The 64,342-nt window shown below is 34.7% G+C and overlaps 1 protein-coding gene and 1 long non-coding RNA gene across 2 annotated transcripts; one reads left to right on the top strand and one right to left on the bottom strand.

Moving 5' to 3' along the window:
- The first annotated feature begins 13,985 nt into the window (after window positions 1–13,985).
- Window positions 13,986–41,469, top strand: LOC149072623 (decapping and exoribonuclease protein-like). Its single transcript, XM_089247175.1, has 6 exons — window positions 13,986–14,565; window positions 32,832–33,055; window positions 33,270–33,492; window positions 35,449–35,584; window positions 36,459–36,544; window positions 40,730–41,469. The coding sequence occupies exons 1-6, from the start codon at window positions 14,195–14,197 to the stop codon at window positions 40,851–40,853; spliced, it is 1,164 nt and encodes a 387-aa protein (XP_089103301.1). The 5' UTR covers window positions 13,986–14,194; the 3' UTR covers window positions 40,854–41,469.
- Window positions 41,470–42,663: 1,194 nt separating this feature from the next.
- LOC149072622 (uncharacterized) lies at window positions 42,664–48,151 on the bottom strand. The gene is made up of 2 exons (XR_016194518.1): window positions 47,841–48,151; window positions 42,664–42,730 (listed from the first exon to the last, which is right to left on the bottom strand). It is a non-coding gene; the product is annotated as an uncharacterized LOC149072622 (long non-coding RNA).
- Between the last annotated feature and the right edge of the window lie 16,191 nt (window positions 48,152–64,342).

The raw sequence follows: 64,342 nt of genomic DNA, 5'->3' as shown, positions 1-64,342 counted from the left end.
TTTAAAGTGATAAAATTTGTCTTAATCAAAGTATAATCCCCAGCATTAATGGTCATATGGGTGAGAATCACTGTGTATTTAATGATATGGGTGTTTCGTAATTGATATGATGTTCGAGATGGGAGTTATCAAGCCTCGATGTCATTTAGCTGATAGCTGAGAATCATAAAATTCATGACAAAAAATTCTCGAATTCTGTCCCTTGAGGCCACATGGTGTATATTCGTTATATGTGTATGTCTTTTTTTCTTTTTCTTCTGAATTCCTTTTCGTGTGTTATTGGCCCGTATTTGTGTAATGTGTATGTGTGTGTATTTGTTTGCTTACAATAAAAAACCATACAGAGATAATAAACATTAGAGAAATTGCAGAAAGAAACCTCGACGCAAATTTGTTTTTATCGAAAATGCAAGTTTTATCTAAAAATAATTCTTTGAAACATAGCGAATGATGAGATCCAAATATAAGTTTGAGTTTGTATAGGCCTACAAAGAGTAAAATAATCGAATCCGTATTTTAGTAACTCAAAACGATCAAGGTTTTCTGTTTTAATTGGTAAAGATGATACAGAAAAGTTATACATAAGTGTGTTTTTATCAAAAAAAAAATTGGTAATTTGAAAAATCAGGTAAAATGTATGGAAATAAATTAATGCATTGAAAGAATGTCACGTGAAAGAGCTGAATTAAATCTCATCATATTGAACATCATTCGAAAATTGTATGAATCCAAATCCATTTGAAAAATTTAGTTTAGAAAATGGAAGTTAATTTGGGTTTAAATATAAAAGTGGAAAATATATTATGGAGTAGAGAAAAAAAACAAGCCAGAGTATGAGTTAAAAGACGTTGAATGAATCGATGATCTTAGTAAAATCCCTTTGATTTCGCGGGAATAGAGAAGTTGAAAATTGCAGTATGGATGCAAATGATTGCAATATCAAAGCTATGGACAAAGCAAATGCAGAAATGTATGAGAACAAATACATAGCTAACCATCATATGCGAATCACATCGAAACCTATGTAATTTCAAAGATGAGAGAAAAATGAATTCATAACCACCGTATGAGAAGAGAATTAATACGGAAGATTCGTCTTGATTTGTTTGAAAAGAATACATGCAATCGACGTAGTTACTCCGGATTTGAAAAAACTCTAACAAAGTGTATTTTACAATATTAGATAAATATGGAAATTTTTAACTTTAGTATTGCTGCTCTTGTTTGGCAGTCGGAGAACAAACCAATTAATTGATTCGTTTTAAAGCATAACGGTTAGGTGAGGCCTTGAACATCGCTGTGAAATCTATGAAAAACTAGAAAAACGAGATTTAACCCATTCCGTTGAATATATGAAAAAATGAAAATAATCTAAGAAGAATAATTTATGTATAAAAAATCATTTCATTTCGTTAAATCTTGTAATTTTGTGTGAAAGTAAATGTAAAATCTGTCTTGTTTCAATGTTTAAAGCCTTGTTTCTTTTGCACTTTTCATCATAAGATAAGAATTTTGTCTTATTTATGTTGTGTTTGTATGTGTTTTTCTTTGTCTATTTTATATTTTTTATTTGACATTAATAATTCTGTCTTGCTAATGTTGTGCGTTTTTTTTAATATTTTGTTTATTTTATTTATTTCCTTAATTATAACGTAATTTGCTTAATCTTCGGTGCCTCTAGATGGTAAACATGTTTCTCATAAATTCACCTTTTTCTGCATGTATAAAAAGAACAAATTCAATTTGATTTGAAGTGGAATGTGTCAAAATTAGTAAAAGATAGTAAACTGAATGAGAGGATAACCACTGAGAATTCAGTCCTTCATCAAGAAAAAAAAATCGAGTATAACCGAATCAAAGATTGAAAACCAAAAACTGTTTTGGGAAAGCATTCACTGAGAACTTTTACGAAAGGAATAATGAATGAAAGATTCCTACTAAATAATTTAGAGAGAAATAATGCTCGGTTAATAATATAGTCATTCTAAGTTATGATATGACATGCGATTTAGAAATAGTGAAAAAAAAGACTCATATTGGTAGTTGACTTTCATATTGAATTTTTTTTTTTTTCAATCGTTTTTATCACTTTTAATGTTTTTTTATCCCTTTTCTTAGAGTATAATTATTTTATTGGTTACACACACTTGCTTCTGAGAACATTGTAACTTTTATTCTTTCTCGCACCAATGTTATGAAGGATGTCCACTCTTTAGTTGACACACATCATAACAGAAACCGCAGTTTATTTTTTTTTAGCCTTTATCATTGTCATCAGTAACCGAAACCTCTCCTCTCGTCTTTTAAGAAAATGTTCGTTTCAGTGAATGGTAGCAGTTGACTGCGTGCACTTTAGATGTTTGTGCATATGTATGGTATGGAACAGTGATATCTAAGGAATAATGCTGCAAGAATATTTTTATGGGCATCTTTTTCTCAGCCATCTCTTTGGGCATTTTGCCTGTTGTGGCGTTGTATTTGTATTTGAATATAATCAGCAAAATCATTCTTCAAATCAGGAAAAATTGAATGTTTATAGTGTGGTGATGAAAATCTCTATGAAGTTTCCGCTGAAGAATTCAGTAATGTTATATTGAAATCGTTGTATGCAGCGAGGGTGCTTGGAGAGAAACATATTCGAATACATTTAAATTTAGTAAGAATATATATTCAAACAACCATCTCATAGTTAATTATTTTGATCTGTTTTATTTTTTCAGTTGTTAATACAGCTATTTATGTTAGTATTTTATTTATTTCATAGTATTATTATTTTTTATTTTCATTTGTTTTTGCTTCATTTTATTAATCATTTAATATTTCAATTTCATTGTTATTTTTACTACCGCTATGTTAATTTTATTGATAGTTTTTGCATTTATTTATTCAATTTTTTTTCATGTCTTTATCTTATCTATTGGATTTTTGTCTTTGTTATTTTATTTGTATTATCATTTTATTTTATTTCATTTAATTTTTTAATTATTCAAATTTTAACATTAGTTTTATTCGTTCTTTTGTTATTTTTTAATTCTTTATTTAATTTACTCATCGTAATTATTTTATCTATTTGATTTTTATTATCTTTGTGTAATCATTTTATTTTCATTGTTAGTTTTTTCACTCCTTTATTTTTTTTCATCGTTACTATTTCATGTTTCATTTTTTCATTACTTTTGTTATTTTATTTATATTAGATTATTATTTTTAGTCGTTCAAAATTATTTATTTCTGTAATTATATCTTATTTTTATTGTTTTGAAGACTTATTTCGATTAATTTTTTTATATAAAACGTCATTTTTGTTTTACTTTTTTAAAATTTGTTTTAAATCGTTTTTAATTCTCAATTTTTCTACAATGTTTCTTATTTTAAAACGATTCAGCGTTAACGGCAATACAGTAGATCGACAGCGAATTAGAAAAAAAATTGTATGGTGAGAAGCAAGTTGGAAAAAATAGTTATAACGACTGACAAACAACATAATGCAAACTATTTACTGAGACAAGTCTGAGATAAATAGAAGTTTGATTTGTAAATAAATTTGAGATTCTTAACTAGATATTTTTCTTTTTTCTAAATACATTGTTTTAGGATACGTTTGAAATCATAATACAATCAAATTGGAATAAAAGGAACTGCTAAAATTTTCGGATCCTTTCTTTGCACGGATGCCTTCTATGTGGTTGAACACTGTCAGCTAGAGGGATAAGTAAGAGAACATAAATACATCAGCGAATAACAGTGATAACAGGGGCGTAAAGACATGCTTTAAAGTCGTAACATGACGTCGTCAAAACACATATCATTGGGGGAAGGAAAGAGACGGGAAGTGCCGAGACAAGGTGAGAATTCTGGCAAAAACCGGAAATTAGGACAAAAGCCCCCTCTTAGATAGTGGAAACGCTCTGGAGTGAAATGTCCCGTTTTTTCAAAATATAGTCACCCGATACTCGATGAGTCTAGAAGCTTGTCAAAAATATTTACAGCGTCCGTAGTCCTCAATGATCCGTAGTCCCTAATTACCAATAGAAATAAGTCAACACAGAAGTCAAAAATAATGGCGATAAGTCACAGGAAGTCTCTTAATAGAAAACAGTAGAGATAAGACACCGGAAGTCGTTTAATGAACAACAGATGTCACTTAATAAACGCCGGAAGTCTCTTAATAAACACCGGAATTGAGATAAGACACCGGAAGTCGCTTAATGAGCAACAGATGTCACTTAATAAACACAGGAAGTCGCTTAATGAACAACAGATGTCACTTAATAAACACAGGAAGTCGGCATTCTGTAGAGATAAACAACGGAGGTCACCTAATACACAACAGAGGTCACTTGATAAACACCGGAAGTCGGTTAATTAACGGCAGATGTCAATAAACACCGGATGTCGGCATTCTGTAGAGATAAGACACCGGAAGTCTCTTAATCGAAAGCAGATGTCACTGAATGACCGGATGTCGGCATTCTGTAGAGATAAACAGCGTAGGTCAATAGCGATAAGGCAGCAACAGCCAATAGCGATAAGACACCGGAAGTCGCTTAATGAACAACAGATGTCAATAAACACCGGATGTCGGCATTCTGTAGCGATAAACAGCGTAGGTCACCTAATAGACAACAGAAGTCACTTGATAAACACCGGAAGTCGCTTAATTAACAGCAGATGTCACTTAATGACCGGAAAAGAGATAATTTGTAATTATACATCTCGTACTATAGTAGATACCTCGTACTATATCTCAACACCGGAAGTCATTTAATTAACAACAGCTGCCACTTAACACCGGAAAAGAGATAAGACACCTCGTACTATATCTCAACACCGGAAGTGTGACGTCACTTCCGGCGGTGGAGTGGGGCCCATACTACTGTCTCGTTTTCCCCGAACCAAATTCCCCGTATTTTTCCTCAAAGAAATATGGTCAGCATATTTGTAGATCATCAGATGACCCGTATAGTACGGGACAGATTTATTTTTCTAATATCATTTATAATCTGACCATATTTTTTGAAAGAAATGCGGGACATTGAGATTCCAAATACGGGAAAATACGGGACATCTTCAATTACTGCCAAAAACAATGCCAAAACCAAACAAAGTTGCCAAATATTGTTGAAATTACGGAAAAATCACACTGGGGGAAATGATGCAAAACTGCAAATTGCAGTGGATTAAAATGCATTCCACTAAAAAAAAACGTTTACCAAGGCAAATGTGGGAGATTAATATTCTCATATATAGTTGTAATTATCATAAAATAATTTATGAGTTGAAAAATAATGTCAATCTTTGACTTCAATAAAGAATAAAAATTCAAGTAGGCTTCGTGTGAAATACGGGAAAACCCGGGACACTTTTGCCAAAAAGTCGGGACGGCTAAAAAAACAGAAAATGCTGGGACTGTCCCGGGAAATACGGGATGTATGGTCACCCTAATTATTCAGCTCTTCCTGCATTTTCGTGAAACGCTCATCTCATAAAATTTCTTAAAAGAGCTAATTCTGATATTTTTTGAACTAATCGTTATTTTAACACAGATTTTGAGTTGACTAAAATGACCCGCTTTGTTTTGCAATTATGGTCATCCATCATGACTCATGATAATCAATTTCATATCAAAACGGAATGTATGGATTATATTTCAATGAATGTGAAACAAATCAAGTGAAGCCTCAGGCATAAAGCCCTGTATAATTGAAGAAGAAGAAGAAGAAGAAGTGAAGCCTCAGCATAGCAAAAGGGTTTTTGGTCGTGTAGCAACAAGCGGTCGGCGTGGTTGGTGTTACGCCCCTCTCGTTCTGCGTTTGTGCCTTACCCTTTACTTAATTTTTTTTTTTCTCTCTTAATTTTCATTTTATTTTTTTACTAGTGTTTCCCTCTTTAAGTACAGTTTTCTTTATTTGGTGAATTTTAAGTAGTAATTTTATTTAATTTTCTGAAGTGAAGATCAAGGCTCTTAGTTAGGGCCTTGCCCGTTTCCGGGGTCTAGCTTGACTCCTTCAAATGTGCAGCTATGGCTGTTCAAATAGATACACAGCCAGCGGGCAGTGCAGACAAAGTCTCGTCTACAATTCATAATTAGAATGCGCCGTTAACTGATGAAGACATCATGGACGGTTTTGGTGAGTCCCCTCGCATTTTGCTAACTTTCAAGTTTTCGGGTACAGAAATTATTCCCAGATCCAGGCTTTTGAGCCTGAAAAAGGATATTTGCTCAAAAATCTCGGATCCTAAACACATCTCGGAGATTCGATTTACACGCTCAGGAGAGCTGTTAATCTCTAAGGAAAATATTCACACTGCGAAAGAGATAATAAAAATAGAAAATATTTTGAATATTCCCGTTAAATCGGTCTTTTTGAAGGATTCGAAACCTCCAAATTTATACTAAATATTCCGTGGGATATTGCAATAGTGGAAATTGCGGAAGAACTGCAATCGGAGGGGTTACAGGTCATCGGTATTCGAAGATTTATAAAAGAAAGAATTCCCTCACAAACTGTTCTGGTTACGATTCTCGGTAGGAACATTCCGCCGGAAATAAAGTTATGGTTCTTGATATTTCGGCCACGTAAATTTATTGAGCGTCCTAATCAATGCCTTCGCTGCTGGAGCTTCTTTCACCGCTCAAAGTTTTGTAGAGTATCATTTCAGGTCTGCAAACGATGCGGCCAAAATCATAACCATGAAACCTGCCAAAACCCTATCTCCTGCATTAACTGTAAAGCTTCCACTCATCTTGCCTCTGACCGTCGGTGCCCTGCTTATGCCTTGGAGTCAAAAGCATATCACTATAAAGCCGAACATCATGTTCCAATAAACATCGCTCGAGCAAGATGTAAAATGGATTCCTCTTCATATGCTGCTCGGACCAGCATTTCCATGTCATCTGACTTTAGTGCTCTCAAGGCTGAGATCAGTTCCCTGGTCCAAGCGGAAGTGCCTGCCATCAAAGAAATTGTGCTTAAAGATCTGAAAATAAGTCTTCAGGAATCGCTGAATGACTCTATCAGAGCGTTAATTCCCGAAATAGTCAATTCGGTTAACCTAGCTGTACATAAGGTGAATATAATACCGCCACTTGATTCAAATGTGAATATGGACACTTCTGGTCCTTCGACTGTGTGTGTGTGTGTGCTATCTTCAATCAACCTTTGCCCCCTGAGCGCCATGATGATAGTGACTTTTCTCAAGATCCTGAGTCGAATATTTTCTATACTTCACCGGTGGAAAGGGTTAAGCAAAGACGCTTAGCTAAGAGGCTGAAAAATGACTCTGCCTTAAATGTTGGAACCTAGTTTTCACGTTATTTCGTTTTTGTCTTTCCCCCCCCCCCCCTTTTTTCCCCCTCTCGCTTAAAGTTGTTTCTCGCTTGATCTTTTTTCCTTTCTCACTGTTATCGAGTTAGATAATGGTTTTTCTTTACCTCATTAACGGCCGTATTCACCAACGCAGTTTCAACTGCAATCGCAGGTGAAAGGATTGAAGATCGAAACGGATTGGTTAAATTAAGGATTTTAACCAATCCGTGTCGATCGCTGATCATTCAACCTGCGATTGTAGTTTAAACTGTGTTGGTGAATACGGCCGTAAGAGCTGACAAGAATTCAGTATTCTTATTTTTGTGATCAAATCGAGTTTGGTTTGGATTTTTTTTCCCTTCCTTTTCTATTGTGTTTTTCTCGTTTGATATTTCCTTTTTCTTTCTCAAAAAATAAGTGATTTTTTTTAATTTATTTTTCCTGTGAATTTCCTGTGTATTTTTCCTGTGAAAAAGCATCACATTTCCTGTGATGCTTTTTCCCTCTCTTCAGTTAAATATACTTTTCTAGTTAATCCTTTCCAAAAAAAACTATGAATAATATGAATTTTGGAATTCTTCAATGGTATGTCCGAGGCATCAAGTCCAAATCAACCTTTATCAGAAATTTTTGTTTAAACTATGATATGTTATGTTTACAGGAGACTTTTCTGGTACCGGAGGACCATTTTTTTTCTTGCTGGTTTTCAGATTTTTAGAAATGATCGACTTCTCCCAGGTGGTGGTTTAGTGACCGCGGTGAATTAATCTCTTTCTTCATCCTTGATATGGAAAATTTCTGACCCTTTTTTTGAAATTATGATTGTTCAAGTTTTTTTAAACACTTTTTCTATGTATGTTGTTCATTTTTATCGTCCTCCAGGTGTTTCAATATCGCTGCTATCGACAATATTTTCTCATACATCTCTGGGAATTTCATCATAATCGGAGATTCCAATAGTCATCATCCAAATTGGGGAGGACATATTGTATCTCCTGCAGGTACTATGTTATTTAATTGGTATCTTAATCATAACCTTTGTCTAGTTCCTCCTTTTTGCTCCACCTTTTATAGCAAGGACTCACAATCTTATATCGACTTATGTTTCTGTAGCCCAGGTCTTTATAGATATATTATTTGGTCTCCCTGTGAATCCTTATTCAATAGTGATCATTTGCCAATTAAGATTTCCGTCTCTTTGAATAAACAATTCATATCTCAGGAATTCCGTTATATTAAATGGTCAGCGGTAATGGCAGGTCTCTCTCTCGTCCCCGCTACTAACGATTTCGACAATATTTACAATCATGTTGTTTCCATTGTTAACTCAGCTAGGTACTCTGTGTACCGGAAGAAACAACCTTGGCTTAAGTTGGATAAAGAAGGGCGTGTTGCTCTTATCGGAAAAAAACGGGCTTTCCGTTTATTTTGCCGTGTGCCCTCTCAGGACAACTGGATTAAATATAAAAGATTAGCTTCTGTTTTTCGTCGCCACCTTCGCATTCTGCGATTGAAGACTCTGGCTCAAGAACTTCATCCTTTTACTCAGCCCTCAGTTCTTTTTTCTGTCTTGCGTAAACACCGTTATATCGTGGCGAAAACTTGGGATGATTCCCGGCGCATTTTCAAGATTGCTGATAATAGTTATTTCGATCCTCTCGTACAGATCCAATTTTTAAAATTTAACCACTTTTCTTCACCTGGCCGGTCACACACCGTAACTTTTTATGGTCCTCCTCGTGAGTTCCAGGCTTACATGGATGCACCGTTCACTTCCACGGAAATTCGTAGAGCTACTTGTTCTGGTCGTTCAACGACCCCTGGTCCAGATGGTGTTCCATTGAAGGTGTATAAACTCCTTCCAAATAAGGGGATTGAATTTACGAATGCTTTTAATGCTCTTTGGTCTTCATCGCTGGTGCCGCCGTCTTTCAAAGAAGGACGTATTATTTTTATTCCCAAGTCAGGAAAGCCAATAACTGATCCGAAGAACTTTCGTCCTCTGACTCTTACAAACACTATTAGTAAAATCTTTGAGAGAATCATTCCTTTTAGGATCACTTGGATTACATTACGCTTTGAGCTCTTTCCAAAAAACTTTTATGGTTTTCGACCGAAAACTGGTGCAGAGGTTTGCATTAAAGATATGGTGTTCTCCATTTCATATGCCCTCCAAAAGGGCTAAACTAGCTACATTATCGCTCTGGATTTGAGAGCTGCTTATGATTCCGTGAAGCATGATTTGCTCATTCCCAAATTAGCTCGCTTGGGCTTCCATGGAAAAATTTTAACTTGGCTCTTTAATTATCTCTCAAACCGTAAACATGTTATTCATTGGAGGGGTTCCAGATCTGGGGCTTTTGCTCCCAACTGTGGTCTTTTACAGGGATCTACCCTCTCCCCCGTACTTTTCACTCTGTTCACATTAGATATAACCTCATATATTACTTCTGACATTAATTTCTTTATGTATGCCGATGATATTTTTCTCCAGATGAATGCGTTAGATGGGAAGTATGCTGAGTCCAGGTTGATGAACACCTTGCCTAACATTCTCAGATGGGCTGAAGATAGTGGCTTGTGCATTTCTCTATCCAAATCTCGATTTTCTATTTTCTCACGGAAACGACCTCCATACTTTCCTTCTTTCAGCATTAATGGTGAATCCATTCCGTTCGATCCGTACTTGAAAGTTCTAGGTGTTCATCTGGATTGTACCTTCACCTGGAAAAAACAATTATCATCTCTGCGTTCTAAGGGCACTCTATCTTTAAACATTTGTCACTCCATCTCTCACTTCTCCAGAAATATTCCTTGCAAGTTCCTCAAACCTGTGCTAATGAGCATCATTGGAGGTACCATTGGTTACGGAGCGGTGGCTTGGTTTAATGCAGCCAAATCTTCTCTCACCAAGATCAACACCATCTATAACTCCTCGATGAGATCTATCTTAGACCTCCCTACTTGAACTCGCATAGATAAACTCAGAACCATTCTAGCCCTACCCTCCTTTCAGGATTCTATTCTCTTCAGAATTGGGTTATCTTGTATTTCTGCCACAGCCTCTCCCACGCAGGGTCACTCTAACCATATGGATTCGGGCTTTCGTCGCCTCTCTCCATCTTTGGATAGGAAAATATCACAGTTCAATAATACCATTGGTTTTTCCCATAGGTCCATGTTGCGTCCAATTTATTCCTTTTGGCCGTGGATACCCTCGAATATCTATTTCAAATCGGAGGGTCTTAATTTTCAAAAAACTAAGTCTACCATCCCTTATCAAACAATATTCCAAGAGTACATTGAGTCTCTGCCGCTGAATGCTCATGTAATTGCTACAGATGCGTCTAAATCATCTCAAGTGGCTTGTGGAGCTTTCTGTTTGGTTACTAAAGTTATCAAGTCTTGGTTCATTAATAAAGACTCCTCAGTTTTCACTGCGGAGGCCCTTGCTATTACTTTAGGTCTCAGATCCTTCATTCAATCTTCTAATACTCCAATATTCATATTTACGGATTCCAAATCAGTCATCATGGCTCTCGACAATTTTTCTATTTATTCGTCTACGGTGACTCATCTCTTGTATGCTCAACTGGTTCATACTAGTTCTTTGGTTAACAGCATATCACTAATTTGGGTCCCAAGTCATTCGGGCATTGCCATTTATGAGACAATTGACAATCATGTTCGAACTGTAGCTTCTTCCACTGTTGATCTTCTACCTTCTAGCCTTTATGTGGAGGACATTCGTTCTCTTTACTCTCGCCACTTCAAGGAAAATATCCGTAATGCTCTTTTCTTATCTATTCCTGAGTTTAGCTCCTTCTATAACTGCTGCCAGAACTTCTCCCCTTTTTTTTCGAATAGAAGGTTGGAATGTTTGTTTTACAAACTCATTTGCAATAGAGCTCCCTTGAATGATTACCTCCATCGTATTAGGAAAATGGATAACCCTCTCTGTCTACAATGCAAGATTCCTGAAACTTCCTCTCAGTTTTTGTTTTCTTGTATTAGGTTCTCCCAGGTTCGGTTCTCAACTTTTAATTCTCTTTCTCCACCAGTTGGTTGTTGGTCCGAATTCTGTTCAGGCAGACCTGAGAGCATTATCTGTAGCTTTGAGAGGTTTGTTACCCTTAGTCAACGTTTCTCGTGAGTTGTTTTTTTTTTCTCTCGTTTGGTTTTTGTCTTTTTCTGCCTTGGTTGTTTGGTTTCATTTTTGTTACCACACACTCATCCAGGGACTCCATGTCATCATATCATTTTAAAGCGGCTTAGCATCGTCCTCTAAGCCTGAAGACTTCTTCTCCATCTCATATAACATCTCCATCTGCGTTTGTTTCGTCTGGTTTGTGTTTTTTCTTTTTTTCCTTTTTTTTTTCTCCATACCCTTCTGAAGAAGAGGGAAGAATGGAAATTGCTGGAATTCCTATGTGTTCTGTGATTAATGGCAACTCTCTCATTGGTATATTTTTATAACATGTTCGCTCTTTTTATGCATTTATAAACATTATTAATATAATGTTTATTATAAACATCTTTATAAACATTTTATGCTCTTGTGTAGGCTGACCATATTTCCTCGAGAGAAATACGGGATATTGAGATTCCAAATACGGGAAAATACGGGACATCGCCAATTATCGCCAAAACCGAGCAAAGTTGCCCAATATTGTTAATATTAAGGAAAAATCACAATGGCTGGAAATGATGCGTAACTGCAAATTGCAGTGGATTAAAATGAATTTCACGAAGGCAAATGTGGGAGATTAATATTCTCATTTATGGTTGTAATTATCATAATATAGTTTATTAGTTGAAAAATAATTTCAATCTTTGATTTCAATAAAGAATAAAAATTCAAGTAGGCTTCGCGTAAAATACGGGAAAAACCGGGACACTTTTGCCAAAAAGTCGGGACGGCCAAAAATACAGAAAATACCGGGACTGTCCCGGGAAATACGGGACGTATGGTCATCTTACTCTTGTGGAATGTTCTTTCTCTAACAGGGGATGGCCCGAAGGCATAAAGCCCTGTATAATTGAAGAAGAAGAAGCATAGCAAAGGCTATTTTTTTTTTTTTTTTTTTTTTTTTTATTATCCTCCTTTCATCTCGATGTGGCTCTGCTTGCATTCGATCAACGGCGTCACCCTCCCAGGGCCCTTCTAATCTGTGGGACTCAGGTTTCAGACGTTTAGCCCCCCCTCTGAGGACGAAAATGGAAAATTTTTCCGATACTATTGATTTCAATCTTACAAGCACTCTTCAACCTATTTTTGATTTTTACCCTTGGCATCTTCAAAACGTTTCTTTCATCACTGATGACTTGGATTTTCAGAAAAGTTTCCCCCATGGTTCTTTGCAACTTTCGTTCCAGCACTATTTAGACTCCTTGGACCCATCTTCCATCATCATTGCCACGGATGCCTCTAAGAAAAACCAAGTTGTCTGCGGTGCTTTCTGCCCCTTAACTAACGTCGTCAAGACATGGTTTATCAATTCTAGCTCTTCTGTGTTTACCGGGGAAGCTCTTGCAATCATTCTTGGCCTCCGATTTTTTATTCCTGGTTCTCGGCAACCCATTGTCATAATCTCAGACTCCAAATCTGTTATTTCTGCAGCACGAGCGTTCTCATTCCATTCTCCTACAGTCATTTTTCTTCTTTATTACCAGCTTGTTTTCACAAGCTGTCTTTCTAGTCACATTTCTATTATCTGGGTCCCTGGTCACTCTGGCATTACTTTTAATGAGATTATTGATAGTCACGTTCGCACTGCGGCTTCTTCTCAGCGTGTAACCCCTTCCAGCCTCTACCCAGAAGATCTGATCTCAATTTTTAAATCCCGATATAAAAAATATTTCACTCAATCACTTAAAAATACACTTCCTGATTTCCGTCCATTTTATGATTGTTGCAATTTGTATTCATCCTTTTTTTCGTCCGGTAAATTTGAAAATATGTTTTACAAGCTCCTCTGTAACAGGGCTCCTCTTTTTGAGTATTTACATCGCATTAATAGGGCGGATAGTCCATTGTGTAGCCACTGTAACAATTTGGAAACTGCTTCTCATTTTCTTTTTTATTGCAGTCATTATGATTCTGTGCGTAATGCTACTTTCCGCAATCTTCATTTTCCGGTCTCTTGTTGGCGAGATTTTGCGTCGACTCCTCCTAATATTATTATTCCTCTCTTTGAACGTTTCGTCACTTGTAGTTCCCGTTTCGTCTAGTTGTTGGTGTTCAAGTTTCATCCTATCGATACTCACTATATATATATGTGTGTGTGTGTGTGTGTATATATATATATGTGTGTATAAATTTTTCAGTATTACTATTATTTGCTTTGTTTCAATACTTTTATTGTTGTCATTATCTGTGCTATGATTCTTATGCTTTTGTTGTTGTCATCACCTGCGACAATGTATTATTCATGGTTTTTGTTGTCATTTAATTTTGACAATTATTATTTTTTTAATTATTGACTGTTAATGTATAATTGATAGGCACAATTTCTTTTTTCTAATTTCCTAGATGTTTTTGTTATGATCTTGGCATCTCTATTCTCAATTTTTTTTTAATGATCAGGGGATGGTCATATATATATATTCTAGAAACCTTGGGTCATAGTAGCCGAGAGCCCTGTATAATTGTTATTGTGTGTATTGTGTGTGTGTGGTCGTACTCGTGTAGCCCTGTATGATGGGAGATCCTCCTGATTTTGACAGTTGATTGGGAATCGCAATTAACAGTTTTGTACTAATCATATTATTTACAATGTTCATCAATCGCAATCAAAGGTTCGTTTAGTAGACAATAACCTTAATTCAATTGATTGGAGAAGGAAATCGCAATCTTGTTTCGAATTGGAAACTCATCGGAACTAATGATGGATCAACATCAATACAGAGCTCAGGCATCATCTGCCCAAAACACTGGTGATCATTCTAGGTTGAGAATGCATATCGCAAATCATCATGTATATAACACTAAATTTCCTGTCTATGCTGAGCCTATTAAATTGGGTGGCTTTTCAGTGGATGGATTTCGCCACTTCAATAATGATGAGCGAAATCTCAAGTACTTCTGTGAGGACATTTTCCGTGAACAACCAATGCTCGATTTGAATGAAGGATTCGAATCAGCAGTCCGTAAAAATCAAAACAACGATGAACGCTTGTTTTTTATATTGAAATATATAAGTGCCAATATATTAAGTATCAAGACTTGGTTGCCAGCAAGAGATCCCTCAGAGAGGTAAGTTAGAATTAATCTCCGAAATGTCTGTATGAGTTACATCATTTAAACTAGATGTATATACAAAAGAAATGATGCCACTGTTCATGCAAAGTACGATGGATTGGATGCCAAACGGAGATGAAGATTCAGAAAGTAAGAAAACACTAAAGAAAAGCCTCTGCGGGGAATCGGAACTACCAACCTCTTGCAAACAGCGTCAGTGCAGAGCACTCTTCATCTCCGCTTGGTATTCAATCCATCATACAGATATGCATATATAGGTCTGAGAACAGCTATAGAATAATCCAGAGTTGGCAATTTTTTTCCGTTGGCGAGAAAAGAAAGCAGGACAAGAAATTGGCAAGAGTGAAACAGTCATGCTTTGCCGCTGTGGTGGTCGAATGGCGAGGTCCCAGGCTCAAACCCCACAGTCGCCACAGTGGTGGTTGACTGAAGTTGGTTTTCTGTGGTTCCCAACTTCAAGGCACCAATACGAGCTGATCTCCCTTTTAAAAAGTCTCTCCACAGAGAGCAACAGACCTACAAACAGTACAAATGTAATTCAATCATAATACATCACTCACTTCACTTCTGAATTATTGATGGCAGCACTGAAAAATCAAACACAACACTACATACACACTCAGACTGTTAGGTACACACACAGTTATAGTCCACCGATCACAATAACACTGGCTATGTCACGTCGGACGATTCTATTATTTACTTTTAGATAAAGCAACTGCCCATCGAGAATAGCGCGTTAGCAACGGCGCTTTCCCGTTTGGCGTCTTTAGCGCTGTTCCTAGAAATTTCACTAAAAGCGCCACGGCAGTGCTCTCAATAACAATGTCATCGCAGTGTTTTTGTTGCGTAAACACGGCTGTTCAACAGTGTCGTCTTAAGACATTGTCGCATTAGATTCACAAAAATAAGATCTGGTTGAAATTTTCCAGAATTTACGTGGTAGAGCCTCAGAAAAATCACTTGGCCCGGGAAAGCCTGTGATGCTCTTAAGACGGCCCGGCTGCTCGAGCACTTACGGCACATTATTTTAATACAAAAAATATATATTCTTTATTCCGCAGAAGGGATCGAAAACTCCAGCCTTTTTTTAATAATCAGTTCCATGCATCAAGCTGAAGCCGATCACTGCTCTTATAAAACATTTTCGACCATGGCCCCCAGAAGGATAGGCTACTACACCGCACACCAACTCTAGTCATATATCGCCATACGGTAATTTCCAACCAGTGGAGTTGGGTGGGAAATGAAGGCTCCATCCATCGGAGGTCGCCCTAGGCTCGGTAGGTAAAGAACTTGCTTCGAAGGTTCTATGTCCGGATTCGAACCCATGGACCTTGATGGTAACCTTCGTAGTGGCAGACGAGCTGAAGACAAAGGATGGGCTGACAAAATCCAGCTTATAGGAGAATTCTTATAATTTCCTTTTTTTTTCCACACTGTAAACTCAGAGAATGAACGGCCGGTGAGAGATCCCAGCTACAGCATGAGAGGACCATTCTTCCGATGCCCTTAAGCATGGTCCCCACATCTTGCAGCCGGGCTCTCAGGCTGGAATCTTCGACCTAAAGTGAATTTATAGTTGTAAAAATTATTAGAATCATCCAGGGCTGGATCCCTGTTAGCCCTGCCCTTGGGGAGGGGGGGGGACATGCCCTTAAGGTGGCTATAGACATAACTGCAAACTTGACAATCAGGCATGCTCAATCTTTTTATTTGTCACTACTGCATTTGTCACCTATTTAAAAAGCTCATATGAGTAACTTCTGTCGAGAAAGTAAAAAAGGAAAAAAGACGATGATATGGCTATAAGAGAAGGTAAACAGAAAAATAATGGCTAATTGCTAGCAGGTGGCATTCACTTGCTGCGGTATAGAAATTAAACTGAAGAAAATGCCATATAATTTATAGTAGTAATAAATTATTATTATTATATTAAAATAATACTCCTTTTGTAAAGTAATTTAAAGTAATTTTACTCCCTTTATTACTAAATGATCACTACTCCCTTCAAATTTTTTTCTGTATCAAATATTTTAGTACTAAATATTAAATTTAATAAAAATTCAAATTTTTTAAATTAAAAAATTTAATTTACGTCCAAAATTTATAACAACAATTTTCGAGTACATCTTTTAACAAACGCCAACACAAAGCGCAGCTCACTCAAGCGTGAAAACTGACGGAGTTCACTGAAGCGTGAAGAATACCCTCATAACAGAGATATGCGCCAAGACAGCCTTTACTGGCAACCCGGGATAATTTTTATCCTTTCCCCGCGCCGAAATGGACCCTCTCCAGAGAGGGGGGGTTCGCGTAACTCTTCTCGTGATCTGAGGACTATACACTTCCGGCACAACTCACTAGGTAGTAAATCAACCATAGATGGTGATAGACCCGAGTTGTGCTTGGTTTGAAAGAAAAGAAAGGGTCATACTTTTGGACATCTTTCTTGCCAAAAAAATTTCTAATGACCAGATATGCGATTGAAAAATCTAATTATTCACAATCACTTGAAATTGAATACAGTAGAACATTAATTATCCGATTACATCGGGACCGAAGGGTGTTCGGAAAATCGATTTCGAAACTAATTTGATAACACAAAAGAATAAATTGAAATTCAGCAACAAAAACCTTAAAATAATTCAAATTAACCGACTTATTCTGTAAAGTAAATGAAAAAAGGGCAGCGCATCACAAAAGAAAAACATAAATCCATCTTGCTTCAACTTGCTTATACTGCATTTTGCCATCTCATCCCGTAATATTTTCAACATTAAAAGGCCGCGATTCTAACCACGCGAAACATTTTGTGAAACACTGTTCTGCCTCACTGTGCGTTATTGCATCTGCCATTGGTTCATTTTCATCACTTTCACAGTCATCCTGATCAACTTGATCGTTCACTTTCGTAATTATTTGTCCGTCATCCAAAAAAATGTTATCCTGGATTGTTACTATCAATTTTCAACCACTGCGACACATCCTTTCATGACAGAACTGGAATACAGGGAGTTCCTGAAGCATATATAAGCATTCTTTAGAATCTGGAAGATTTCGATCGTATTCTGTGGTTAAGTTAAAACCATGAAAATATGGGCATAACTCTCTTAAACCTTTGCGATAATTTATTCCATCTGCTGTTTTCAAACTGGCTGCAAAATTTTCTATTTTATCGCAATTTTTTTTAAAATAACTGAAAATTTCCACTATCACCCGCTTTCAATCTTTTCACTATTTCCACTTTTTTCTATGTTTAAAACAACACGTTTTTGTTTTGTCGCCATTCTGCACTTGAGAGAGACTAAAGGTGTTGACACTGTTAAAGCTAAAGAAAGATTGAAAAATATCTGTTTTAAGCAAGATATGAAAGATACTCCCCCCCCCCCAAAAAAAAACGTGATAAGAACTGTTTTGTTGTCAAGAAGACCGTTGCCCCTTTCATTAAGGCACATCCGCAGGATTAAGGTGAATTTGTAGACGAAAAAAAAGATGTCAACTAAATCTGCTCCTATTCACGCGTTTGTCTGTCAATTGTTTTTAAATGCATATACTGTACCCAGATCTGCCATTGTTTACATCTATAGCTCAGGTACTGTATGTACAATTGTTTGGAAGTGGGTTATTGTACAATAGAACGAGGCTATCGAGTTGGGAGATAAGAGGATTCAAGTTCCAAGAAAAAAAATACCAACTGTGTTCAGCATCATTGGCTGAAAATGAGAGGTTGAAAAGGTGTTCGGTTGACCGAGTTGTTCGGAAAATTGATGTTCGGATAAACAATGTTCTACTGTAGTATAAAGTAAAAGCAAGGATAAGGGCTAATGATGAGAAAAACTTTGGATCTTTAGTATGTTCGTACATAACAAATTAGCTAACCTGGTACTTCAAAGTAGGGTTTCCGGGCGAGAATTCTCACGCGCCCGTTCTCTGGAATTTTTTTTCTGGGAAAATGATTGTTGTGATACATTAATACTGAAAGTGAAATATAAATGATTTAAAAAAAAATTAAATGGGAATATTTGTTGAAAATTTACTTTATCCTCTATACCTGTAGCATAGCATTGCTTAGGAAAGAGATAGGGTGGGAGGGGGGGGGGAGGAGAAAGAATAGATTGAAAAAAAAAGCATGTAAGGAAGGGTTCCATTTTGTGTGTGTGTGTAAATTGTACAAGCAACAAAATGAAAACATGGTTGAATTGAACAACTTGCAAAAGAATAGGATCTTTCTCCTACATGTGATAAATTCAATGAACATACACTTTAATTTTTTATTTAAGAAAATGATATGCAGTTCTCTGTTGTCTTTAGAATGAAGATGATCATAAGAATGACTCTCCTTGTCTTAAATAACTTGTCTTAATAAGTTATGTTTTGCTGTGAACTTTAAAATTTGAACTTTTATCTGAAAATTTATCTAATTTTAAAAAAAAATTAATCTCTCTTTTTAAAGGTTTCCAAAAACTTTTGAAACCTCTCACCATGACAGAGAAAATATTATTAGAATATTCTTGAACTAAAGCTTTTGTCATTATGAGGTGGTTTTTTAAATTTTGTGTCACAAAGACATCTCCCTATGCACCACACAGTATAACATAGGGCCATGTATAATGGTACAATCAGCATATTTACCGTGGAAAACAAAAAAAAAATTTTATAATACTTTTCTCTTTTGTACAAAGAAAATAAAACAATAATAATAATGATAAAAAATAAATAAAAGTAAACAGAAAAAAAGATTTAAAAAAATAAAAGTAAACAGAAAAAAAAAGATTAAAAAAAAAAATAAGAATAAAAAATAGAAAAATAATAAGAATAAAAAAATAGAAGAAAAATAAGAATAAAAATAGAAAAATGATATAAAAAATAGAAAAAATGGGCAATGAAAACTGGATTATATTTCATAATGTAAACAAAATTATTTTAAAAATGAATTATTTTAAAGAAAAAAAATAATATTCTTTATTATTCTCCAATTTTTACATCCAGGAGAATGTTCTGGTTCTCCAAGAATATTCTTGTGTCACATCTCTAGTTCTACTATACTTTGATCACTTTTTTATTCATCATTATCATTTCATGGTTATGGAAGTTAATAGAACAAGATATACTGTATATACTTGTGTATAAGCCGAGTTTTTTGTGGAAAATTCATTCCTCGAGTTGGGGGTCGGCTTATACTCGGGTCAGTTTTTGATGAGAAAATATCGACCCCTGCAATCAGTAGTCATTTTTGTAGCAGTGTTCAAGAAATCTGCATTATTGGTATAGGATATGTTCACACCCCACAGAACTGATAATGTCGAACCCGAGGCAAAGAAATCGGAAACATCATTGGCTTTGATACCAGGTGGGCTAACGTCGATTGTACAGCCTTTAGATGTCAGCATCAACAAGCCTCTCAAAGACTATTTGAGGAATTTGTGGATCGAATGGATGAGTTCCAATGATAAAGAAACTATAAAAAGTGGTGCCTTGAAGAAACCTGACATTGGCCTAGTGTGCCAATGGGTGCATGAGGCGTAGAATTGTTTCCGCCGAAATTATCATCCGATCGTTCAAAAAAGTGTTGCATCAGCAATGCGATGGACGGAACTGAAGATATCCTCTTTGAAAATGGCTGTCATCAGCATTGTAACAATGGCGATGACAGCCCAGATGAAGATAAAAACAAAGATGTCGCACCCTATGATGATCTGATGGATTACAATGAGCTTGGCGACTCGGAAAAACTGATAAAAAGTTTGAATCGTTTTCTATTGTAAATTTCTGTAAGCTATTCATTTTGCATGAAAATATAAGAATTTTTTTCTCTGAAATGCACAAATTTTTTGGGGTCGACTTATATTATACACTGGTTTTCAATTTATTGCAGTTTTGATGGTTCTGAAGTGGGGGGTCAGCTTATATACAAGTTGGCTTATACACGAGTATATACGGTATTTGATGCACTAGCAATTCAGTGCTTTTTGATTTATTTAATTTAAGTTTTGCTAGTTTTTTGAAGATTACTTTGTATTTTTCAAGAGTAGAGTCATTTTTCATAGTTTTCAGGTTTGCTTGTGGGTTGAGGTGATGGAAAGTTTTATCTTCTGATGTTTCGTTTGCATGGAAGTGGCAAACATTTTCAGTTCTTATTTTCAAATGCATAAGAACTGCTTCAATAGGAAAGAATCAACAGTGCTGGGTTTCCAGTCATAAAGATGATGTAAGTGACACCAGAGGCAGGGTTCGCGCTACCGATCGCCATTGCGCCAAATCGCGACAAAATACTTCATTTGGCGAATGAATAAAAGATCGAATTCGCCAAATCGCGAGTGTCCATTCGGCCTTTGATGGTCAAATCGGCCATTTGACGCATCAATGTTCAGAACAATGTTTGAACCCTTTACTCGATGATAATCCTTCCCTCAGCAGAGATGCTGGCGACGCACAATTGAGCGTCAAATACCCGGAATTTCGGGAAAGGATGCATAAAAATTTTGTTCACGCTTCCAATGGGACGCGTACTTTCCGAGTTTTAAGAAAAAAAAATAGGGAGGGGGAAAAACGTGTGTACCAACTTGTTTTATTTTTCCTCATCACCGTCTACCATGATCGTGATGAGGTACCGTGACCTTAAAAACGAATGAAGCTGACGAAATATCAAGTTGCGGCCCAGAATGAGAGCAGCTATTATACCGAATTTTCCAATTTATGAGGGTTTCCTTCTCTGGGTTATATATCGGAAATTATGGTACGTTCTTGGCTACCCACCCACGTCAGAGACAGCGTATTTACCGCATAAATTCGCTTCGTTTTCACGAGATAGCAAATGCAATTTTTTGAAGAATCGTCCGTTCGAATCGTAATGTAATTTTCCGAGATCGTTGAAGAAAAAAAACAAAATCTGTAAAAATGAATCTAAGTATAAGTAGTCAGGAAAAAAGTTTCCCTCTGAGTATCAGAGGGGACGAATTTAGGAATTCAGCTATAGCAAAAATTGTGACTGTTCCTGACTAAACGACTACAGCTACACGACTATGACGAATATGCAACGCAATATTCAATTAGCGATGTATAAATATTACTAATTGATGAAAAAAACTTTCCGTAAGGCATAAATACAACTGTTCAAAGTTGAATTCACACTAACAAGTTATAACAAAAACTATTTTTGAAAAATTAAAGCATGAATAAAGAGAGCAAAGCAACTGCATAGCTGCAAGTTAGCAGCTCTGTACATGCAAATTAGAGAAGGGAACGAATGTATGGCAGGGGACAGATTTCGGGCACTTTCCCCTAAATCTTTGGATTTAACTTGTTTTTAGAAATCAATTATTTGTTTGATTCACAGGGGTGCCTGTAAATGATGGGGGGAAACCAACTTTATTTTTTTTCGAGAGGAACCCACTTTCACTGAAAAAGGACCCAGATTTTGCCAATAACTTGGGTCCTGGGACTCAGGTAAATTAGAGTGGAGTGGCATCTCTGCCTCAGTATCATGAACTTCATTAAAACACAGTTGCACACAGAACAGAATAAATAAAAACTATAAATAATTGTATTTCTGTATTTCTGTTAATGGTCCCAGTAGGCAACAATGAATTTTGAAAATGCTTTTGAATTGTAGACAGCAAAAAAAATCTCTGCAAATTCTTGAGAACTAAAATATTTTTTGTACTGTAATTTACATTTTATATTAAACAATTTTTATTTATAAATCATTTGCATTTTGATTTATATTTTTATCTTGAACTCGACATAAGTTGTTTTGGAATACACATTTTATGACGCATCACAATTTGGCTAAGATTGTCTCTCATTTGACTACAACTTTTTCCATCTGATTAGCCGAATTGCTACAACTGATAAAAAGTCAGGGCGAACACTGACCAGAGGTGCCAACATGAAGGAAATATTTAGGGGGCTGAAAGTTGTTAGACATCCCATATATATGGATGTGAACCCTGCACACAGGAAGGGGGAGTGTGTTGCATTATATTCATTAATTACACTGGCCAACAAATTAAACCTTTTTTCTGGATCTGTTTAACAAACGGGTGGCTTTACCTAATTTTGGGATGCTTAATTCAGTACTAAAGTCAGTTTCTATCACATCACAATTATGAGATACACAACAATACAAAAATGAAATATTGGCTAATGTTGACTGGTTTGAATTTAAAAAAAACTGAGTTTACAGTTGTTCCCCTGTTATTGTATATACAAAAGCACACTTAAATTAACAACATATTCAGGGCTCCCACTCGTCCTACTTTTTGGTAAAATGTCTTGCATTTGTCCTACTCTTTTCCTACTTTTTACCAAAACCTATCAACAAAATTCTATAATAGATTTTAAATGAGGAGGGAATCATTGATATAATGCAATCTACTACATTTGTATTATTTGGCAATTAATGATTCTGCCAAAGAAGAAATTGTATCATTTTTAAGGTTATATGGGGGATGTATGTGGGCCATTTGATGGTTTATTAATTTTTCATTTGTTTAGTTTGAGTGTTCAACAAGTAGTCATTAAAACGTCTATGTGAATGGAAAAAAATTTTGTATTTACTTAACTCAAGGTCTTAGACAATAACTAACATTCATCATTCAAAATTATGGTGCACATTTTAGGGTAATTCCACGAGTGACTACATCAGACAATTTTTCAGGCATTATAGTGTGAATTAAAAAAACACACTCAGCAGTAAAAAACTTTTTTGTGTATCAATACTTTCCTAGGTATGCATATTATTTTTAGCAAATAAAAAAATCTTTTCAACTGATTTATTTTATTTATAAAAAATTAAATTCTGTAACTGACTTACACTACCTGAACGGAACTCATTTTTTAGATTTGTTTTTAAGCTCTAATTTCTTCTGATTGTCTCATCAATGAGAAAAATTGCTGTATCATAATTGTGCTGAAGAGTTCTACATTACAGGAAATAAAATTCAAAAGATTTTAAAAACTCAATTCATTTTTTAATTAAATTTATTTCACGTGACTTTCACTACAAGAGAATTGTGACTTACACTACACAATTACCATTTATAAATTAAAGCAACAACGGTGTATATAACAACTATATCGACCCATTACATAGTTGGAAAAATCAAAATTTTCAAATGTCAAGTAACATCTACGGTCAAAATTAGGTTCTGGCAGTTTTTTAATGTTCATATCAGTATCAGCATCACAAATATCGTCTTTCGATGGCCAAGTAAAACAGTTCCCTTTTTTGCAGAAACTTCACTTTAACTGACATTTTCTGTTAGTGAAGAACTTGGCCTGCAAAATACTTCATTTTGCATTTCCCTGGAAATGGAACTAAAATCCAGTTGCCAACATTTATTTCACACTTTTCTTCTGCTGGCTCATCATTATGCTGTTCTGCTTGAACTTCTCCAGTTTGTAGGTTTATTATAGTGAAATGCTTTGGTTTTGAAGACACATTAGCTGCCTTCAACACATAATCTGCAACTTTTATGAAACAATGCAGTTTTCTTGTATTAGGGATATAGAAAAGATTTCATTCCCTGTCGGGAAGCACAAGTGATCTAAGTGACTTTTTTCTTTTTCAACTGTATGTTCTGAAATATACAATATGGATATATTTTTGCAGATATTCTTTGCTGAATGGAAAAACTCTTCAGCACTGAGTGGGTTTATCTTTCTTGCTAATGTAGCTTCCCGCACTCTGCATTTGATGGTTCCATGGTTCCACCAACACCATCGACAGGTCATTTTCCATGACCGGTTGCAGTAAAGTGCCATTCTATATGCCCTGGTTGTAGAATTGCTAGGGATATAGAATATTTCTGCTTGAAATGCTGAGCAGTGCCATCAGATTGGTAAATTATTTTATCGATCATTAGCTGCGGAAAGTCATCCTTAATTTTTATTACTATGGCACTATTAAATATGGTAACTGCATATTTATCATGGTGCAGATAATCAGACACCACCACTATTGGAACAGATTTGAGAGTATCATCATAAATGAAGTAAGCTATAGCAGTATATATTGTCCACGATGTAGAAACCCAATGGGCTGACTGAATTTCATCTTGCGAAAAGAAACTATAGTTTTCACTAAAATCAAAATGCAACAGCAATGTATTAGATTTCATGGTTTTTTTTTTCCATTCTCAAAAAAACATTTCTTGTTGTTTTACATAAATATGCTGTAAAAACTGAGGTAATTTTTCTTCCAGTTCTGTGAATGCGTCATTCAATGTTAAACAGATTTTTTGTTTAGTGACAACATTTGTTTCATCTTTCATCCACTGAGAAAACTTGACTTCTTCCTCTAGATGTGTTCCTAAATCATCAATTATACCATGAAATTTCTTTAATCTTCCACAGTGATCACATGATTGGTAATAACAGTTTTCATTACTTTCTCCACATATAATCAGTTTAACAAAATCAGACGTGCGGTTAGGAAAAAAACTCATTCCTTCTAGTAAAGTCTATAAAGTCTTCTAAAAGTCTAACATTTTCATGATATATACACAAACATAAATTTGGTGGTGTTTCATGCCTCAAGCAGATGTGCGCTGGACGATACTCACAAAACTTAGAAAGACCAATCTTGATGTTACAGTTTTCATTTTTAAAAATTTCATGTGCTTCTCCAAGAGTCATGCATAAATATCTTTTCTGTACCTTGGATTTTTTACCACACGAATCTCTGATAATCACAAAGTCTTATGTACCAGGTGCCTGGTAAATTATAGAATATTTTTCAAAAAAAGCTTCCACTTGCAGTTTGACATTCTTGTCAAGTCTTGCAACTCTTGATTTTGGAAGAGGTGGCTGTACAATACCTGGTAATAATTGATGAGCTAATTTTTTAATAACTGTTTTAGATTTATTTGGACTGATAGGTAAACTTCTCTTAACTTTTGCAACAGCTTTTTCAAATGAATGTGGACTCTTACAGGCTTTTGTGGGTGAAATTGCATCAGAGCATTCAGTGTCTTCTGTTTTTATTAAAATTTTTATAGCTTTCTTTGCTCTGTATTTTCTCATTTCCTCTCTTTTCTTAGCTCTTGATGATTCTTTTTCTTTCACACTCATTTTAGTTCTCTTCTGAATACGCTTATCTTTTTGTTTTCTGGATTCGTTTTCTTTGAAAATTTGATATTTCCCAGTAGCCTTCATCCTTTCTCTTTGCTCCCTTTTCCTCTCAGCTGCTGTTTTTGCCATCTGAAATAAAAAAAATTAAGAAAGAATTCACTTTTACTACCTTAACCAAACCAATTTAATACATAGTAAGACTTTTTTTTGTTATTGTGACTTATACTGTACTTGTGACTTACACTACACATTGTGACTGGCACTACATTATAAATTCCTTCAAAACTCATGAAATTATTCATAGGTTTCTATTTTTTTTTTTTATAACATCAGATGCCCTTAACACTCAAGCAACAAATAAAATGCAATATGATATGACAACATTTGCTGAAAAGAAAATAGGAAAACTTGTTGCTTTTTCCTGTGACTTACACTACAGTAAAATGATATTTTTAAAATCCTCAAATAAATAAAGTTTCAAAAGACTCTAGAGATTAATATAGTTATTTCATGAAAAAATACTTCTTATGGTATAATAACACATGACTAGAATGGAAAAAAATATATATTTACCCTTCAAGATTTTCTTTCAAATGATGAGCTAAATCATGCTTTCAATTTATCTAGATGAAGCAGCCATTTTGGAAGCCTGGTGTTGCCACAAAATGCATACAAAAATATTGTCGATATGAAATTCTTAAGGTTTGGTTGATGTATTTTCCTCCATATAAGGCCAAAATCCTGAGAAAAATAATTTATAAAATACCTTCCAGGGCAGTGTTTACATGGAATTACCCTTTATGTATCGGTGAACCAACAGTTTGCATAACAAAGCAGTTGAGTACATAATCCTATTCTAGATTTTGTGACTCTGATGATACCCAATAACATTCAATTGGCTTCTGTATTTTTAGAGCATGCAGAGGCATAAACAATATTTACAATGCCAGGGTGGTTCGGTTTAAACCAAGTGGTTTTTTAAAAAAACCAGTTTGGTTTTTTTCAAAAAAATCAATAGTGGCCTAAATATAATTTTTTTCCTTGAAAAATATCATATTGGTTCATTATTAGCCAAAATTTTTCATTTTTACCACATTTTATATCCTTGGGGTACATTCTGATGGTATATCTTTAAATGACATAAGATTTTATAAGTGGTTTTTTTCAAAAAGTCTCATAAAAGCGGCCAGAATATATATATATTTTTCATATGAGGTATCTTTAGTTATTTAAAATTATATACAAAAGCCAAAATTTCTCATCATTCTTACATTTTCTAACCTTTGGCTACATTTTGATGCTCTATCTTTTGCAAATTCATGAATAAGGATTGCATCACACATCTAAATGCAGTGGTGTATTTATCTCACAGGGTTTCTTTTTCCCTTCACAAAGAAGCAGCAACAGTAGTGACACTATCATGCTAGGGGCAGGTGGTTCTATAATCCAATAGACACCATCTGTCCTTAAAGGACAAAGACTAGTGTACTAGTAGTTGCATTACCTCACATACATTTTCATTTTTTTTCCCATAAGAAGTAGCACATCTCACACTGTACATCACCCAGTCTTAATATTCAACAGTTTTTTTTATGTACTTTCATTGTAAGCCCAGTTAATCAAAGTTCTACTGTATAATAATAAGAGATTTATGAAAATAATCAGCTATATACAGGGTGATTATAATTTGAAGTTTTGATTCCAAAACTATTCAATAAGAACTACTGGTCAGAATGACTTGAAAATTTACATGGATACTCCTGAAGCAATGGAAGTTTCTTTCGCAAAAGGGAAAAAGTGCAAGTAGTGCAAAATGTGCAAGTAGATGATGCTGTACTTGGCCAGCAGTATAATCTATTTTGTGCAACCACATCATTTTGGCACTTCCACAGCATCAGTGTGTGGATAGAACTTCTATCAAGATGCACATTGCAATATCATCAAAGCAACTGCTGAAGACCCATTTTGACAGGGTGCACCTTAACCCTTGCAACTTCTGGCTGGGGGGGGGGGGGGGCCTCAAAATGTCATAAACAGTGGTCAGATTGCAAACTTTGGTGAATTGCAATCTCCTGCACATCCCCTATATGTTAGAAGTTCCTCAGGAATATTAACGTGGGGGGGGGGGGCGTTTGATTTAATAAAGCTGAATTGCAAGCACATCCACATCATAACCATGGCATACTCTGATCTGTTGTTGAACTTGAATTTTTGTGCTTTCATCTCATAGCCAGAACAAGGTGGACAATATATTTAACATTTCTTAAGTTGTAGTTATTTGTTCAATTACTTCGTTTTTCGTGATGTTTCCATGAATTATGAAATTGTGCAATGCTATAATTAAGTTATTTTGCCATGGCTGGCTATCTTTTCCGTTCTGTGAGCAAATTTCCCACGTGTTGGATGTCATTAATTTTACATTTTTAAGTATTTTTTCCCCTTTACCAAATAAAATTACATTTTTTCAGGAATATTCATGTCAATTTTCAAGTCATTCTGACAATCGTTCTTTTTTTAACAGTGTTGTGAAATCAGAACCTTAGTTATAATCACCCTGTATATTGTAAATCATTGCTAATTAATCTGCATTATTTATGCTTCATTAAATACATTATATATTCACCTAATTTTTATTATAGTTTTCGCAAAATAGCTTCCTAATTAAGCATACTGAAAGTAACTGGAAAAAACATCTTTATATTATATGATTAATGACAAAAGAATTTTCAAACACGAAGTAATCCATTGAGAGTTAAGCAAAAAATAATTAAATTGCAAAAGTTTGTTTTTGTTAAAATGTAAGAAATATTTATTGATTAATATGGGAATAGTGTTAATTATCATTAATAAACATTTTATTTTAATTAATTATTAGAGGTTTCAATGATTTTTCAGAAATTTTATTGTTTTTAATGTTAATACTATTTAAAACAAAAAAACTGGTTTAAACCAAAAAAAACCTGGTTTAAATAAAAAAAAACCCGGTTTTTGGTTTTTTTACCAACCCTGTACAATGCTCAGCAAAGAGCTAGGGATGAAAGTGCTTCATTTGTCAAAATGATTACACTGGCATTGAGCGCTAAAATTTTTAACAAATCCTTTGAAAAAAGGGATGGACATTGCAGTAAAACCATCTGGTCCACCTTGACTTATTTATATCGGTAAATTACTAATTTTGTACCATGCTTTTAGAAATGGTCTCGAAAGAGCATCCATATTCTTTAAAAACTTAAAGGTCTTCATAATTTGCTGTGTGTGCGTTGTCGAAGAGAGTTGACGGACTGGACTGTGGAAGACTCCAAAAAAAAATTTAAATATATATTGTGAGACACTAAAGAATTATCTGTAATTGCTAAATACTCTATTTTGGCCAAAACTTGTTTTTGTAACCAAGTCATTTCTGTCATTTTGTTTTGGCTCTAATCAGTCTTATAGGATACTGAAATAGAGATATAAAAAAAATTTTAATTTTTCAAAAACATTTTTTTTTCAGGGATTTTTTATGTTATGTTGTCTTGGGGGGTATCCTCCCCTGTCGTACTCTTTCTAATTTTTCGAGTGGGAGCTGTGCATATTTGAAAAGTTTTATAGGAATTTGATTTGACAAAATGGAATGCATTGGTCTGTCCAGACTTTTGTTGTAGGGTCCTGTTTTTGTGAAAAGGGTCATTAATTTTCTGAAAATTAATAATTTTTGAAGAGCAAAATAATTTAGTTAATCTATCACAAAAGAAATGACATGCCAAATTTAGGTTTTTTTTTTTTCTTCTTTTTTTGTGAAAGGTTCATTTTCCAGATCTTGAATTTTGTGAAGGGTCCAGAAAACAAACCCAAATTTTGGCTGGATGGACCTCTGCCATGATGCTTCTTTTCTTGTAAAGTGCATCGTCAGTCTCCCTGATTATTAACTAATAGTTATCTCCCATCATTAAAGGGTTCCAATGTCCCTGATAACGATGCTCAATAGTAAGAATGGCTTGGGAAAGGTGTTAACGTTGCTTATCTCTAAAAGCACTTAAAATTTTCAGAAAGAAATCAATGTAAAAGTGAATTTCTCGTGACATCTTGCATTCCTTGTTCCTGTAGTTGTCCAACAAGTAAATCACTATGGAAACATAGTTATATTCTTTTCTGTTGACAACCCTTTTGAAAAAGCACCAAGCAACCAATTCATGATTTCCCAGCTCAGTATCGAAAGTTGGATCGTTCGACAGTTTTCTAATTTTATGATCAACAAATATGCTCTTTCAGCTTCCCCTCACTCAATTTGTAAAACATTTTGTTCAAATGATTGATTTTCATTCAAAAACTCTGATCTTTTCTTTATCAAGAGCTGTTGTAAAATTCTTTATTAGGCACAATTTACATGTGAAATGGAGGAAAAATGTTTTTACTTGGTTTAAAGAGTGGAGTATTATATTTATCTTTTCCAATGATATACATGATTTTCTTACGGGCTACTCCTTGGCTTCATAATGATTTTTATTGTTTCTGCTGTCCCGTAGACATAAAACGCAGCAGCATTTTGTGAATCTAACCAGGAGTCTGTCTGGCCAGAATTTGAGTCCATTTTCTGGACCTTTCACAAAATAAAAATGATTGAAAAACTATAAATTTGGCATTTCATTCCTTGTGATAGATGAACTAGATTATTCTGCTTCCCACAAAATTACTTGTTTTCAGAAAATTAATTACCCTTTTCACAAAAATGAAAATTTCACTAAAACAGGACCCTACACCGGCCTGTCATTTGGGGGGTCGGGGGGAGGCATTGCCCCTCTAGCTTTTGAAAATACACTAAATGGTATATATATATAAATATATATAATATGCATACCTTGAGTACATATTCTTTGCCCCCCCCCCCCCTGGAAAAAGTTGAAATGACTGCCCTAAGACCCTACAAAAAAAGTCTGGACAGACCCCTGCTAATCCTGTAAAAGAAACAACTGTAGGAAGCAAAAGTTATCACTGTCTATCTGCACTCATAAACTTTTTACCTCATTGCCTCCAGTAGCAGAGTCATACTTTCAAAGGTTGCTATTATGTCCACTGCACAGAACACTCACTGAAAAGAGTTTGTTGCCATCATACCATAAGCCAAATTTACTTGAATCAACAAATAGTCAAACCTCTTGGGAATTATACTGAACACCCATTTTCATCATCAGCCCATTTATATCAAAACACATATATTGAATTCTGAATTTTTTTTTTTTCAAAATATATAGAAAAACTTTCACTTCTTAATCTGAAACTTGGAATATTTGTCCCTTCAGCCAAAATGTTTTTATTGTTTCAATCTAGAACTCAAAATTTCAGTTGCTATTTAGAAAGCTTTAAATCAGGTATCAAATCATTCAGGTCCTTCTGTTCTATGAGGCTCGATGATGTATCGTAATCAGGTCTGAAGAGAAGAGTAAGTCATTAGAACAAAAAAATTGAAGTCACTGGTCCAATAAACCACAAGTGGTGATTCTGTGTTATTGGCTTTATTGAAAAACAAGTGTGGAAGAAGTTAAATAAAAGACACTCTTTTTAAATTACATTTTCAGAAAACATTCTGCTGAAGATATTCTTTATAAGATGTATACTAAATGGTTTGCTAAATTCAAAGGCAACATTAATCAAGAAATGATTAAAACAAAATACTGTCATAAATGCACATTTTTATTTTTAACCATATTCAACAAAAATAAGACTCATTTTTTCTCAGTAGTCCGATCATTTCATCAGTGGTCTCTGACCAGCTGGAAACCAATAATTTTGAATGCTGTGTACTCTTCTGAAGGTCATAAATCTTTTGATTTGCTTTTCTGACATTCTTAATTCAGTGCTTTCCAAATTACAGACTCACTGTCTAGTGTAAATATGAAGAAATTATGATAGCAGACCTGCCAACTCTCTGGATTTTTTATCCTTCCTCCCGCTCTCCGGATTTATTAAAATTTCTCTGGATTTGCACAGAAAATTTGATTTTACGTGAGCTTTCACGTTGTTGTAACGTCAATGACTGCCGTCGTCATTTCCATTGAGCAGCCGTAAAAAAAACGTTTTGGTGACCGCATTTAAGCAACTGGCAAAGATGTGATTTTGTTTATGTAGCGTTTGTTGGCAATCATTTATCCTGGGCGTGACCTTGGATTCCTGTATAATCGTTATTGTATTCCATTAACAGTCGTGCGGTAAACACAAGTTTTCTCGTCAGCAGCTTTGTATTTTAAAGTTTTTTAAATTTTTTCCTCTGATTAAATATGTCTTCAGAAAGAAAATATAAAACTTTAAGCTATATATATATAAAGCTTTTAAGAGTTCATATATCCAAGATTATCAATGACTGTTAGCATCCACGAAAGGAAACACTTATGTTTTATAAACAGTATATGTAGATGTGATTTCTCTCTATTCTGCATGTAAATACTGACATGGAATTATATTCTGCTCTGGGGCAATGCAGAACTTGCCTTGGGGGGAGGAATGGAACTTTCTCTTAATTGATTTTAAAAAAAATTTCAATTATTTTTTTTGTGTGTGTGGAGTCTATGAGTGTCGGGGGGGGGTACCCCCTTGGGAGAATCTCCGGATTCCAAAAGTTGGCACATCTATGATAGTCAAATATGAATTTATTCTGTCATAAGTAAAGAACACAAAAAATAGAAAAACCTCTCAAAATAATGAAACATCTAAATTACACAACAACCTTACATGTTAGGTAATTTTTGAGGGCACATTTGGATTCTACACTCAAAAATACATTAGAATAAATATATCGCATGCCAATTACAAAATGGCTGTTGACTAATATTATTAGGTGGCTCCCCCCCCCCCCCCACAAAATTTGAGGGTGCTCAAATAGCCTCATTTCCCAGTCTGGTTCAGTTCACCTTATCCAGAGCCCTTGGTAACAGCATCAGCCAATAGAAAAACTTGCTCAGCTGACCAATCTTAATGAAACAGTGCAATGCAAGCCAAGCAGGGAGAAGTGGTAAATACTAGCTGCTCTCCTGCTGCATAAGACTTTCTTGAAATTGCTTGTCACCTGTGTAAATGAAATCTGAAAATAAAATCTTTTTATCACGTTGGTCTAACAGCCTGAGAACTATAAATTTTTCAGTACATTATGGCCATGAAAGCCTTGTTTATTTTATTACTTTATTATTGTTTGACTGTTTTTATTCTTTTAGTTTTGGTACTGACTTTGTGTGCTATCGTGGTTTATTGACAACAATCGCAAACACCCTTTATGAATCTCGTGATGAATGGATTATAGGTGCTACCAAATTCAGGGGCACAATCTACTTATGTGCTTTTCCTACTGAACAACAGTTAGAACGAGAGCTATATCAAACATTTTCGGAGTCAAAAATGAGCTATTGGGGTTACAAATTTGAGCAGTATATGCTTTCTGGTAAGTTCCTGAAAGAGTAATACATTATTTTATATTTCAATACTTATCAAATTTTTATAAATGGCAAATTGTTTATTAGCTGTCAAAAAATTAGTAGAACTTTAGGAATCATAAATGTTTTCTTGCAGTTTATATCTGTCTTATTATTTTTTACTTGTATTTGGTGCGAGAAGCACAAAAAAAAAAAAACTTTCATTCCAACTTTTTAATTTAGATTCACCAAGTAAAAGGCCACGTTCAGACGTTCAGTTGAATGAAAATGAAGAGTACTGTATTGCAGTCAAAGGAAAATTAAGTGGTTATAGGTTACTGTTCGCCGCAGAGATGGATGGAATCGATCCTCATCGAAAATGTAGTGATGGCACAACTGGAAACTTTATTGAGCTGAAAACATCTAGGATTATAACTTCAGAAAACCAACGGGCAAATTTTAGTAGGTAGGTAAGAAAGTTGAAATTTTAGTTGTCTTTTTCCAAAAAAAACTTTGTTATAGTTTTAAGCTTCACACATGTTAAGTATTTTTACTAGCAGGGTATACACCCTCTACTGTATACATGTCGATCCGATCAGTCAGAACATACTTCAGATTTTTTTTCTATTTGCTATATTCAAGGCTATGTCCTAAACAAATTAAGTTTTCACTACCAGAAAAAAAATTGTCCACCATGTCTCTATATATTCATAAAAATATAGTTCTAAATTGATCTGGAAATTTTTTAACTGTAACCCTTTTTATTTCAAACAGTGCACATCCATCTATAATTTTTGTCATCTGTATGGTCTCTCTCCTTATTTCAGCTCATTACACAGACAGACTTGCCAAATCTCCGGATTTAGGCAGGAAACTCTGGATTTTTTATCCTTCCTCCTGCTCTCCGGATTTGTTAAAATTTCTCTTGATTTTGGCAGAAAATTATATTTTACGCGAGTTTTCACTTTGTCGTGACGTCAATGACTGCGGTTGTCATTGGGAAAACACCATAGAGGACAGCCGTGGTCATTTCCATTGAGCAGCCATAAAAAGTCTTGGTGACCGCATTTGAGCAACTGGCAAAGATGTGACTTTGTTTACGTAGCATTTATTGGCAATCATTTATCAGGGGCATGACCTTGGCTGCCGAAATTCCTGTATAATCGTTATTGTATTCCATTAACAGCTGTGCGGTAAACACAAGTTTTTTCGTCAGCAGCTTTGTATTTTGAAGTTTTTTAAATTGTTTCCTCTGATTAAATATGTCTTCAGAAAGAAAATAAAAGCTTTATATAGTTTTAAGAGTTCTCTGGATTCCAAAATTTGGCACGTCTGCACAGAGAAACGAATGACACGAATACTGTTTTTAGATGTGGAAACACTCTCTCATTAGACCTCTCAGTATCCTAATAAGATGCTGAGTTTCATTAGCTTTTTTGTTAATGAGACCTTTCACAATGTAGTGATATCTTAAGCTAGGAGACTAAAACCTATTCCAAGCATAGTTTGCATGAAATAAATTTTGATGGCTTTCTGATTGAATTAAAATATTAAAATTATGTTTTAATTGCTGTGCCTTCTCTGGGACAGACATTTTCTTGGTCCCTGAAAAGGAAAACAATATGTAAAATACGTGTACATTAATTGTGAGGCCCCATTCAGTTTGGGGCCCAGGGGCACTGCCCCAGCCTAGTTACGGCCCAGTGTGCAACTCACATGTAAATGGAAAAGATGTATTAAGTGCAAATATTAAAAACAAACTTTTTATTGTTAAATTTTCATATAAAGCAAATTTTTGTGGCAAACTTTTCTATAGTAAGAATCAAATTTTCTTTTCTTTTTTTTAATTTTATGTTTGCACATAAGTATTTTGAACCTGTGGGTACTCGCTGTTAGTTTTATATAGGAAATATATTGATTTCTCAATGAATTCTGTGAGTGCTCAGACCCATACCACAAATTACCATGGCTCTGACATCACTATAAAGAACTACCCAATTTTTAATAAATGTATTAAAATTTTAAAAACATTCGTTAAATATTTGACCTTATCTATCTAAAAATACTGAATGACCGGTAAAGTAACATGCAGTTATAATTTACGTCAAAATTATATAATATATGCTATTGAAGCTCATTATAAATAGACCATTTCTACGAATGTGTCACAAAATTAGTAGAATTATGTTTGCTTGTGGGATAGTATTGTAAAATAGGTTTTGCACACCACTGTTAAAAGGTTGCTGACCCCTGGCATAAGCCATGTCTGAAAGTGGTTTCAAACTGTGCCAAGAAACCAATGTACCTGGGGCAAATGTTGAATGGAAACTTCACGTGAAAGTGTAACTTTTTATAATATATCTAGTAACTTGACAAAATCATGATTTATTATGTATGATATATATAATGTTTTTTTGTCAAGGAACAAGCTGCGCAAGTATTGGGCTCAGTCATTCCTGATTGGAATTCCTAGAGTGTATTGTGGTTTTCGTGATGACGATGGAGAAGTGCAAGTAATAGAAGAGTTTTCTACCAAAGAGTTTCTTGAAATGGGGCGGGTGAGTTTTCAATAGATTTACTGGTAATTTTTTTACACTAATAAATACAGTAACTCTCTCATCCAGAGTCCTCAGTGATTCCAAATTATGGATTAAGCTTTATTCATTTCCTAAGTTTCATATCTGAAGCAGTAATATGCCTCTTTGAGATGTATCCATTCATATTTTTTTTGAAATGGTTAAGAACAAATCAAAAACATATACAAATAATGTGTGAAAAAAATTCTGCAAAATTTCCCTTTTTATATACTGACATATATATAAATAAATCAACTCTACTTATATTCTTAAGATATTTTTCGCTGGAATCACATACATTAAACACATTCTTAGTTTAGTTTTTCATTTCATAGACTTTGGTTTTTCTAGCTTCTCCCAGACTTTAATAATTGGCCAGTTTTATTTACTTAGTTGTACCACCGTGTAAGTTGTGTTAATCTATATTACATCATAGTGTAAATATCTATTATGAATCATATCTACATAGTGATTCACCCATTTGGCACTGCAAACAATGGATATAGAGTGATTCAAAACTTCTGTTAAATTTTTGTAGGTAGATAAAAAATAGTGAAAGAAATTAATTTCACAGTAGGCAAATACCTCAGCAAACGTTTAAAGGAGTTGTGGAGGATGCTATGTGTCAAAAATATACACACTTAAAACAGTCATCTTCATACAGTAATTTCATTCTTTACAGCCAGATCTACAAACTGAGGGAAACCTCTGACCATCCATAAGCATTGTAGAAGACTAGCCTGCTGCTCTACTTTAATTTCTACATGAAGCACAAACCATATATTTTTTCTAATAATGTAAGCCTAAAGTTTCGAATTAATACAGAAATTAACTTGATGAATTATTTTATTTACAGAATCATTGGTCAGCATCTTCTATGATGAACTTCCTTAGCACATTTCTTTCATTCATCAAGAAACATGTAATAAGAGATGACCCCAAGTAAGAACTTTTTTTTATAAAATGCATAAGAAATAACTTGCTAATTTTTATGTGTAGAAAATAATTTCATGCAATTTTTTCATTTTTAGACCATTTTTAAACATGCTGTATCAAAATACCATATTTTAATTAGTATGTCATTTGTTACCACAAAATCAATATAATGATAGGTATTGTCGACAGCATCAAATGTTTACAGAAGTTAAACAGAAAACTTTTAAACAATTTTTTTTTAAATTTTAAGTGTATGAGTTAAACAAATACAGTCTACCCTTGGTATACAAACTTAATTGGTTCCCGAAGTCCATTTATAAATCAGATTTTTCGCAAATCAAAATGATTTTTCCCATAGGGATAAATGTAAAATAGATTAATTCATTCCTGGGTCCCCAAACATTTCTAGTGTGAACTTTTATAACAGTGCTTTACGCTTGAGTACATAATGTAAAACCAATGGAAATCATTAAACCAGTGTTTCTCAAATTGTCCACGGCATCTCTCAGGTGGGTCGCAGAGAGCTGAAGATATTGATGTGTCTGTCTATGCTTTGAAATGGTTCTTTTATAAACAAAAGTATTTACTAAATTATTCTGGGGAGCCGCAGGTGACAAAAGTATAATAATCTTTCCATTAAACTAACGCTAAAAATGTTTTCTTTTATATAAAAGGACAATCCCGGTCATACAACATAACAGGCTTAAATCCCATACCGAGACAGAACTGAGGCATGTCTGGTTTCGTTAATATTATCTATAATATCGATGTCCAAGCCCTCAAAATCTCTGCTTGCAAAGTAATCTGGACACCATTTCCACTAAGCTAAATTGGTGTTCTGTAAATCAGTTAATGCCAAGCTTTGTCTATAAGAACTTTGCAATGTATGACATGACATTTACTGATTTCTGGAAACAGTAATTTAAAGTCTGTGTTGGAGATTATTGCAAAACATGTTTGAAAAGTTCTTGGTTGTAGAGATTCACCATGTGACCGTATAGACTTATCAGTCTATTTTTCCTTCTGAAATAGTCTACATTTTTCAGCTTGCTCATTTGTAGACTAAAGACAAGTTCATAAACCAAATAATTTTTTGTTGTTCGTATATATAAACCAAATTGTTCATAATTAGAGATGTTCATAAACCAAGGGTTCACTGTATTTGCAAAAGTAGATTGCTTCACCTCTCATTTAGGATCAGAATTCCTTGAATCTCCCTTGCATTGTTATAGTGAAGTGGCCAGCTCTTGGAATTTTTATTAAAAAATGAATTTACTTGGTAATCAGTACCAAACTGCACCTGTTATCTATGAGTAGAGATACAAATAAAGTGATGAAAGCAATGCATGTGTTTTCTTGTTTAAAAAAATAAGTCTAGCATAGTTTTTCATAATTACCTAATGTAATTAACATGCATATGATTTTGTAACTTTTTTTTGCTGAAAAAAGTTTAAAAAGTGGAAATATCCAAAAATTGCTAAAAAAATACCTTAAGATTAGAAAAATCTTGCCTTTAAAGTGGAAAAAGTGCAGAAATAAGCAAATATCATCAATTTCTGGGCCTTTAGACAAAAAGCTCGTTTATAATATGTATAAACTTTTTAATAAGACATTGCTTATCGTGCTTGACATTTCATGAAATAGGAGTTTAAGTGCACATAATGCAGCTGTTGATTTGAAAATAGGAGCACATAATTGTTGCAGTATCTTTGAGGCAGAAACTCATACGAAATCAAAATTCAAATGGGAAAAAAATCACATTAAATAGCATGATAAAATCACAGCTTTAATAGTAGTTGCACAACACATGCTTAAATAGATGTGGTAGGAATTACAATATAACTTTTATATATACAGTGATATCTCGGCTTTGTTTTTATTAATTCACACGCTAACACAATACAGCCACATTGGAGCTGAATTTTCATGTAAATCATCAGAATTATGGTCACTCAAGTCCAATGAATTTATGTCCACCTATTAGTAAATTTCCAGATATACCTCAATTTCTTTTCTAGAATGCTTTTGAGCCATTTCATTTAAAATGAAATGTTAAGCTAAGAGAAAAATATACAAACAAAAAGATCCTAGTGACTTGTGAATGTTTTCAGTGCCCATGATTTTTCAGTGCAAAATGTTTAGCATCAAACCGAATGGTCTGGCCATTCTGGGAAATTGCCTATTATCATTTCCATTTGCATATATGACATACAGCAATAAGCACCTACAAACCCTAGAGCCTGAGTGGGTTGTGCACATGGGGCGTAAAATAAAAAGTTCTTTAGTATCTCATCTTTTTTAAAATTCTCCTTCATCCAAATGGGAAGCTTTATATCTCAGCCTTGATTTTTTTTTTAATAGCACTTAGTGTTTTATGAAATTACCTTTAAATTTTTTTTTAAGTGGTATCTGTAATGAACCTAAAGATTTTCAACAGAAACCTACGAGAAATTTAATTTTACTTAATGCGATTCCAGAATGAATTATTGATAGTGGAGGTATCGCTGTAGATCAGTTTCTCAACCGCTGGGCCGTGAATGGTTCACTGTCTCATTTTTCCTCATTCATACCCTATTAGTCATGTGTATGACCGGGCTGCTGGCTTCCAAAGGTTGAGAACCACTGCTGTAGATTGACCGGAGAAACATGTATCTGCACTTAGGGAAATGAAAAACTATAAATATACAAATACAACGCCACAACAAGCAAATTGCCCAACGAGGTGGCTGACTTTAAAAAATGGCTCGGGGATCCATGATGTCTTGAGGCCCTACCTACTACTGCTACACCATACATGCACACATGCAAAATGAATGAATTTACATTGTGCTCAAAAAGTGTTATAACTTTTATATAGATTATTATATACTAGTATATAGATCGGTTTTCAGAATTAAGTTTTATAAGCAGGATGATCCTTTTTTTATTGATCTTGTTTAGAGATGCCAAATATATTGTGACATATTCCCTATACTAATAATATTTAGATTTGCTTTACACACTTTTTCTCACAATTAGGCTAATTATTCAAAAGTTTGTCCAGTCAAAATTGATTGTGAGCTTTTTATAATGGATGTATACCAGGTGCATAACTAACTCCTCTTGCCGAAATTAGTGGCAAAAAGTCAATTCTGGAGAAATACTTGTAATTAGAAAAAGTATCCAAATAATGTGTAGACCTCAGATGTGTCATTCATATTGCAAGGGATTGTATAGTTATTAAAATTAAAATGTTAACTTTTTATATGGACACGCTGTCCTAAAAATTAAAAAGTTGTTCCCCTGTCTTTCTTGACGCCAAAAAAAAAGCTTTCTAAGTGAAGCTTTTTTATATCTATTCACTGAGATATTCAAATTTAAAAATTGGAGAAAAGTTGGGAAAGAACAGCATAAACTAATGGACCACACTCCTTTCCCTCATTTATGCTGTTCTTTTCTAACTTTTCTCCGATTTTGGAATTCAAATATCTCGGTGAATATTGGACTTAAAAATGTGGAACTTTTTTGTTTGTCTCAAGAAAGACAGGACAACAACTTTCTAATAGGGGTTTTTTAGGACAAGGTGTCTATATTAAAAGTTAATTTTTTATTTTAATAACTATACAGCCCCTTGCACTATAAATGGCGTATCCGAGGTGTAAACATTATTTGGATGTTTTTCTAATTGGAAGGATGTCTCTAGAATCAACAGTTAACCAGTAATTAGCAGCATAAGGGAGTTAATTAGCTATCCACCCTGCACATTATAAATAACCTCTAAAATTACAAATATTTCTGCATACAAGGACTTGTATTCATGAACTTAATTTTTTAGAAACATTATATTCTGTGATGCTTGCACCAATTTAATTTTTTCTGTAAAATTTATTTTACTTTGTTAAAGAAAGATTTAAAAAATCTTTGTTAAAAAAGATTTTATTTATTTGCTTAAGTCCATATTATGTTGAAAAATTAAGCATTGTACTATCTATAACCAGCTTCTTTTAAAGACTCGTGGAACTTATTGTGAATGAATCTCTCTTATTTGTAGCAAAGATTTTCAATTCAATACTTTTTGGAATATATGTTTTAAATAATCCTTAAGTGATAATGTATTTGAAAACTTGACAGATGCATAATAAAATTGTCCTACTGGTGGTCAAGAGTATTTATATCTGTATTCTAGTATTACAGATGTTTTGTATTTTTCAGGTCAGTCTATAAATTTATTTGGAAACCAGGATGTGATATAGTTGGGCAAGAACTGCACAACTGTGCGGAATACCAAATTCTCCCTGATTGGTACATTAAATGTGTTCAGAACTTTGATAAATAATGAGTACATTCCTCAGATGCTCTTATCATTTTATTTTTAAAATCATAAAGCAATGTATCATTGAACTGTATTAATTAACATGCATAATGTTTTTTGATTTGGGCTTGATAGTCCATACTTGCTTATATTGAGATTGAATGGGTTATAGAATGAAACAGGATTAGTTTCATGATCAATAGTATATTCAGAGAATATTGTTAATTTTTTTTTTTTTTTTTTTAATATAATGGCTCGAAATTCGTTTCTGTAGTTTCCATCAATGTTGAAAGCATATCAAAACAATATTTTTTGGTTTGAAAATGAGTTAGCAAGAGTATTATTAGATGAACTACAGGATAAAGAAACCTTTATTACCTTTATAAACCTTTCATTATTGTAAACCTTCGTTCTAAGATTTAGTACAAATATGTACCTGAAATTGTTATAATTTCTTTTGTATGTTTTGTGTATGGTATAGGTTTTACATGTGACATTGTATCTGAGAAAGAGCTTGATCAGAATTTGCAAAATCCATTTTGCTGGTGTTTTTTTTTTTAACAGTTCCTACATGTTTTTAAGGGGGGAAAATAAGATTTGTTAAAAACAAGTTTTATTCTAATAAAAGTGAATTTTTTATAAGAAAAGTTTTATTTCTTAAATTTTTGTCTATTTTTTTCCTGTTTATTTTTACTAGCATACCATATTCTGGAATAGGGGTGTGCAAACTTCTTGAAACACACGATCCCCTTTTGACCAAAATATTTATCGGCAGCCCCTACATAGGTTGACCATATCCCCTGGAAAACTGGGACATTACAATTTTTTTCTAGTAAATTTGCTGTCCTGGAAGAACTTTTTGGAATGCTTGTTTCGATTTTAATTAGGCGATAATAACTTCCAAAAATATTCAATTTTTTTTTAATATATAAATATTTACTTTTTTTATGTCCTTAGTGTCTCTCTTATACAAGATGGAAGTGCAGCAAGGTATATGGGGTCCATTTTCTTATATAGGATGATTAAAAATCATCTGATTTCAAAATGATTCTACACTTGAAATCGACCATTAACAAAACATTTTCATAAAACGACACATTTTCCCTTGTATATTCACATATTGATTATCATTCTATTCTGCGGTTTTAATTTTTAAGAAATATATAATTTTGAAATCGGGATGCTCCTTAAGTCACCTGGTAAAAGTCCTAAATTGATATTATCCGCCGCATACCAAAAGCATGTATGTACAAATTTTCCTTTTTTTATCATCTGTTGGGATACCTTGTTTTGCTATCTAAGTTGCACCTGAAATGCCAATGTGTATCCCTATTGAAACTCGTTACAAAACATTTTAGAAAAATAACTTCCATAGAGTTATATTCAAACTATAGCAAATTAGTTTCAACTACTTCCCGTGATTCTTGCATCCATTATATAAGTTACATGCAGACTCAAAGAAACATTAGTAATTTCCAGATTAAGTCATTTATTAATGTATAAATCACAACTAAATTAAGTTAATATTCGTTAATTCAATTTTCATCGTTAAGCAAGAATAGCCATGATCTCAATGAATAAGATATAAACAGATCTCACCCATTTCTGTTGTAGACAATTCACACAGACTAAGAAGATCAACATGACTTCTCTGGGGGAATCGCAGTGAATGGTGGGCAATTCAATCTTAACGACGGAAGCTCATGATCACAGCACATCGATGACATGGCACACACCATTAGTGGGAAGATCACGATTCATGAATTAGCACATCTCAAGATGTAGCTCACCAAGACATCGGAAGTTAGACGGGAAGGCAACATACAGAAGATAATTTCATCGCACAAGGAAGTTGATGGCCATCACTTTTCGTTGTAAGCTCCTTTGAGGATCCTGGAACACTAATGCAGACATGGGGATGTAAATCACATTACAACATCATCGTTCACATCAAACACTTTGTCCGATTAGAAATATACGAACTAGATGAGAAAAAATCATCATTAGAAGACGACTATCCGGACCAGTCGGAGTAGTTTTAAGCACAGTGGGATTAGTCACACATTTTAACAATTAACACAATATCGTAAGATGTTAGTAAATTATCGTGAAGAGCCTCCTTGCTCAACACTCGAAGTTGCTCCAAGCACAGCCTGATGATATGGGACCCCTGATACGTCTAGATACGACTCTGACAGGTGACAGGTACAACTGATCACCTGCACCCATTCATGTCCATTGTGCATTCCGATGGACTTGGACAATTTCAGCAGGACAATGCGACACCCCACACGTCCAGAATTGCTACAAAGTGGCTCCAGGAAAACTCTTCTGACTTTAGACACTCCCGCTGGCCACCTAAATCCCCAGACATGAACATTATTAAACATATCTGGGATGCCTTACAACGTGCTGTTCAGGAGAGATCTCCACTCCCTCTTACTCCTACGGATTTATGGACAGCCCTGCAGGATTCATTGTGTCAATTACCTCCAGCACTACTTCAGACATTAGTCGAGTCCATGTCGTGTTGCGGCACTTCTGGGGGCCCTACACGATATTAGGCAGGTGTACCAGTTTTTTTGGCTCTTCAGTGTATATTTATATATATCAACATAAAATATTGACATTATGCATATATAAGAAAACAAATCATGTGACTTTTTTGACCTGGTCTTTTCCCGGGGACCACTTAGTGTTAATGAAACATGTAAGCCCCTAGGGCGATATGTTACAAAACGTCTTTTCCCACATTCTTTTTTTTTTGTAAGGACATTGCACATTCAAGATTCTGGCATGACGGAGCCAATATATTGATTACTGCACAAGTAGAATTTTATAAAATTACATTGTGTGATACATGGTAATTAGCTCAGCTAAATAAAGTCATTCTTTAGTTTTGGCATATTTTTGAATAAAAATGAATTTCTTATTTGGAAGTTTTTATTTTGGAGAAATATCTCGCGATCCCCCTCCCCCCCCCCCCCCAGTTCATTGATGCCATCCCTGGTTTGCGCACCACTGTTCTAGAGTATCTTTTAAATCAGCGTTTGTCAACCTATGGTCTATAACAATGGTGTAGGTGGTTTGCAGGCACAGACATGATAATTTAATTCTGAGGGAAAAATTATTCAACCATTGTGGTTGATAGGCCTATTAGTAATAACATGTGGAGTTAAATAAAATTTGTACTTTCACACGTTGCATGTAACAAAATAGCATGTAATAATGATGCATATAGGTTCACCATACATCATCGAGGAAAATGGAATCTTAAATCTGGGATACCTCTAAAATTTACCAAAAAATTTAATTCATTACCTCCAAATGCAAATTATTGAAGTGTGGAGAAATTAATGACTGCTGCAAATCAGTTAAAAAATGTAGTGCACAAAAAAAATTATTCAAATGAACAAATCCCCTTATGTCATTGAGAAAAATACAGTAACTGGATATAACTGGTATCTTTTAAATGGAATAAAATACGGGACATTGGAAATTGTCACCAAAAACTGTTCCAGAATAGACAATTATCAAAATTACTGAAAAAAAAAATATTGAATGTGACAAATATGTGAAATGCATATTTATATTTTTGCAATAATTATCGTAATACAGGGTGTTCTGTTAATGGACCGGCAAACTCTCAGGGTTGTTAGTATGCATCAAGAGGAACAAAAATTGCAATAGAACATGGTGTCGCAAACCACATTGAGAGGGTGAAAATCGCGAAAAACACATGCACTCTCAAATTCCAAAGGAGACGAAAGGTGGATGTCAATTGATCGCTGAATGCGTGCGTGGGTTCGCTCACCATATCTGACGTGATGTAACAAAAAGTTTGGGAAACTATGCACCAAGGCCGGTATTACACTATAAAAGTTTGATAAAAGTCCTATTATAAAACTTGAAAAATGCAGCCAATAAGGTCAATGGTTGCATTTTCTAGAATGTAACCAATAACCTTATTGGTTAGATTTTTCAAGTTTTATAAAATGGATTTTATCAAACTTTTATAGTGTAATACCGGCCTAAGCAATAAATGACAGATTAATGTATTAAGAAAACAAACTTTTACTATCAAACTTTTATAGTGTAATACCGGCCTAAGCAATAAATGACAGATTAATGTATTAAGAAAACAAACTTTTACTAACCAACTTATAATAAAACAACAATGCAATATATGCCTCAATAATTATCACTCACCCCATCAAAGAAATCAACTATAGTAACAATTAAAAAAATAAACATTTTGGTTCATCTAACCACAAGGGTCCTTTTGGCCACATCTTGGTTAGAAACACTTAACTCTAATCAACACTAAGCACTTTTAGTGCTTTAAAATTTAAACGCTCATTATTGTCACAGAAAGATTACTCATCCCTAGTTCCTCATCACTCCTAACTACAACCTCATCAGATCATGTTCAGCAAGTATATCTGAGATTCTCCCACTTCATATCATCAGAATACTTTTGGTTCAAATGAAAAGCCGTTCAATTGGTTGAAGAAAACACCCGATTGGAATCTGATTTATGATAGGTTCAAGAATTTAAAAATATATATATGCAGTGAGTGTGTGAGAATATTTTCAATACGGGTGCCAATTCTGTTGATGTGCCACACTAAGTTATATCTGGTGTAAACAAAAATGATACGTTGCAGGACTTCTAAGCATAAGAAAAAATTTAGGATATTAAAATTACGTATTATCTTCAGATTTACATATTTGAAGTGGAATTTTTAGAATGAATATTTTTTAAGATGATAATTGTGCTCACGACAGCTTCAATGAAACTAGAATATCAATTTTTACTTGTTTAAGAAGTATTGGTTCACTATTTTAAAATTGTTTTTAAGTAACTGGCACAGAAGAAACTAAAGAAAAAAAATAGGAAGTTTGTTGCTGCCATCATACTGTCTTTTTGTCACACATTGTGAAATATTGGTTACTTTCATGAAATTCTACTTCTCATTTCAAATTTCCATACACACGACTACTGTAGAATCACATTTAATATTCTAAACAGTGTAATTCACATCAAGTAGGGGGTTCCTATTTTAAAGCAAATCGCATAGTGTTTGTTGCCTACTGAAAATAGTGTTGCGATTCAGTATTTCTTCATTGTCTTTTGTCCATTTTCATAGCATCTAAATCAGCCATCAACTGCAGATTTTTTTAATGCATTTAAGAAAAAAAGACCTCGCTGTGTGTGTGTGAGGTCTTCTGGCTGGTTCAGGTCCAGCTGAGACAGAAGGAAAAATGTTCAAGAACATTTTTTCTTCTCCACAAGTTCTACTCGAAGCAAAGTTAAAGTTATAGTCCCAATATTATTTATACAGTAGACACTCTGTAATCTGGACTCCCATAATTCAGACACATTTGTCTCAGTCTATTTTTTTTTTTTTTTTTTTTGAACTTAAATAATTTTTTCTAACCTAAAATCAATTTTGATTGTTTTTGTACACTTATCATCATTTTGTACCTATTCTTTTTTGTTTGAGTGAAAACAGCAACTAAGCATTTTCAAAATACTCGTGTTCTGAGAGTGAATTTTTACTGAACTGTGTTAGTAACCCATCGATATGACCATTCAGCGATTCACCGAATTCTGCTACAAGATCACTTTTGGGAATAGAATGTGGACATTTTTTGTCAATCATGGTAAGAACGATTTCTTGTGATTTCAGAATGATTCTTGGTTGGTTCAGTCATGCCATGAATTGGCTGTGAGTGCTACCGGAACAGTTGAGTGTTTATGTCTAGACCTGTATGTGTGGGGGTGATCCAGATGACCTTCAGGAATGTTCTCTTGATTGCAAGATGATAGGAGTCAAGCATCTGAGAGGGTGATGCCACAGTTTTTATTTTCTTCAACTTTTCCCTGTCCTGTCTCTAATGACAATGGCTGTAAATGGATTTTTTTTTACGATCTGCCAGGGATGAGTCTGGTTTTAAATAAACAATCAGCGTATATGAATGGGCAAAAGAATGTCAAATAGATGAATGTAAATGATGTGGATTGCAGTGTTACAAAAGCTTAGGAAATTGTCACTCCAAAAACTTTGAAGAATTGGCTGGCACAATGTAGGGCCTAAAACTTTGATAGTTGAAAACAACCATATTTATGTCAAATTCATTGTTTCCAATGAACATAAACGTGATGAATACTGAAATACCAATCTTTTTGGCATCAGCAATATAATAAACTTGAATTTAGAATATGAGGGTATTGAAGAAATAAAATGGAGATTGATAATTTTTTTCCATCTCTTTTGTACTGTGTGATTGGTCAGGAATGCTAAAAAATATTTTGAGGATAAAATTATAATGAAAGTGGTACACTAAAACTGAGATTCCACATCAGTTTGTCTTGACATTGGCAGATACAGGGAAAGGGAAAGGGGACAATCATCCCCCAGTGAAAAATTATATTAGCATAGGCAGAAGTGCAGAGGTAAACATGTGCTGCTGCACCCCTGTATATGTCCTATATCTGCTTATGCATTGAGAAGGGTGCTACCAGATATTTAACTCTCATCTTGTCCCCAACAATATGTAAAAATTATGGGAATCCATGGTTTAACTCAATGTTTTCCAAAGGGGGAGATAGAAGGGTCCAGGAGGGCAGTAGAAGCTCTTGGGGTTTAGTATGGAATCTTATGGGTTGGCTTGAGTCTGGGGCAATGAGAAAAAAAAAATGAAAAAGGGGCGATGGAAAATGAAAAGTTTGGGAAACTAATGGTGTAACTGATGGCAAGTAACATAGACACACACACACGAACAGTGGAAGAATATTACATCATATTCTGATGTAAATTTTGACGAGATATATCGAGTTACACTTTGTGAAAAATTCTTTTTAAATGGAACTGACTTAACACTTGAGAAAATACTCTTTCAGATTTTCTCCAGGAGTTTGAAACTTTATTAGGCAATACAAAAAACTGTGGTATAATTATTATTGGTGATATTAGCATAAATATATTGGATCAAATTAATACTAACCATTATGAGTATCTCAATCTTCTGTCAAGCAATGATTTTCTACCTATGATATCTCAAATCACCAGACCTTCCTCTAAGTCATGCATAGATCACATTTTTATAAGAAATTCTTCACAGCTTTTGTTCTCTGAATCTGTAGTCTGGGAAACGGATTTGACTGATCATTACCAGATTCTATGTAAATTATCATCCTCTAATATCAATTCTGGTTCGGTACAAAAATTTGATGTTTATAGGAAAAAAATGATTAATTATTCCCAACTCAAGCTATATCTACAGAATTATACACTTTGCATAAATAATTCTCAAAGTGATGGTGCTTTTGATGAATTTATTTTTAAGCTTGAAACCATCATAAATAACCATACATCATATCGTGATATTAATCTTTCCAGACGTACTGATAAAACTTGGATTACATCAGAGATAAAACATGTAATTAAAATCACAGAAAGTTTATTTAAAAGCTAAAAAATATCCATATGATCAGGAGGTAAGTACTGCATATTATAATGTCACTCATTACCTAAAATACAAAATCAAAATTTCTAAACAATTTTGCTTTTCTCAAGTTTTCAAAATGTGATACTCCTTTCAAATGATGGAAGTTTATCAATAAGATGATTGGTAAAAATCATAGCAATCTCCTCCCTGATAACATTTAACCCCAAGTACTTCTTGATAAATTTAATGATCATTTTGTAAACATTGTTTCATCATCCATTCCACCTACGCATAACAGCAAAAAATATGTCCCCTATTCTAACATCTTTTTTAGTCTCCCCAGCTTACCCGGAAGAAATCATTTCTATTATTGATTGGTTATCTCATTCGGTTTCTAGTGATATGATTAATTCATTGATTCTCTTAAATATTTTCCTTATCATTTAGTTATAATACTTATGAATTTTATAAATAACTGCATACTAAACTGTGTTTATCCTAACTCTTTGAAAACCGCCACTGTTTTGCCTATTTTCAAATCAGGAAATCAATGATTTAAGTAATTATATAGGTCTATCTCCATTGTACCTTCTACTTCCAAGATTTTTGAAAGTGTTCTAAAAAAAAAGAATACTCTCATTTCTTTTTCATACTAATTTTTTTCTCCTGATCTCAACATGGGTTTCTTGCTAATCATAACACTGAAGCTGCTTTACTTAGATTTTAGTACATAATACATAATCTTGACAAATCTAGAAAAACCATAGCTGTATTCCTAGACATAAGAAAAGCCTTTAACAGTGTTAATCATGAAATCTCCTTCAATATAAGCTTGAGGCATGTGGAATTAGAGACATCCCCCTAAATCTTTTAGTGTCATACTTGAACAGATCTCAGAGTAAGATGTGGCTGTCACTATCCAGTAAATTTTTAGGGGTTTACAGAGCAGTCCCCCAGAGATCTATTCTTGGCCTCCTACTCTTTAATATATTCATAAACGATTTATGTAATCTAAAACTTGATGGCAAGATAATCACGTTTGCTGATGATAGTCATACTGTACTCTGCTGCTACTTATGAATCTCCCCAAAATGCAGTAAATTCTGACATGATAAAAATTAGAGACTGATTTCATGCAAATGATGTACAACTTAATATCTCTAAAATTAAATATATTAACTTTTCTTTGCATAACATTCCTGCCTTGAATATTGACTTTACAATTCATAAACCTGTATATAACATTAACACTGATTTTGTAACTGTCATAAATTAGAACAAGTGAATACTATAAAATATCTGGGTATTTATATTGACTGTTTATGTCCAACAGGGTATAGGTAAGTTGAACTCGTCTACTGATACACATACAAACACAATCTGCATTGCGATAATCTAATTTATTTCTCAAAAAATAAAAACAATTTAGAACTCAAAACAGTGACAAACTGAACATTTTTATGAAAATAAAAGGGCAGTCGAAGTTTTGGCCTTTGAAGACCGGGCACACCCCGCTTTCCATCTCGGAGATATCGAAGGATGGCTGTATTCGGAAAGTTTTATTAAACTTTTGGATACACCCTTTCGGAGGGCAGTTGAACAATATTTTGCATGAACAGAGAGAATGTCTTGTGAAAATGGGATGTGTGTATAGCCTGCGTTTTCAATTTCGTAGAGTGGCACGTGCTTCAAAAATAATCTAGATTGTGACACTGCTTGGGAAATGGTTGGCCACCCCTGTCTTAAATATTTTGCCTTTCTGACAGTAGCTCAATTATTCAAATCATACTTATTATCTCTAATTTTGATATTTAAAATGCACCCACCATGCGTTGCCACAATGATGTTAATATCTTGTTTTCCCCTTCACCCATCTATTACTTGATATTTAATTACCAATTTCCCTCCCCATTTATATTTGTTTATATACAAGTGTATATATATAGGTATTTTCCCCCTTCACACATTGTACTTTTTTTTATCAATAACCTATCATCCAGTATGTGACAGTCATGTTCACATTAGATGAAAAGTTGTCTCTGTTTGTATATGTATGCTTGTACATCTCTTTTGCTAAATAAATAAATAAATTTATTTGACTTCTTAGAGAGATGTAATACAAATATATTCTTTCAAATTTAAAAAAAACAATACAGTTAGATTATCTTTTAGAGGTATTATAAATTTAGCATAACTCACATTCAAATACAGTGATCTCTCACTTATGAGTGGGTGCAAGGAAACAAGAAAAAGAAAGACGCATAAGTGAGAGATATTTAAGTGAATAGCATTATTTACCAATATCTTTGATCAGGAGTGCAGAAAATTGTCTTATAACTGAGAGAAATGAAAGTGAGAGGGTGTATATAAGTGAGATTACTGTAATATAATTCCTTGTTGCTATAACAAGTTAACAATGTGAATTGGTACATATTTACAAACCTCTCATGAAATACAAGAAAATTCCATGCAACTGATGATAGGATAACAATTTAACTTAGCCCTGCATTTTTTTTTTCACAAATACGAACACAAAGGTCACATCAGGCAAATTGCCCAATGAGGTGGCTGAAAAAAGATGCCCATAAAAAATATGGATGTCAAATATTATCGAAATGCAGTAATCCAATATAACAGCATATATCACGAAAGAAAAAACTAATAATTAATACATGACTGTGTAATACACTGCCCGTTAAAAAGATTATAGTTGTCTTATCCAAGTATGGATAGCTTATTGATTTATCCTAATAATGTTTATCATCAGTGTCGTCTTAACACATGGGCTTACCCAGGCATGGCCTGGGATCCTCAAAAGAAGAGGGCCTCACAAAAATGGAAACTAATTGAATTTTCCAGGTAGGGCCCCATGATGATCTTAAGATGGCCCTGTTTATCGTAATTCTTTTTTAAATGTGTCAATTGTTAGATTTATTTCCAACTGATACTTTACATCAGTGATTCGCAACATGGGCATTAATGCCCCCTTGGGGGCGATGGAAAGGTCCAGGGGGGCGGTAGAAGCTACGGGTATAACATAGGATCCTATGGGTTACATTGCGTTGGGGACAATGGGAGAAAAAAAATTATGAAGGGGGAAATAGGACAAAAAAGGTCGAGAAACTATGCTTTACATGCAAAGGTATTTAGGAAAAAAGGCAGATAAAAAATATTACTTTCTCTAATTTTCTAAAATACTCTATCAAGATAAGGGGATTGAAAGTGTAGTGAAAATTGCCAAACTCAGAATATAAGAACTAGATGCATCAATCACAACAAGAGAATATCATTTATCTATCATATAAGTCATCAGTGCAGACTCATAGGATGACTGTATGCAATGCATGTGTGCGTGATTTACTAGGGTATCTACATATGTTTTGCAAAAGTAATCTGCAATATATTTTTTTGCAATTGATAAAAATCAACAAAATTAATAAACCCACCCACAATTTTATAAAAATCACTAGAGGGATAATTTATGCATCACAGTCTACCACAATGGTAAAATCTTTCATTTGTAACAAACTTTTAGAAATAATGAGTGAAACCTTCTAGTTCCATCTAATTTTCTCATACATAAAATATTATTTTTCATGGTTATAGCAAACACCTCAAAAAGTATAAAAATCATATGTAACAAACTTTATTGATGTCTTCAACTGAAAGTCTCTGCAAGTTTCATAATTTCTTTTTTAAATTACAACTGAAAACTTTTAATCCTTAAAATTGCTGATGTTTAAACAGGAATATGCGAGTCAACCCAAAAAAACCACCTACCTCATATGATGTGGATTTTTCCTGTTCGTGTCAAATAAGCTTTTGCTTGACAAAACAAAACTAGATTTAGATAATTTGCTGATAGTACTTCATACCATGTCTTTGCAACAGAAAATCATGCAGTTCCTCCATGCTTCATCGTCACCCCCACAATTGATCAATAATTGTGGTCAAAATTTCAGTCTTGAATTTGGAAAAAAGGGCATTACATTTTAAAGGTTGTTATGAATATTAAGGTTTACCTGACAACAGGGTTGTTTGGTTTAAACCACGTTGGTTTAAACCTTGGTTTTAAAAATCAAATAAAAGTGGCCTAAATATAATTTTTTTCACTTGAAAAATATCATATTGGTTTATTATTAACCAAAATTTTTCATTTTTACCACATTTTATATTCTCGGGGTACATTCTGATGGTATATCTTTAAATGGCATAAGTGGTTTTTTTTCAAAAAGTCTCATAAAAGTGGTCTGAATACATATTTTTTTTCATATGAAATATCTTAGTTATTTAAAGTTTTTTACAAAAGCCAAAATTTCTCATTCTTATCACATTTTCTAACCTTTGGCTAAATTCTGATGCTATCTTAAGCAAATTCATGAATAAGGATTGCATCACACATCTAAATGTAGTGGTGTATTATCTCACAGTATTTTTTTCCCCTTCACAAAGAAGCAGCAACAGTAGTGACACCATCATGCTGGGGCACACACACACAGGTCGTCCTATAATCCAATAAAGACACCAGCTGTCCTTAAAGGACAAAAACTAGTGTACTAGTAGTTATGAGGCGGACACTGTTTACCGCAAAACGAAGAACATCTTTGGTTTTGGTTTGACTTTGAGACTGGAACTAAAACTAAACTCTCCTCCCCCCAACTCCTGACGAAGATCTTTCATATATACTGTATCACTCGCTGACTCACACAGAGAAGCATGTTCACGTTCAGTTTGTCTGATTCTTAGTTGTCTTATATTTGTGTCTTGGTAATTTGTGCTAAAATGTTTAATAAATTTGTGTTATGTGTACGCCTCGGCTTCAGTGGTGACTCTCAAATGAACAGAACCTTCTGAATAAACTTTTTGGTCGTATTTCCAAGCTCTGGATTATTTTCCCTCTGTTTCCATTGGCATGATGGGATCTTCTCACGGTGAGCTACTGTTTTCGCTAATCTTCCGGCCTTTATATATTTTTTTTTTCCTGTAAAATTCTAATATTGTTTGCATAAAATAATTTTATAGTTGGAATTTTATCCTCGTTTTCCCCCATCTATTTCGTTATTGTTATTACGAGATGGATGACGGTACGGATCCCACGGTGGTCGCAAGGGTATCTTGTAAATTACCTCCAATGTGGATAAATAATATTGCTTTATGGTTCGTGCAAGTGGAAGCTAATTTCGCAGTAGCACAAATAACTTCCGATATAACGAAATATAACACTGTTTTAGCAGCTGTAGATGCCGACTCGCTTCATTCGGTTTCAGACTTGGTGCTTAATCCACCAGCCGAAAACAAATACGAAGCACTTAAAAAAAGGCTTATCGCTGAATTTACAGATTCTAAATCAATACAAATCCGCAAACTGTTGTCTGAATTGACTCTTGGGGATAAGAAACCATCCTCTCTACTGAGACAAATGAAAGAGCTGGCAGGAAATTCAGTAACTGAAGATTTTCTAAAAACTATTTGGATGGAAAGGTTACCTTTGAACTCTCAGGCCATTTTATCGGTGTCAACTGCAGATTTAACTGAGTTGGCCACACTAGCCGATAAAATTTCTGAAATACGACCAATACCGAGTATTTCTGCGCTTTCTTCACAGTCAGGCCCTTCATCAGATTCTGTGAAATCTGATATTGCACAATTGCGTAGTGAAATATCGCAATTAAAAATTCAAATTGCAGATTTGTCAACGAAAATTAAAAATGAAAATTATTCAAGAGGGCGTACTCATTCTCGCTATCGAAGCAACAGCCGTAATTTTAGAAATCGTAACTTCAATACTACACAAACACTATGTTTCTATCATAATAAATTTGGTGAGAAAGCAACAAAGTGTTACCAGCCGTGCACATACAAATCAAAAAACTAAAGCACGCTGCTGCATCGTTACAGCATACTTTTTCCGGTGCAGCAGCAGGTCCTACTAAATGTAGACTTTACGTATATGATAAAGCGACAAATTGTAATTTTTTAATCGATTCGGGTAGTGACATCTCTTGCATTCCTGTGTCACCCAATGTGAAGGACAGTTCTTCACATTTTCTCTATGCAGCCAACAACACGAAAATTCCAACATACGGAAAAAAACATTTGGAGCTAAATTTAGGGCTTCGTCGAAATTTTCGTTGGACTTTCCTCATTGCAAAAGTCAATACTGCTATTATTGGTGCTGATTTTTTAACACATTTCGGACTCGTGTTGGATTTAAAGAATAGAGCATTAATTGACTCTATCACTAACATGCAAACAAAAGGTGTACTGTCCAATGCTGCAGTACCCACAGTGAAATTGATTGTTGGTGAATCACCATATCATAAAATTTTTGAACAATTTCCAATTTTGGCAAATCCAATACCGCAGTTTTCCCGTCCTCCAAAACATAACACTCAGCATTTTATTGAAACAAACGGAAGTCCAATTTTCTTTAAACCTAGAAGGCTGCATCCAAAAATATTACAAGCAGTTAAACAAGAATTTGAATATTTGATTGATAATGGAATTTGTCGCCCATCAAAGTCACCTTGGGCTTCTCCAATTCATGTAGTTCCGAAATCAAATGGAACGTACCGAATTTGTGGTGATTATCGTCGCTTGAATGCTATAACTGTCCCAGATAGGTACCCATTACCTCATATACATGACATAACTAATGTTCTGCACGGAAAGAAAATATTTTCCAAAATTGATATAGTAAGGGCATACTATCATATTCCGATAAATGAATCCGATGTACCAAAAACTGCCGTTACTACTCCCATTGGTAGTTTTGAATTTTTATATCTCCCATTTGGTCTGAAATGTGCACCAATGACATTTCAAAGATTTATGAATGAGGTACTGAAAGGTCTCGATTTTACTGTCAGTTATTTAGACGATGTCTTAATTTTTTCTGAAAACGAAAATGATCACATTAAGCACGTAGAACTTGTTTTGGAAAGGTTTAGTAGGTACGGACTAAACATAAATGCTTCCAAATGTGTTTTTGGTCAACAACAAATTTCCTTTCTGGGTCACGAAATATCAGCAGGTGGTGTTCGACCTTTGGACGACAAGGTAAAAGCTATAATGAACTATCCACGTCCAGAAAATCTGGTGCAACTCAGAAAATACTTGGGGTTACTAAATTTCTATAGGAAATTCATTTCACATGCTGCTGAAGTACTAGCACCATTAACTGACCTATTAAAAGGGTCTAAAAAGAAAAATGATCAATCTCGCATTACATGGTCTAAAAATTTGTTAGATTCATTCGAAAAATCAAAAGAAGCTTTGCTAAACGCTACTTCGCTAGTGTTTCCAGAAAATGAAGATAAGTTAATACTTCATTGTGATGCTAGCGAAATTTCAATTGGAGCTACCTTAAGTGTAATGCAGAATTTAGAATATAAACCCCTGGGATTCTTTTCAAGACGTCTTACACCTACACAAATGAAATATTCAAGTTTTGACCGTGAACTATTAGCTATATACGAGTCTGTTAAATTTTTTAAACACATGCTAGAGGCTAGAAACTGTAAAATTGTTACAGATCATCGCCCATTAACATACGTTTTTCGTAAGGCAACGGACACTTACTCGAATAAGCAAACACGGTGGATTTCTTACATATCAGAATTCACTACTGATATCGAGTATCTAAAAGGTGAGCGAAATGAAGCTGCCGATGCACTATCGCGCATAAGTGAGGTTATTGTCCCCCAGCCACTTAATTATGATGAACTCAGTAATGATCAGAAATCAAACGAACAACTGAAACAACTCATTTCAGACACTAATACTGGGTTGCAATTGAAATTAATTCAATTGCCCAATTCAAATTCTCAAATATATTGCGATCTTTCAACTGGAAAAGTAAGACCTTATGTCACTGCTAAATTTCGCAAACAAGTTTTCCTAAACTTACATTGCCTTTCTCATCCAGGTATTAGAAGTACTGTTGACCTTATACGTAACCGTTTCGTTTGGCAGTCTATGAATAAAGATGTTCGTGAGTGGGCACGCCAATGCATTGATTGCCAACGTTCTAAAATTCACAAACACACGAAATCAGAATTAGGAAAATTTTCACTGCCAACTGCACGATTCCAACATATTCATTGCGATCTTGTGGGACCCTTGCCGGAATCAAACGGGAAAACTTATTGTTTAACTTTAATTGACCGCGTAACACGTTGGCCGGAAGCATATGCGATTTCAGATATTACCGCTGAAACAGTCGCAAAGACAATCTACTCTGAGTGGATTGCCCGATTCGGCACACCAGACCGCATAACAACTGATCAAGGCAGACAGTTCGAGTCAAGACTAATGTCTCAGCTTGCTGCTCTTCTAGGTGTGGAAAAGTGGCGAACATCACCGTACAACCCAAAAGCAAATGGGCTGATCGAAAATTTTCACTGTCCATCAAAAGCTGCAATTATGGCTCACCACACCACCAAGTGGACAGAAGTCCTTCCAACCATTCTTCTCGGTTTTCGTTCAGCACTGAAAGAAGATATAGGTGCAACACCAGCTGAGCTTGTCTACGGTGCTTCCTTGCGTCTTCCTGGCGATTTTTACGATTCGAGTGACAAAATTCAAGATCCGTCCATGTTCATCGAAAACCTCAGGCAACACATGAGAGCATTAAAACCGAAGCCAACAAGCTCTCATAACAAAAATAATGTGTTCGTACATAAAGCATTAAACATCTGTTCTCATGTATTTATCCGACATGACAGGTTGAGAACATCGCTTCAAGCACCCTACTCCGGACCGTTTCCGGTGATCAGCAGAAAAGAAAAGAACTTTAAAGTTCTGATAGATGGAAAACCAACAAATGTATGTATCGATCGAATCAAACCTGCATTCACAGTGAATGAGGATGCTACAACTACAATTTCGAATACAGTGTGTCCCAAAATTAATGTGCTTCTGAAACCACCAGACCGCTTCACGCGTTCCGGAAGACAGGTTCGCTATCCTGTCAGATTCAATAATGTTGTCAGACTGTGTCGTTAGTCACTGGAAGGGGGGTACTGAGGCGGACACTGTTTACCGCAAAACCAAGAACATCTTTGGTTTTGGTTTGACTTTGAGACTGGAACTAAAACTAAACTCTCCTCCCCCCAACTCCTGACGAAGATCTTTCATATATACTGTATCACTCGCTGACTCACACAGAGAAGCATGTTCACGTTCAGTTTGTCTGATTCTTAGTTGTCTTATATTTGTGTCTTGGTAATTTGTGCTAAAATGTTTAATAAATTTGTGTTATGTGTACGCCTCGGCTTCAAGTTACATTACCTCACAGACATTTTAATTTTCTTTCACATAAGAAGTAGCACATCTCCTACTGTATATCTCTGTGTCTTAATATTCAATAGTTTTTTTTATACTTGCACCATTAAGTCCAGTTAATCAAGGTTCTACTGTATAGTAGTAACAAATTTATGAAAAATAATCAGCTATATACAAAGTGATTATAATTAAAGTTTTGAGATTCCAAAACTATTCAATAAGAACTACTGGTCAGAATGACTTGAAAATTTTGCATTGATATTCCTGAAGCAATGGAAATTTCTTTGGCAAAAGGAAAAAGTGCTAGTGCAAAATGTGCAAGAGTAGATGCTGTACTTGGCCAGCAGTATAATCTATTTTGTGCAACCACATCAATTCAACACATCCACAGCGACAATGTAGGGATAGAACAATTTCTATCAAGATGCACATTGCAATACCAGCAAAGCAGCTGCCGGAGACCCATTTTGACAATAACAGGATGCATCTTAACCCTTGCAACTTCTGGCTGTAGGGGGGGGGGCGCACCTCAAAATGCTGTGATGCCACTGGTGAATTGCAATCTCCAGCACATCCCCTATATGTTAGAAGTTCCTCAGGAATATTAACGTGTGGGCGCATTTGGTTTGATAAAGATGAATTGCAATCTCATCCACATCATGACCATGGCATACTCTGATCTGTTGTTGAACAAAAATTTTTGTGCTTTCACCTCATAGCCAGAACATGGTGGACAACATATTTAACGTTTTTTGTGTAAGTTGTAGTTATTTGTTCAATTACTTCGTTTTTTGTGATGTTTCCATGAATTATGAAATTGTGTAATGCTATAATTAAGTTATCATTTTGCCATGACTGGCTATCATTTCCATTCTGCAAGCAAATTTCCCAAGTTTTGGATGACGTCATTAATTTTACATATTTAAGTATTTTTTCCCCTTTACCAAATAAAATTCCATTTTTTCAGGAATATTCATGTCAATTTTCAAGTCATTCTGACAATCGTTCTTTTTTTACAGTGTTTTGAAATCAAACCTTAGTTATAATCACCCTGTATATAGTAAATCATTGCTAATTAATCTGCATTATTTATGCTTCATTAAATACATTATATTCACCTAATTTTTATTATAGTTTTTGCAAAATAGCTTTCTAATTAAGCATACTGAAAGTAACTGGAGAAAAAACATCTTTATATTATATGATTAAGGATAACATTAAAAGAATTTTTTCAAACACAAAGTAATCCATTGAGTTAAGCAAAAAATAATTAAATTGCAAAAGTTGGTTTTTGTTAAAATGTAAAAAATATTTATTTATTAATTAAATATGGGAATAGTGTTAATTACATAAGTATTTTATTTTAATTAATTATTAGAAGCTTGAATGATTTTTCAGAAATTTTATTGTTTTTAATGTTAATACTATTTAAGCCAAAAAACCTGGTTTAAACCAAAAAAAACGGTTTTTTACCAACCCTGCCTGACAAGTAAGCAAACTTGAATGATGTGTGTGTAGATTTAACTGGAGCCCAGGCCGTCTCTTTCAGCTGTGTGTGTGCACTTCCCAGGGACTCTGTAGCCACTCAAAGAAAATTAAATAAATCAGTAAACTTGATAAAAATAAATAAAAGAGGATCCTATTGGGCTCTACCATAGAAATTTATATATTAAAAAAGGCCTTGCGAGTCAATAAAGGTTGAGAACCACTGGTCTAGATTGTGTGCCGTAGAACCACTAGTGATTTCAAGAGAATAGCATGATTTGATGAATCAATATTTTAGTTGCACTAAGAGCACATCTGATAGAGTTGCAAAGTTTGTTATGCAAATATCAAGTAGAAACCGGATAAATTATACAAGTCTATGCACCAACAAGCTATTCTGAGGAAAAAGTAGAAGACTTATGAAGAATTAGACAAGATGCATAGTAAAAAGGAAACCATCAAAATAGTAATAGGTGACTTCAATGCTAGAATTGGAAAGAGAAGAAATGGTGAAAGCTCAGTTGGAAGTTATGGTATACAAAATGGCAGAGGAAACAGACTCGTTGAATTTGCAGAGAGTGAACAGAGTTATGCATCACAAATTCATTTCTTAAGAAGAAACAGCAAAGAAAGTGGACCTGGAGAAACCCAATTGGAACAACAAGAGATAGACTACATCCTATCTAATAAGAAGCATATGATCCAAGACTGCAGTGTTCTCAACAAATTCAATACAGGAAGTGATCATCGACTGGTAAGATGTAGAATAATGCTTAACTCTAGAATGGAGCAAAACTTATCAAAAATACAAGAACTGTCATCGATATGGCAAATCTTCAAGAACATCAATACAAATTTCAACTAGAGCTGAAGAACCAATTTAATTTGTTATATTACACCACTGAAGATAGACAAGATGTCACCACAATGAACAGAACTTTAACCACTACCCTAAAAGAAGTCACTGAAGAAAAAGAAATCAAACCGATGAAGAAAATAACAGAAGAAACAAAGAAACTGTTGAAAGACTGGAGAGAATTTCAGATTAAGAAGAATGACCCTAAATCAAAAGTGGAATATGCAGAACTTTGTAAGACGGTATGAAAGCAGATTACAGAAGATGTCAGGAAGATAATAGGAGCTTAAAATCAGCAAAACGAAAACTGTGTTGGGAGAAAGGAAATTTTTGCACTAAAAAGGAAAGATGCAACCACCACAAAGGATGGAAATGAAATTATTAGTATTGTTGAGGAATTTTATAATACTCTATACCAGAGGTGTTTAGCCTTTTTCCAGTCTCGAGCACTGCCTGTACCCATCATCAAAAGAAGAGCACTCTTATGTCATATTTGACATACAAATGTATGAAATCCGGATGATTTTAATAATTGAATGCAATTTGCACAAGGTGGTGTTTAAATGAAAAGTTGATCAAATGCTTGCAAGCACTAAATCGGACATGAATGAATGAATGAACGCCAGGGTCTCTGCCACCGGACTTATCCCGTTGCAGAGATCTCTTCCAGACCAGTTTCGTGGCAGAGTCTGGAACAAAGTGAGTGTGTATACCTAACAGTCTGAGTGTGTAGCTAGTGTTGTGTATGATATTTCAGTGCTGCCATCTATACTTCAAATTGTGAGTGAAGTGTAATGATTGAATATTTGTAACGTTGTAGGCCTGTTGCTCTCTGTAGCGAGACTTTTTAACAGGGAGATCGGCTCGCATTCGCGCCTTGAAGTTGGGAACCACAGAAAACCAACTTCTGCCGACCACCACTGTGGGGTTCGAACCCGGATCCTCGCATCGTGAGTCCGTCACTATAACCTCTCGACCACCACAGCGGCTGCCCTGTTCGACAGAGCATCTAGTTGCGGATTTGGTCTGAGAGTATATATCACTTAAAAGTGATCTGGAACTGCAGCATGGGACACTTTGGTGAATTGGAAATGCCACTTGGTTCATTTTTTAAAAATTAGGTTCGGGGACACGAGCATCAAGCACTTTGGGCGCTTCTGGGAGCACCACGTGCTTGCGAGCAACAGATTGAAAATGCCTGCTCTATACAAACATGAAGAAAGGGGTCGGATCAGCAAGAAAAGAAAATGGAGCAGAATTTGTACAAGTAGCACCTGTGCTGAAAGAAGTCGTCTACAAAGCTATAAGATGCATGAAAAAAGGGAAATGCCGAGGTGAAGATGGGATTTGTATAGACATTGTTAAAGAAGCAGGAGAAGAATTTGCCAGTATGTTAGCTGCTTTGTACACAAATTTTCTCACAAAATCGGATGTGTCTGAAGATTGGAATAACGCAATGATGGTTCTTCTTTACAAAAAGGGCGAAAAATAGAATATCAAGAATTATCGACCAATCAGTCTCTTATCAGTAATTTGTAAAATTCTCACCAAAGTGCTGACATATAGGCTTGAATCCACACTGGACGAAGGCCCAACCAAAAGAACAAGCGGGATTTCAAAGTGGATTTATTACAATGAATCGCATCCAAACAATCAGGGAACTCATAGAGAGACACAAGAAATACGAATTACCATTGTGTATGGCCTGCTGTTGTTAAGGCTCTAGAAGTAATTGGGATTGGGAAGACATACATCAATATCATTAAGAAAATATATGACAAAGTAAATGCAACCATTCGTTGGATAAAGGAAAAGCAAATATTAAACTTGGGAAAGGTGTCTGGTAGGGTGATACTATCTCACCAAAGCTCTTTACCGCTGTTTTAGAAGAAGTATTCAGGAAACTGGATAGGATGAGAAAGAAATTAAAATAAATGGAGAATTTCTCAACCATTTGCATTTTGCAGACAACATTGTTATTATCAGCAGTAATCCAGATGAACTTGAAGAAATGATACAAAAATTGGCGAATGCACGTATTCGGATGGGTTTGAAAATCAATCTGCAAAAGACTAAAGTTATGTTTAGCTCCTTTGCCTTGAAGAAGAGGATTCTGCTCAACAGCACAGAGAAGTAGAAAGATATGTATACCTAGGACAAGAAATTACGATGGACAACGGAATCATTAATGAAATAAACAGAAGGATCAGGAGTGGATGGAGCATTTTTGGCAAAAATTGTGTAATTCTGAAGAGCTACATGCCATTATGCCTGAAAAGAAAAGTGTTTAAGCAGTGTGTGCTCCCGGCACTGACTTATGGAGCTGAAACATGGACATTCACTCACAAGACAATACAAAGACTACAAACAACACAAAGGAGCATGGAAAGATATTTGTTACGCATCACAAGAAGAGACAGAAAACGAATCACTTGGATAAGGAACCACACAAAGGTATGATATCATGGAAAGAATTAAACGTTTGAAATGGAAATGGGGGGTCACATTGTAAGAAGACAAGACAACAGATGGACCACAAGTATTCTAGATTGGTACTCCGTGGTGTTAAATGTCCGATAAGGCATATCCATGCAAGATGTATTGACGAAATCAGAAAAGTGGCTGGAGTCAACTGGGTGGCTAAAGCATCAGACAGAGCAGAATGGAAAAATTTAGAGACCTTCATCTAGCAGTGGATTGAAAATGGTTGTTGTTGATGATGATGATGAAGTGGACATAGGAGGAGATTTGTGTCACTTACTAAATGAAACCTTAGCAAGTGAAGCACAGCTGATTACATTGTGGCTGGTAATGGCAGTTTCATACTGTGGGAATAATTTTCTAGATAAAACTAGGAACCGTCATTCTCTCACAGGAGAAACTTTAGATAGCAGTACCATCTTAACGCATGAGCCCACCCGGGCACCTCAAGAGAAGAGGGCCTCACAAAAATGGGAGCTAATTGAAATTTTAGAGAATTTTCCAGGTATGGCCTCAGAAAAATCTATTGGCCCGAGGGCCCATGATGCTCTTAAGACGGCTCTGTTAGATAGTATTAACTTACTGTGGTTTCCTGCATATAATCTAATTTGCACTAATTTTGCTGTTTTGAGAAAATATAATATGATCTGCAACAGTACATCTGCATGTGCAATTTTCATTCATCAAAAATAACATTTTAGTGAATGGAAGGGTAAACTGGAACAGCGGTTGAGAACTGCTGCTCTAAACCTTTATGATGATGAACATAGTACATCTTGATTAACTTTGCTCAAGAATATTAAGAAGTGACCAACGAATAAGACATATGATTTAAATCAACACTGATCACATTGCCATGGTTTAGATTCATTACGAGTGGAAATTCTAAGATAATTTGAATAAACCAATCGGGTAGCTCCATTTCGCAAGCATCGAATCAGGACCCTGCATTAGTCTTACACGCAGGCTCTCAGCTTCATTCTGATCATGATGCTTGAGATGAACACATACTTTTTTTCTGCTGAGCAACAAAGAGTTAAGATTTGGTATCCAATCCAAGTGGGATTTTCTGTCAGCTAGGGGTTAAATATTTTTTTCCTCTGAAGACGCCACCCATTGTGTGTCGAAGTGCATTACGAGTTTGTGTATTTTTCGTGTGTTTGCCTTATTCATTGGTGACTTCTTAATACCTCTTCATGCAGTGAACACGGGTGCATAAATAGATCTGAGCTGCATGGATCTAAAACCAACAAAGTATGATGAACTATGTGTATGGACACATTGGACCTAATCATTCTTATTTATACGAAGGTTTTTAACAGCTGGCTGATGCGAAGATGAATCTAGGAAAGAGAAAATTCAACCGCCCTTGCGGGAAATCGAACCCACGTCCTCTCACTTTCCGGGTGAGCACTCTAGACCACTAGACTACAAAGGCAATGATTCTCAATCTTTCCTTAGAGCTCGTGTGCGCTGAACGGGGCCGTTCATGGATGGTCAGACCTAACTCAAGCCAAAGCTCATAATTGCTGATGTCGTCACCAGATAGCAACTTATCTTAGGATGATGCCACTATCCATAGGCCTGAGTTAGGTCTGACCATCCATGAACAGTTCCGTTCAGCGCACACATGATCTAAGGAAAGATTGAGAATCGTTGCCTTTGTAGTCTAGTGTCTAGAGTGCTCACCCAGAAAGTGAGAAGACATGGGTTTGATTCCCTGGAAGGGCAGTTGAATTTTCTCTGTCCTAGATTCATCTTCTCATCAGCCAGCTGTTAAAAACCTTTGTATTGATAGCGAAGATTGACGTCATCCTCGGACATTCTTATTGAGTTTACATATTTACAGAACCTTTTCTCTCTGTGGACAAGAGGAGAAAGTCTCTATTGATCTATGGCTGTCCCACTCTTTGTTGAAAACAGTGTCTACCTGTTATGCACTCTATCTTTG

Source organism: Pholcus phalangioides, unplaced genomic scaffold, assembly GCF_987345545.1.
Source record: "Pholcus phalangioides strain wild (caught in Gottingen) unplaced genomic scaffold, Ppha-v1.0 ptg000017l_1, whole genome shotgun sequence".
Lineage (NCBI taxonomy): Eukaryota > Metazoa > Arthropoda > Arachnida > Araneae > Pholcidae > Pholcus > Pholcus phalangioides.
Note: the sequence above shows the minus strand (reverse complement) of the source record. Positions and strands in the feature narration are given on the sequence as shown.

Bases quoted from the DNA above. Each gene is read 5' to 3' on its own strand.
- LOC149072623 (XM_089247175.1), top strand. From the start codon at position 14,195: ATGATGGATCAACATCAATACAGAGCTCAGGCATCATCTGCCCAAAAC. The intron at 33,056-33,269 runs GTAAGTTCCTGA...TTTTTAATTTAG, and splicing joins TGAGCAGTATATGCTTTCTG to ATTCACCAAGTAAAAGGCCA. The intron at 36,545-40,729 runs GTAAGAACTTTT...TGTATTTTTCAG, and splicing joins GTAATAAGAGATGACCCCAA to GTCAGTCTATAAATTTATTT.